At 38.2% G+C, this 72,089-nt stretch overlaps 1 long non-coding RNA gene across 2 annotated transcripts; it reads right to left on the bottom strand.

Annotated features, from left to right (window-relative positions):
- Nucleotides 1–37,541: 37,541 nt before the first annotated feature.
- On the bottom strand, nucleotides 37,542–53,121 carry LOC137851717 (uncharacterized). 2 transcript variants are annotated; one of them, XR_011093392.1, is made up of 3 exons: nucleotides 52,996–53,121; nucleotides 40,693–40,921; nucleotides 37,542–39,935 (listed from the first exon to the last, which is right to left on the bottom strand). It is a non-coding gene; the product is annotated as an uncharacterized lncRNA (long non-coding RNA). The 2 variants fall into 2 exon arrangements; XR_011093391.1 differs by having other exon boundaries at nucleotides 37,542–39,917.
- Between the last annotated feature and the right edge of the window lie 18,968 nt (nucleotides 53,122–72,089).

Genomic DNA, 72,089 nt, shown 5'->3' with positions numbered 1-72,089 from the left:
GCACATATCAACTCTAGGCAGCAAGTCAGTGAAGTCATGGATGTCAGTAGGAGATCTAGGAACATCTTTCCAGACCCACAAATCTTTGAGATTTATTTATTTTAGGATTTTCTAAAAGATTTTTTGCCCTTTCCATTCTGGAGTAAAAAAGCGGTGAAAAGAGATTCTCACTTTTCAGGAAAGGTAGTTTAATATTTCAGAAAGCAGTTACCACGTTTGGACATTTTAAGTGTAAAGTATGTTTGAAGATTTCATCTGCAAAAATCCAAATCTCATCATTCAAAGAGACTTTTACAGAATCACAGAATCACAGAATGGTTAAGTTTGGAAAGGACCTATGGAGGTCATCTGTTCCTACCCTTCTGCTCAGGAAAGAATACCCAGAACCATGTCCAGATGGTTTCTGAGAGACACTCTTCTATCTCTCTGGGTAAACTATTCTGTGCTCTGTCATCCTTACAGTGCTTCCCGATATTTAAATGAAACCTCTTGTGTTCCATTTTGTGCTCGTTGCCTCTTGTCTTGTCACTGGGTACCACCGAAAACAACTTGTCTCTGTCTTCTTTGTACCCTCCCTTCAGGTATTTATACACATTGATAGGATCTCTTCTACCCCTTCTCTTCTCAAAGATGAACAGTCACAGCTCTTTCAGTCTCTACTCACAGGAGATACACTTCAGTGCCTTGACCATCTCGGTATTTCATATATTGGTATAACTGTATCTTCTGAAAATGGTATATTTAAGTATTGTGATCACTTCTGAAAAAGGGAATCCTAAGTTACAAAGGACTATTGAATTTGAAATGCTGATGCCTAACATGAATTTGTACTTCTAAGAAGAAACTTTTTAAACTTGTTTATGTAATTCATGCTTTTGTCCCCCAAAGGTACATGCATATCACTCAGCTGTTGAGGTTTTTAATCATAGATAAGTCTGTTCTGTGGAGTTCTGAGCAAAACTGCTAGCACTACTAAATAATATTTTTAAATAAGTGAAATATTTAGGGACAAGTATTTCACCAGGTATTGAAGAAATATAGAACTGTAAATGATGAGATGGTAACAGTTACATATTGAATATTTCTTCATGAAGGAACTTAAAAATTGGAGGAAGAGTGGGCGTTTCCTTATCCACAGAATCTTGGCCTGTTTCCCTTTTATTGCTTAATTCCATCTCTGATGCAGTAACTACTATATGACATCTTTATCTCTGCCCTGTGGAAGCTTACATGTTTTGTATATTTAACTATATTTTGTTTCACGTATCATCTGTGATTTTTTCATATTAAAGTTTGTTTGTTTTTTTGTTTGTTTGTTTTTTCTGACTGCATTTCTAATATGATACAGAGACAAGGCCATCAATTCTTGTGTGTAATACACCAAGGCACTATCGGACTGTGGCACTGTACAGAAAATGCAGTATCACCATAGAACTAAGCCTTACAGGAGAACTTGTTGCATAAGTTCTACCAAGCACAATATCATGGTTCTGAAACAAAATATTTTGGTTTTTAGCCAAAATATTTAGCTTAAAGTGATAATACTTTCTGCAGAATACCTATATTCATTATTATTATTGTTGTTGTTGTTGTTATTGTTATTATTGTTATCCATTTCATGCAGTTTTGCGAACTATTGTACAAAAGGAGGGAAATTGCAAAACAAATTCACTTAATTTCACCAAATTTCACTTTGTTTTTCCATCAGAAAAGCAAAGTCTGAAAGATATGTGCAACTTTGTTAGCTAAAGTTCTCATATTTCAAAAAAATATATATTAGTATAAGTTTAACTGAATTCAGATTTCAGAGAAGCTTCTTTCGGGGAGACCAAGAGATAAGGTCAACCATTTTTACTTCTGCTCCAGCCATTATTTGATCAGTCTTCACTCAGTTATCTTGCAGAAAGGTGCCTTTCTTTATCTTATTTTATTTTACTTTATTTTATTTTATTTTATTTTATTTTATTTTACTTTATTTTATTTTATTTTATTTTATTTTATTTTATTTTATTTTATTTTATTTTATTTTATTTTATTTTATTTCTTTTGACATTATTTATGGTGCTGAAAACAGTAAAAAGAGACTCATTAAAAATGGTGGTGTTGATGAACAGAGGTTCTCTCCAGGAGTTGTATTTTTCACATAAATACTAACTACTACATCTTCTAAAGAGCATTCAAGAGCACCTGCACAGTAGACTTAATTTAAAACTTACTGAAATCAGTAAGCGCATCTCCCCTAAATGTCTCCCAGACTGGTGGAGTTTAAGACCAAGAAAAGGAAGAATTATGATGATCTGCTCTGATATCCTGCTTGCAAAGCATTTGAATTAGCAAGTCTCACATCAGCCATGTAGGTTCTTATGAATTCACAGGGAGAAAGTAAATAAATAGAGGAGGAGAAAAAAAAAAAGAAAAAAGAAAAAAAGAAAAAGTACGGATTTGCCAAGGACAAATTGCTCCTATTATAGCCAATTACTTTCTGTAATGAAAAGACTGGGTCAATGGATGAGGAGAGAGCAGAAAATGTCATTTACTGGGGACTCAGATTTTGATACAACCATCCTACAAGTAATCTTCTGGCCAAACTGAGATATAAATGAAGCTGGTAGACTGTAAGGTGGAAAAAATGACTAGGTTGTTTGTCTGAAAAGGTATCAGTAAGTGTTCAAAGTGGAACCGGCACCTATCACCAGTGACATTCCTCTGGGGTTGATATTTGGGCTGATAATGTTTACAGTTGTCATGAACAACCTGGAAAATACCAAATTTGAAAAGATGCTAAATATTCTGGAGAGCAAGGCTGCCATCCAGGGGACTGGCTTTTAGTACTGAGACAACAGGAAATTTATGAAGAGCAACAAAGCCATATACAAAGACTCGAGCCTACAACAGGAATGCCCCATGCAAAAACATCAGTGGAGGACAAACTGACTAGAAAAGAACTTCACAGAAAAAGCCTCAGGTGTCCTGGTGGACAGCAACTTTAACATAAATAAGCAATGTGTCAGTGTATTAATGAAGGCTAAGTATGTACATCAAGAATGGTGTCGCCATCACGTGAAGGGAGCTAATTATTCTCCTCTGTTCAGAACCAAGACTCAGCTGCAATTCATTGTCCAGTCTGGGGCCCTAAAACACCATATAAACCCTGAAAAACTGGAGCAAGTTCAACACGATTGTCAGGATTTGTTGAACATGACATATAAGAACAGACTGAGAGAACTGGATTTGCTCATTTTTAAGGCAGCAAAAAAGGTATCTAATTGCTGTTTTCAGTTACCTAAGCAGATATGAAATAGACATCCAGACTCTACTCAGAGGTACTCAGAAAAAAAAAAAGGAACAAAGGTACTGGATATAAGTTGCAATGTGAAATTCTGATATGATATGAAGAAAAAAAATTTCATTGTGGCAGTGATTAAGTACTAGAACAAGTTGCCCAGAGATGCTGTGGAATGATCATCCTTCCAAGTTTTCAAAACTCAGCCAGACAAGATCCTGAGCAAGATGATACAGCTTTACATAAGATGTGCTTTGAGCAGAAGATTGGACTATGTGTCCTCCAGCAGTTTCTTCCAACCTAAGCTACACTTATGTATAGAAATGATCAAATCCCTGCATGACTTTCATTAGGAAAATCAAAATATGAAGAGCTTGATAAGTCTTAACTTGTAGGCAGACATATTTCATCTGCATCAGAGCTTTTATGACTAATTAACTGTATGCTAAATTGTCACCAGCATTGGATTTCCCATTTTAGCATGCATTTAACAATGATGAAGCAAGCTCATGCCTCAAAGAGAAGAGGGATCAAATCATGAACTGCTTTAACCACAATACTTGCAATGTTTCATGTTGTGACTTGCACGACTAAGCAATCCTTTTCTTCTTTTTAAAACTTATTTCAACATATTTGCATCCATAATCCGTAGGGGTAGATTGTATTACGAATCATTACTAGATGAATCATTTTTCTTGGTAACTTTTCCATTTCTCTTCTTACAGCAAATACTATTTACATTCAAGGTGCTACTTTAGTCACCTGCACTTTTGTTCTCATTGAAAAGAAAGAAATCTCTAAATTATAAGCAATATCATGTAATGTCTCCCCACAGAAGACCCCAGTCTTGCACTTTACAGAGGCTTCAAATAACATTAAGTATGCTGTTGCATAACTAGGGCATTAATCTGTCAGACCCTGTTTCAACTCCTGTCAGCTTTAAATGGAGTGGAACTGCTTTGCTGAAACCAAAATCTTAAATTATGCACTACCTGATAAAGAGCTTACTTCTTCATATAGTTTCTTATCTTCTGCAAAAACACTGAACTGAAAATTGCTGCATTCTGTAAGCACATACGGATCTCTGAAAATTTTTATGAGCTACTGAAGTCAGATTCTCTGAATTTATCTTGCTGCACTTCCAAACATGTTCCCACACTAATCTTTTAGTTTGGATGAGGAGTGCTTTTCTGAAGCTATGTCCCTTCTAATTGCATTTTGTTTCCATTATGGAACAGTCTCACAAAAAATAAATAAATAAATAAATAAATTGAATTTCTTTGGATGAATCTAAACCAGCAGGGAAAATCCAAGAGCCTACAAATGTGCTGCAGCTACTAAGGGATGTCCAGGCCCTGGGACCAAGCTGGAGCTGGTTTGAAGATAGTCTAAGCTTTCAAAACTTGTGTAAAGGATTGTTGTTTGCACTATGTATCTGCTTCTCTTTCCCCTTACAATTTGATGAGATATATCTCACTTGAGTTTGGATGTTTAAACCTCACTGTCTTACTGTCTTTCTAAGAGATTCATCTAAATTTGTTTGAGCCAAGGTGGGGGGGAGAAAAGAGAGGGAGGTGGGAGAGTGCAAGTAACATGGGAGAGGAGGAAAGGAAGAGGAGAAAGTAAGAAAGTGATGGGAGTAGGGAGTACGTGAGGGAAAAGAGGTGAGGGGAAAGTGGAGGCCAATACAGGAGAGAAAGTAGGAGAAGGGAAAGAAGAGTGGAGAGGAAGAGAGAGAATGAGAGGGATGGGGTCCAACTCTAGATGACCCATGGTGGGTTGCTTCTCTCTTTTTGTGCACAAAAGGACATGGGGCAGACAGTTCCATAATTATCTATCCATGGTGGAATTGATCAAACAGTCCTAGCAAAAGACCTAAGGCAGAAAGTGCAGACAGGCAGACAATTCCTGAAAGATACCTTAAATTAAGACACTTTGGGATAGAGAATACACATTTTCTTAACAGAAAAACATCTGAAATTTTCCCATCAGTCCTAAAGTCAACTAAATATATATTCCAAATTATGATATGTCAACATTTAAATAGGGTATATTATGTAATGTTAGATATCAAAAAATATTCAAGTAAATGTCCATGTTTTCAGAACAAACTCATAAAATGATAGTAAAAGGCCAACTGGAAAAATTACATGAGGATTGAAATTGCATTAAAACAATCTCATTAGCTTGTTTTATTTAAAATAAGCATGTGTGACAAAGTACACAACTTCACAGTATCTCACAAAAGAAAGCACAAAAATCTTCTAGAAGCCTCAGGGCACAAGCTTTATATGCAAAAGTAACAGCTACTCCCTGCCAAAACCTGGCTCAGTGACTGCACACTCTTACAATCAGATCAGGATTAACTATCATAAGCCAACACTTTCAGTGCTGTGAGTCACAGATCACATTACAGACAAGGACATCTGTAACCACAGTACTGAAACCAGTACACAAAATCTGGTCCACAGGTCAACACTAGGCCAACTCCTAATAAAATATAAGCTGAATATTTCTTATATTATTTTATATTTTACTATATGTAGATAATGCTTAAAGGTATGAAGAGTAAATTAGAAAATGAGAGAATTAAAAATAAAAGGAAAAAGAATGAGCAATTTGAGTTCACACTAGTGAAGCTAGATTAAACAAAAATTTAGTAACAGTAGCTTTCCAAGCAACAACCAGGAGATACAGCTAGAGAGAACTGTGTTGTAAGTACAATGCTATGTGAGTCAATTTAAGAAAGCAGCTTAGATGACTTAGTTTGATGTTGTACTGTGTCATCTGGTTTCTTAACTGAAAGCCATTAACAAACACAGCACACCTAGACTAATCTGTTTCCAGTATATAAATGAATCTATTTAAAGCTATTGGAAGCATCTACACACTGTGATGTTAATCTAAGCCAAGGGAAACAGAGTGTTTTTAAATAGCAGTCTGTCCATGATGAAAATCATACTGACCATGCTTTGTGGCATAAATCATAACAAGAGCTACTGGTAAAGCACATAATGGCAACAGTTCATTTTACTGAGACAAGAAACAGGGCAGACAAATGAACAAAACATTCCTGCTCTTTCTTAAGAAATGCCTTAATATTTTTGCTTAGATGCTAGGTGTTTCTCAGTTACTTCTTTTACAAATATTTATTTTAGCAACTAAATTCTCTTCCTGACATGAAGGCATAATATTAATTTTGAAACCTTATGATGAATTGTTTTTGTTTTATGTTTTTATTTTATTACATTTCTGCAGTGTCCCAGCACTTGCATGGTGAAGACACATCAGTGCAGTTAGATTGATATTATGTTACATGACAACATGACATGACAGATTGGTCAACCTGGAATGTCTGAGCAGACTTAAAATGATTAAAAACATAGGGAAAAAAAAAAAAAAAAAAAAAGAGAGAGAGCGAGAGAGAGAGAACAAACAAACAAACGAACCCCACAAAATTTTGCTAGTATTGCTTTTACCATTGCTTTTACTAGTTTTTACATTTGCTTTTACTAGTTACTTCTTTAGATTAATTATGAAGTTGTTTAGAAATCAGGATGGGCATGTCTTGATTTAGAACAATTTAATATCAGCTACTATTTATCCACACTCTAGAATTGTAACAGAGATTAAGATCAGAGAGTATCAGAGATGGAGGCTAATCCACAGGTACTCATCTATAAGACAGCATCTGGGGTGGCAGAAAGAACAAGCTACTTTATAATCCTTAGGAGAAAACAGAAGAATTTTCTATACTCAGTGGTACCCAGTTTATGAAAGAAGCTTTGAAAACATTGAGAAACCATTTGTGAATTATTCATTCCTGTACGGATTTACCATTTGATATATCAGGTGGTGTCTGAGAAAAACTTTTACTGACTTTCAGTGACCTCTAGAGCCACCAAACCACATACAGACAAGACAAAAAGAGTATCTGTTGTAGTCTTTGAAAAGTGATAATTAAATGTTATACTACAGTAGGCAAAGGTGGAAAAGGTAATTATCATAGCCCAGGTAAAGTAGAGATATAATCAGTTAAATACACATTTTGATCCATGAATAAACATTTCTGAGTCTAAAACTTTCTACTAAAACCGAGTTTCATTCTATTGCAAAACTAACAAAATACATGTATTTTGAGCTAGATGCCACTGAATTAATAAAGATGCTGTCATGCAACTTTAATTCTGGACTAATTAGGGAGCTGGGCAATCACCAACAATATGAAGTTTAACAAGAGCAAGTGTCAGATTCTGTACCAGGGAAGGAGCAACCCTGGTTACATGTACAGACTGGGGGATGAGATGCTGGAGAGCAGCCCCACATAAAGGGATCTGGGGGTTCTGATCAACAGCAAGCTGAAAATGAGCAAGCAGTGTGCCTTTAGGCCAAGAGAGCCAACTGTATTCTGGGGTACATCAAGCATGGCATTTCTATCCAGTCAAGAGAAGTGATTGTCCCGCTCTACTGTGTGCTGGTGTGGCCTCACCTCAAGTACTGTGTGAAGTTTGGGGCATCACAGTACAAGAAAGAAACAAAACTGTTAGAGAGTGTTCAAAGGAGGGCAACAAAGATGGAGAAGGGTCTAGAGTGGAAGATGTATATGAGAAGCAGCTGAAGTCTTGTTGAAAAAAGCTGAAGTTTTGTTTAGCATAGAGAAGAGAAGACTGAGAGTAGACTTCATCGTAGTCTACAACTTCCTCAAGATGGGGAATGGAGAAGCAAGTGCTGTGACCAGTGATAGGACCTGAGGAAACATCTTGAAGCTGTGACAGGGGCAGTTCAGTATGGATATCAGGAAAAGGTTCTTCACTGATTGGGTGGTCAAGCACTGGCACAAGCTCCCCAGGGAAGTGGTCTTGGCACCGAGACTGACAGAATTCAAGAATTCAAGAATTCGAGAAGCATTTAGACAATGCTCTCAGACACATGATCGATTTTTTATTTTTCAAGTTCTGGGTGGTCCTTTGAGGACCCAGGAGTTGGACTCAACAATCCTTGTGGGTCCTTTCCAACTCAGATATTCTATGATTCTATTAACAAAAAAATAAAAAATCCATGTCCCCAAGGCTAATAAAATGTGTGCAGATAGTATATGTGTCTTCTCAAATCTTTTTTGGTCACATAAATGGGATAGCAACAGTGATTTTATAATCTATTTTGTTACTGAAGTGATTATAATTTAATTTAATTTAAGTGATTTAATTTTGTATAAAAGTATTACATTGATCCAAAAAGTGAATTAAAATGAATGCATGACCTAGCATTTAGGGCATTTTCTTGGGAGTCTCAAGGTCCAAAGTTCTGGTAAGCACAGGTACCAGGATGTAAAAATGAGAATTTTGCTGCATTTCTATGCGGTGCAATTTGGTACCATCACTGAACAATTTTACCCAGAGCTGGAACTGGGGTATTTAGATGACTCGGCTAGTTACAAGCTAGGCAATGCCACTGTTAAATTGCAGCTGAGGTGAGCAGGTGAGGAATTATACTAAAAAGCGGTATATAGGAACTTAGTCCCTTACAGAGGCCCTTGGCTTCATCTAATGCAAAGTATATGCTTCTTATTCCATTAAGTGTCTAAAGTGTCCTAATTCAAACATCATTTAAACTTACTAAATCTCTACAAGTGATATCATTCGCACAGGCTGCTAATTATGGATTACTGTCTTCTTGTTTATACTTTTTATTAGAACAATCTCTTGTATGATTCTGTGCCAACTAGCATTCTCCCAAATAAATCAGTCATCATCTGGAAGATAGGAAGTTTTCCCAGTGGATAGTATACGTGTCACCAGCCAATTTTTGAAACTAAGAATTCTTGTAATATGGGCATGAGCTTCAACATCAAAAAACAGTCCACACATATGTAGTCTGCTAGTATATGTGTAGATGGTGAATGCAAATGGGTTACATGGATTAACTACAGGTTAAGTTACAGGATTATTTTCATTGCATTGTGACCATGCCTTTAATATATGCAGACTGCAATGGATCTTTGTTGTATAGCAGCTGTTTTAAGTTCTGGCAGTTGTTCTCCTCCCAAACCTTTCATCCACATTGCCTTAACCTCCTTTGCACCACACCTTTGATCACAATTCTTGTGGTTTAAACTACCTACAGTGTTATCCTACAAGCAGTAGCTAGCACCTTAATTTTCCAGACTGGAATTAGTTTTACAAGGACTATTATATCTCATGGATACAGGTATACAGCGGAATCAGTAAAAGGTCAAAATGAATAAATTGATTAATTAATTCAAAGCACAGAGAAAAATCCATAACTATACTTAAGCACAAAAATATCCTTTATCTTCTCAAAATGAATAGAGATCTTATGTGCACTCTCACTTCTAAAAATTGTTCTTATACGGCACCAACTTTTGGTTGCCTTGTAGTGTACAGCACTCTGATTTCAGTTTAATCACAGCCAGTTTCAAAAATGTGACCAATTTTGTAGTTTTGCTGATGTCATCAAAATTTCCTGGTAAGCCAATATGACACTGTACATATAAACAGATTCTTATAAGAAAAAAAAAAAAAAAAACAGCCTACATTGGAAGATACTTTATTACAGTTTTTTTTCTTTCCTGCCAGATTTGATTTTTGATTTATAATGGTGTACTGAAATACTCTTATTTGCTTTACTTTGCAATTTATAACATTTAGACATTTGTTTTACACATGCATTGCAGTAGTTCTTCAAAGACAGTGTATATGTTCACTACAGAGAGAAATGATGAAGGTCTGTATCTACAGTTATGGATAGAGTTCTAGGCAGAAGTATTGCTCCTGAATATTTGCCTAACTCTACTATAGAAGGTACTCCCAATTGTAAAGTTTTAGATGAGAAAACTAGTTTTTCTAAGAACTGCCATTTAGTAGAATTAAATCCATGTCCATCTTTGTTAAAGTATATAAATATTAGCAAACTTTTGTCTAGAGCTTTGTAGATTTCTTTTGCATAACACATTTTTTCAGCATATCTTAAATGTTGCAATATAGAATTATACCAAAACTGATTTATTTTTTTTTTCCACAGGAGGTAACATAGTGTTATGAAAAATGAGCACTGAAGTGATGTAATTATTCAATATTCACATTAAAAAATTATAAGTTTAAATAAGCAGCTGTGAATTTCATTTCTACTTATAATTTATCTAGTCATTTTAAAAAGTGACATATACCATGCATCTAACTGAACACAGTGGAAAAAGGAATATCTTTATAAAACTGGCAATTCTGTAAGGTAGACACCCAGTTAAGCACTCTACCTGCACAAAACACACAGAAACAGATAAGCATTTCTAAATTCTGCCACCAGGATATAACTATAGCTCCTGTGTACATGGCTTTGAGTAAAATCAATCCACAGTTCAAAGCTGTGGTTCTCAGGAATTCTTCTGCATAAAACATGGAAATGTGAGAAATGGAAATTCAGTATACAATGTGCAGGGCACAGCTGAGCCCATTATGTGAGCAGCCATAAAGACCACCCAGTAAACTTACTGACAAAGACAGGAGCCCAAGGCATCTCTGATAAGCTCAGACAGAGATGGAAATGGGCCATCAATCAATGGAAACCAGGCTTCTGTGTCTTTGTGTATTACTGAAACCTGAAAACCCCACAGTTGTGATCTTTGCTTACAGTAATCCTCATAGCTTGTGTCTGTGACCATGACAGTCCATTCAGCCATAGGTGTGGCAAGTCTAGGAAAAGGCATTTAAGAAAGTGAAAAATGATACAGAGCAGTGAGGACTGAGGTTACGTGAGAAACAGCTCTGTGAGATCCAAGATGAGAGAAGAAGGAGGAGTAGGAGGTGCTCCTGGTGCCTGGGCAAAGATTTCCTTGTAGCCCATTAAGCCCATGGTGGAGCTGGTATTTCACTGCTGAATGAAGAGGACCCCACAGTGAATATTTCCTGAAGGACTGTAGCCTGTGGTGAGCCTGTAGAGCACTGTAGAGCAGGGGAGAACTGTGAGGAGGAATGAGTGACAGAGAGGAACAGTTATGGACTAACCACATTCCCCATCCACTTGTGCTACTTGGGAAGATGTAGAGGGGGTGGTGTAGGACTCAAGAATGAAGGAGTGAAGTTGAGCCTGGGAAAAAGGGAGGAGGATGTTTTAATTTTTGTCTTTGTTCCTCACCATCCAAGTCTATTTTAATTGGCAATACATTAAAATAATTTTCCCCAAGTTGAGTCTGCTTTGCCCATGATAGTAACTGGTACGTGATCTCCCTGTCTTTATATTGACCCATGAGCTTTTTCATCTTATTTTCTCCCCTTGTTCAGCTGAGGAAGAGGAGTGAGAGAGCAGCTGGGTGGCCATCTGTAGCTGTCCAAGACCAGTCCACCACACCTGTAAATAAAGCTTTGACAGAATTTTTGAGGAAATAAAAAGAATATCCCAGAAACTGATGAGAAACTGTTGCTTGAATTCCTTCTTTGCTTAAGCCTCTTTCCCTTAAAACTTTCTAATCATTATGTCCCTTCTAATTTGTACCACAGACAGTGGTACTGCTTGTTGATTTAACCTATGCATTCGTTTCACGGAGGTTTACATGAAACGTTCAATAATATCATTGTGGATGCTTGTTTGGGTAGAACCACAGATCAGTTGGTGGTAGTCTTGTGACAATATGTAGTATGGACCACTGATTGCATGTCAGCTCTGTGTTTATATGATTCTTTCTTTATATCTAAAGAAACAGAGTCCACAGTCTTACAAACTAAAATTAGACTTTTTCTGTTCTAAGAAGTATTGAGCTTTTTGGATGCACATTATTGACCACCTCCACAGTTTAAATACAGCACATTCTTTAATAAACCATGACAAAATCAATGTCATATAAAAGTGCTATTGCAACTGCTCCTACTAACAAACATAACCTACAACAGAATCAGCTCAAATCTGAGTAAGGACTGCACTGACTCATTTACTTTTCCTCTAGAATGAAACAGTCAGACTAATAATTTAAACTGATGTGACTTCAACTGCTTCATTATATTTGCTCTTCCAGTCTAGAGAAGGCAAAGAGAAGAAGACCTTAGAGAAACGAATATTGGTATTGTAGAAATACTCTGTGGAGAGATTAAAAACATGTTAAGTCAATATAAATAAAATTATGAGAAAAAAATGTTTTTCAATATTTGTGGGGAGGTTGTTTTACCAGAAATGCAATAACAGATACTATGCATACTTCTGCTTATTCTTGGCATATTTCTAGTATTAAATTTTCTTATTATCGTCTGAGACAAAAGAAGAAATTACATTGAAAAAATGGAAATCTGACTGTCACAGGTGAAAGAGTATACACAACTGTCAAATATATTCAAAAAAGCCAAGTGATAAGGGTGAAGAGTTTTATTTATTTCAATAACAGAAAGAGAATTTCAGAGAGGAAAAGTGATTTTTAAAGTGAAAGTTGCTCTGTAAGCATCCTCTTCATCAAACTGTAATTTTACACGTGCTTGTATATATGTAGTGAAGTGAGAACACAAGGGAGAATTTTTGTTACAGAAACTAAAATGCCTCATCAGGCAAGCAAGCAAACAAACAAAAAGTCATTTTCCCTCATTGCCCTGCTTGGATCACTTGGGCAGTCATGTAATATGAAAAGCATGCCACCTACCCTAGTTATTTTTGGAAGACTCTCATAATTCATACATTAAAGGTGCCATGAAGGAGAAGGAAAATATGCCACTGACAAGAGAATATATTCATCAAGTCTGATGAATCACAATACTATGGGTGAGATTCCAGAGCACTTGTCAGTTCATGTCTGCCAGGGCTGTGAGTTCAGGCATTCCTAGACCACGTTAGAACATTTTCAACTAGTTGAGACAGTTCAGTACACACCTTGATCCAGGATTAACACACATGAGTCAGCATATTTATTCTTTCTTTGATTAACTCATTTCTAAAGATCTTTCTGAGGCACACAAGGTGAGCTTTCAATCTAGGCAAAGCATAAAGGAAGAATATAAATATTCTCAAATAAGAATTGAATAAGAAATAACTTTCCATAGGGGACAAGGAACATATTTTTTTTCTCATATTCTTGAATTTGAAAGGTATACTGGTGTGTAAACACTGAAGTACATACAGAAATGTTAAATAACAAATGATTATTTCATCCAGTTTTTCCACTCAATGTACAAAAGATCTTGTAAGTAGGGTAGTTCTTGTGTGTGGTAGTTACAGTTCCTAGCTCCTGTATTCCACCAAAACTGCCAGCATAATGAAAGTACAAAGAAGAAGAAGAGATATTAAAGAAACTTCCTTAGTTTAGAAGCTCAAAAAATTGACAGGGAGACAAGGAAAGAATGACACTACCCTGATGCATTAGGCATAAGGAAGTTACTGCTATCCACTCTAAAAAGTTCTGCTTACATTTGGGGAGATGAAAGCCTGCTTATGATGTGACTGCAGTGTGACTGCATCAGTTGACAAGGAAAGACTCACTGATGTCATCTGCAAGGCCTTTGACATGGTCCCACATAACATTCTGATGTCCAAATTGGTGAGATGGATTTGAAGGGTGGACCATTCGGAAGATAAGGAATTGATTGAAGGCCACACACAGAGAGTGGTAGTCAATGGCTCTACATCCATGTAGAGGACAGTGATGAGTCATGTCCCTCAGGGGTCAGTCTTGGGATCAGTACTGTGTAATATCTTCATCAGTGACATAGAAGTGGGATCAAGTGCACCTGGAGCAAGTTTGCAGATGACACTAAGCTGAGTAGTGCAGTCGATACAACAGAATGAAGGGATGCAATCCAAAGGGACCTGGACAAGTGGGTCCATGTGAATCTAATGAGATTTAACATATCTAAATCTAACAAAGCTGGTGAAGGGCCTGGAACACAAGTCTTATGAGGAGTGGCTGAGCGAACTGGGGTTGTTGAGTCTGGAGAAGAGGAGGCTCAAGGGAGACCTTATTGCTCTCTAAAGCTACCTGAAAAGAAGGCATGAGGAGCTGAGGGTTGGCCTCTTCTTGCAGATAACTAGTGATAAAACTAGAGGGAATAACCTTAAGTTATTATATAGCCTTAAGCCAGGGGAGGTTCAGGTTGGAAACTGGGAGACATTTCTTCTCAGAAGGAGTTTTCAGGCATTGTAACAGGTTGCCCAGGGAGGTGGTGGTGTCACCATCCCTGGGGTTGTTTAAGGAAAGGTTGGACATGGTGGTTAGGGACATTGTTTAGTGGGTGATATTGGTGGTACGGGGTTGGTTGGACCAGATGATTCCAACCTTAATCATTCTATAATTCTGTGATTCTATGATTCAAAGTGCATGGTGATGCACCTGGGTCAGGACAATCCCAGACACGAGTACAGACTGGGTGAGGAAGACATTGAGAGCAGTTCTGCAGAGAAGGCCTTGGGGGTTCTGGTGGACAAACAGTTCAACGTGAGCTAGCAGTGTGCACTTACAGCCCGCAAGGTGAACTGCATGATGGGCTGTATCAACAGAGGAGTGACCAGTAGATTGAGGGAGGTGATTGTCCGCCTCTGTTCTGCCCCTGTGAGGCCCCACTTGGAGTAATGTATCCATATGTGGGCCCCCCAGCACAAGAAGGATGCAGGTCCAGAGGAGGGCCACAAAGACGATCAGAGGGGTAGAGCACCTCTCATGTGAAGAAAGTTTGAGAGGGCTGGGGATGTTCACCCTGAAGAAGAGAAGGCTGCAGGGAGACCTCATAGCATCCTTTTAATACTTAAAGTGGGCTCGTAAAAAAAAAGATGGAGAGCGACTTCTAAAAGTATGTAAGTGATGCTTTACTGTGTTTGTTTACATTGCCCTATTAAGACATACTAAAATGAGATGTCTTAAATTACCAAACACTTCTGCAAATCTCAGCTGTCACAAATAAACACACATACATACTCAGTCTCTCTACTTGTCTGTGTATATATAATATGTGTTTATTGGTATTACATTTCCTAGCATATCTATGCTTTTATTTATATAAAAAATACTTATAGGTAGCTCATGGCTTTTTCTTTTTTTTCTTTTTTTTCTTTTTTTTTTTTTTTTCCTAGAATAAACTGGAATAAATACCACAGGCAAGCTACATTTCCTCCTTAGGTTTTCTAACTATAAAGCAGAAATGATAACTTTTTTATGTAAAGCATTTTAAAATCTAACATTATCAGAAAGGACTACTATATTTACTGTCTTCCATATATAAATATGATGCTGGGATAGTTCTTGAACTCCAATTATGTTGTGGTTTAACTTGGCAGGCAGCTAAGCACTTTGCTTATATATGCGAAATACAAAACTCATTTTCCTTTTTTAGTAGTAAACTATCTCATTTGCTATGTAAGAAAATAGCACGTATCTATAATAGTTGCAAACTAATTCATATATGGAGGTTTCAGTTCTGCCATATTATTCAATACAACCTGCACTGGCAATTAAGTACAATATCAAAGTTTGGTTTGTTGTTGCTGTTGTTTTTGTTTTTCCTCCAGAAAATCCTCTAGAGAAAACATTTCTTAGGGTTATTCCAAAATCTTCCCAATCTGATTTTCTAAGTGCTTTGTAGAAAAAAATACAATGTTATCTTCTGTTTGATTAACCTTTCTAATAGGATTTATTGTGCCTGAATTCACTGAACAACAACTGTCAACAATTACAGCTTGACACCAAAATATTCCTATATAGATAAACAATGCAAATTCTTGGAAGGCTGGTAATTGCATAGAAGACCATTAAGAGTTGTAAGAGTGTTTTTCAAGGACTAGGAATAAAAAGACATGTTTGACTGTCCTGACAGACTGCAAAACCTTGATAAGTTCTAAGGTCTCAAATGTGAATTCTCAAGGTTTAGTATTATTTAGTTAGTTAGTTTTTTAGTTATTTAGGTAGGTAGGTATATTATTATTAGTTAGTTAGTCTTAAGAACTGTTGTAACATTTTTGACTGTGTAAATAAGAATTCATGTGTAAAAATTCTCTCAGTCTAACATCATCCAAACATGCATTGTGACATATCAAAAAGGACCACTGATTTTCAGTCACAGATTTTGTTTTCCAGTTGATCAAAATCTAGCTTCCTAAACAACTGGAATACAATTTCAATTCAAATATATTTTTTTACCAAAGACCACAAACTTGAAAATATCAAGACCTCCCAGCTGTTTTGCATGAAGAGTCAAAACACTGGGGTGCTAGTTATCATTTGTCATAGCAATATTCTGTTTTCAGTGTGTAACACTCCCAGTTGAGGTCACAGACATGTTTCAGTTACAGAAGATGACACGTTTGGATTGTTTTTTGGCCTGGTTTAAAGGTTCAGGAAACAGGTTCCTGGATACAAAAGAATTCCTTATTCCAGTGAGAATCTCATCCAAAATCTTTAAAAAGACAGGAGAAAATCCTCCTCTGGAACAGTATCATTAGTGAAAAGTAACAACCAAATATAGGCTTACTTGGATTTGTCCCAGTTTTCTGAAGGCTACAGATTATCTTTCTGCCTACTGTTCAGCCTTCTACTCCAGTAAAAGAGTTTGGTTCAAATCTCAGCTGTTTTACCCATCCAGGTGAGCATTCACTGAGAATCATTGGATCTTATGCACACAGTCCAGTAAATGACACCTAAAGTAAAATGAAAAATACAGTAGGAAAGATTTGGCTCCTTGTCTGGAGAAAATATTATGTACTTTCAGCTTTTGTATTGCTTCAGATGCGCAGATATTTTTCTCATTTTCTCACAAAACACTTTTTTTCAGCCAGGATAACTTTTTCAAACTTTCTCAAGAGATGATAAGATCTGAAATAATTTTTATGTGTAAATTTGAAAGATTTGCCAATATTCCTGGTAATGACTAATTCTATTTTGACATTATCTGGCAAAGTGTCTTCATAATCAGTCTATTTCTCATTAATTGTGCTTTACCTCTGAATATGTTTTTGAGCATTCACTATACTCCTCACAAATATATAACCACTATCATAACCTGGAAGTGCACAATTATTTCCGTCACAGACAGGTTTTTCAATTGGAGGAAATACAGTGTTTGGTCTTGGTGAGGATTCACTAGCTTGCTACCAAAACAATTGGTAAGGTTCTGTTTATATATTCTTTGCAGCAGTTACATCCAACATGAGAATATCACCATAAAAATGAAAATTAATACTTGAATAACCTAAAGTTCAATGTAAACATGAGTTCTATGACAAGTGTTTAATTAGATTTTTCAAGATATTTTTAGTTGCCTCTGAGTCCCTCAAACATAGAAACAGCTACCACCAAAACAGAAAACACAGAAAAATTTAAGGACTCTCATTGCTAAGGACAAGAAACATGAACAAAAATAAATAAATAAATAAAATTATTTTTTAATAATGTTAGGGTTTTAGACTTTTTTAAACACTTTTTTTTCTTTCTCAGAGTTTAATTATTAAAAATAGTAATCTCAGCTTGATTTTGCACATATTTCCTGTAACACATATTCATAAGCGCTATTCATTGTCCAGTTTACTAAAAATACTACATCTTACTATGAACAACCAACCTCCTCTGTTTAACATCGTTTGCTGGCATAGGTTGAAATACTTAAATTCAAAAAATTAATTCAATAGCAGAAACTGAGTTATCAATAAACTTAAATATGGATTTGCTAATTTGAGACCTCTGGTTTTTTACATGATTAGAAAGACTGAAAATCTTGTTTCAGATTTTTATTCAAATTAATGAAATGTCCAGTTCTTCTTTAATTGTGGATTCTTTCCAGCTCCAACATTTGTTTTCCATTCTACACATCAGCAGAATAAGGACTGTGTATTTGATTCTTTGTTTTCGTTATTAGTAAGGAAAACCTGAAGTATGAGTGCTAATTGGCAGAATAATATTATACTGAAAAAATCCTCTTAATTCTGTATATGAGGATATAGAAAAAGGTAAGGGTCTCAGAGTACATCTATGTCTTTTGACTGTTCTCTTCTTACTACCTTAGGAACTATATATTCTCTTGTTCAGTATATACACTATTTAACTATTTATTTTTTTCCCCAGTAATTGGCCTGCTCTGTAGTTTGTCTTCTGAATATTTTAAGGCAAGGCCAGCTACCTTGGATTGTATACTGCAGGGTGAAATATTTCACAAGATCCTGGAAAAGCAATAGTTGTTTATTCTCAGTGAAGCCTGTTTTCTTAAGTTTTGATTTAGCTTAAAGTAATGTAACCAGATACTTAACACTGGCACACCTATCACACATGACAGGATGGGTTGACGGACAGAGGCCAATGTGATGAGGTTCAACATGGCTAAGTGCCGGGTCCTGCACTTTGGCCACAACAACCCCATGCAAAGCTACAGGAAGAGTGTCTCAAAAGCTGTGTAGAAGAAAAGGATTTGGGGATGTTGACTGATGATCACCTGAACATGAGCCGGCAGTGTGCCCAGGTAGCCAAAAAGGCCAACAGCATCCTGGCTTGTATCAGGAATAGTGTAGCCAGCAAGACCAGGTGGGTGATCATCCCTTTGTATTCTGCTCTGGTGAGGCCGCACCTTGAGTAGTGTTCAGTTTTGGGCCCCTCACTACAAGAAGGACATCGAGGCCCTGGAGCACATCCAGACAAGGGCTACAAAGCTGGTGAAGGGCCTGGATCACAAGTTCTGTGAGGAGCAGATGAGGGAACTGGGGTTGTTTGGTCTGGAGAAGAGGAGGCTCAGGGGAGACCTCATGGCTCTTTGCAACTACCTGAAAGTAGGCCTCTTCTTGCTGATAACTGGTGATAGGACTAGAGGGAATGGCCTCAAATTGCACCAGGGGTTGTTTAGGGTGCAAATTAGGAGACATTTCTTGCACTGATTTTGAATCATAGAAACATAGAATGGATAGTGTTGGAAAGGACCAATTTTAATCTAAAGAATCACAGACATAATCACAGAATTGTAGGGGTTGGAAGGGACCTCAGGAGATCATTGGGTCCAAACCCCCTGCCAAAGCAGGTTCCCTAGAGAAGGTTGCCCAGGTAGACATCCAGACAGGCCTTGAATATCTCCAGAAAAGGAGACTCAACAACCTCCCTTGGCAGCCTGTTCCAGTGCTCTATCACCCTCACCATGCAGAACTTCTTTCACATGTTGGTGAGGAACTTCTTGTGCTCCATTTTTTGACCATAGCCCCTTGTCCTATCCCCACAAACCACTGAAAAGAGGTTAGCCAAATCCCACTGTCTCCGACACTTAAGATACTTGCAAACATTAATAAGATCCCCTCTCAGTCTTCTTTTCTCAAGGCTGAACAGACCCAGGTCTTTCAGTCTTTCCTCATAGGGAAGATGCTCCAGGCCCAGTATCATCTTTGTGGCTCTCCACTGGACTCTTTCCAGAAGATCTCTATCTTTTTTTGTACTGGGGAGCCCAGAACTGTACACAGTACTCCAAGTGAGGCCTGACCAGGGCAGAGTAGAGGGGGAGGATCAATACCCTTGACCAGCTGGCCACACTCCTTTTAATGCATGCCAGGAGGCCATTGGTCCTCTTGGTCACCAGGGCACACTTCAGGCTCATGGTCAACCTGTCGTCCACCAGGACCCCCAGGTCCTTCTCCACAGAGCTCCCCTCCAGCAGGTCGTCCCCCAGCCTGTACTGTGGTTGTTCTCTTCCAATTGCTTGGAAATGGCATCTAGAACAAGCTGTTCCAACATCTTTCCAGGGACAGAGGTGAGACTGACTGGCCTGTAGTTTTCCAGATCCTCCTTCTTGCCCTTCTTAAAGACCAGAATGACATTGGCTATCCTCCAATCTTCAGGCACCTTTCCTGTTCTCCAGGACCTTTCAAAGATAATAGAGAGTGGTTCAGTGATCACCTCCACTAACTCCCTCAGCACATGTGGATGCATCCCATTGGGACCCATGGATTTGTGTGCGTTGATCCCACTCAGGCACTCCCAAGCCACTGCTTCGTCAACCAGGGGGGAGAACTCAATCTCCCAGACTCTTTCTCCTCCCTCCAGGGTCCAGGAGTCCCAGAGGGGAGTCTTTGAAGCAAAGAAGGCATTTAGTATGTCCTCCTTCTCAGTGTCCCCCATTAGCAGAACATCCCCCTAGTTCAGTAGGGGACACACATTATCTCTAGTCTTTCTTTTACTGTTCACATACTTAAAACAAACAAACAACAACAACAGCAACAAGAAAAAGAGAACTTCTTACTACCCTTACTATCTCTTTTGCAAGCTTCACCTCCAGGTGGGCTTTAGCCTTCCTTGTTGCATCCCTGCAGGCCCTGACAACACCTATATTCCTCCCAAGAGGACAGGCCCTTTTTCGACATATCATAGACCTTCTTCTTTTTGATCTTGTTGATGAGCTCCTTGGTCATCCACACAGGTCTCCCACCCCCCTTCTCCAACATCCTACTCTTAGGGATTCACCAATCCTGAGCTTGGAAGAAGTGCTGTTTAAATGTTGCCCAGCTCTCACAAGCACCCTTGCCTGCTAGCAATCTAGCCCATGAGATGCCCCCAGGTAGGTCCCAGAAGAGGTTGAAGTTAGCTCTCCAAAAATCCAGGGTAGCAATCCTACTTTTTGCCTTACTTCTTCCACCAAGTTCCATCTGGAACTCCACCATCTCATGGTCGCTGCACCCCAAGCTGCCCTCAACCTTCACATCCCTAACAAACCCATCCCTCTTGGTAAGAACAAGGTTCAGAAACACCCTCCACCTTGTCAGCTCCTCCTGCTTCACCTGCATCAGAAAATTATCTTAAATTATCAATGCATTGAAGGAACCATTTGGACTGTACATGCCTGGCTGAGTTGCTTTCCCAACAGATGTCTGGATAATTGAAGTACCCCATGAGAACCAGTGCCCAGGATCATGAGACTACTTCCAACTGCTTGTAGAAGGCCTCGTCGACCTCCTCCTCCCAATCTGGTTACCTTAGTACACCCCCACAGCAGTGTCACCCATACCATCCTGCCCCTTAATTCTCACCCACAAACTCTCCGCTCATTCTTCACCCTCCCCCAGGTGGAGCTGGGTACACTGTAATTGCTCCCTCACATAAAGGGCAACTCCTTCCCCTTGTTTCCCCAGTCTGTCATTCCTAAGGAGGACATGGCCCTCCATGACAGCATTCCAGTCATGTGGGGTGTCCCACCACATCTCTGTGATCACAATGAGATTATGGCCCCATGACCATATACAGATCTTGAGCTCATCCTGTTTATTTCCCATGCTTCGCGAATTGGTATACAGGCATTTTAGGGAAGTAGCAGGCACAGTTTCCCCTAGAGGGATGCAAGAAGAAGATTCTGGATGGGGTATTGGGGATATAACCTTCTCCAAGGAGCTCTCGGATGATCCTATGGGACAACTCAAAAGTTATTCCCTACTAACTTCAACAGCAACAACATCCCCCAGCCCTTCTCTGTCACTTCTAACTCCCCTCCCTTCCCCAGTCGAATTTAGTTTAAAACCCTGGTAATAAGTCCAGAGAGCTTGCTCCCCAATACACTTGTGCCCCATTTGCTGAGCCGGAGTCCATCAGCAGCCCACATACCTGGCTTCTCAAAGGGCTGCCCGAGATCATAAAATCCAAAGCCTTGGTCCAGACACCATCCCCTCAGCCAGTCATTTACCTACCCCGTTCTCCTTCTTTCTGGAGGACGGATGAGAATACTACCTGCACCCTCAATCCCTTCAACATCCTTCTCAGGGATGTAAACTCCTTCTTAATATTATTCATTTTTCTTGTTGCAGCTTCCCAGGGCTGATAGATAGCTAGATAGGACTTTAAACTAGAGTTGAAGGGGGAAGGGGATAAAACCAGGCACGCTGGTGATAAGCTAAGGGATGGTGCGCTAGAATTAGAGGGACTGTGTATCAATGAGGTCCTTCAGTCAGCTCCACAAGGTGCTGTGTGTATGGAAGTGCATTTGAAGTACTTCTATGCAAATGCACGCAGTATGAAGAATAAAATGGACAAGCTAGAAGTCTTGGCCCAGTCCCACAGTTACGACATCATAGGCATAAGTGAAACCTGGTGGGATGAGTCCTGTGGCTGGTGTGCTGCAATAGATGGTTACAGGCTCTTCAGGAGGGACAGGCAGGGTAGGCGAGGTGGCAGGGTGGCGATGTATGTGAAGCATGGGCTGGACTGCATGGAATTTCAAGTTGGGGATGGCAAAGTTGAGAGCCTCTGGTTAAGGATTAAGGGACAAACAAATAAAGGGGATGTCATTGTGGGAATCTATTACAGACCACCCAGCCAGGACGACAACGCCAATGAATTATTCTTTGCAGAACTAAGAGACGCCTCGAGGTCAACTACTCTTGTCCTTATAGGAGATTTTAACTTGCCAGATGTCAACTGGGATCACCACACGGCTGACATGAGCAAGTCCAGGAAGTTCATAAAGCACCTAGATGATAACTTCTCGGTGCAGGTGCTAAGGGAGCCAACTAGGAAAGGTGCCCTCCTAGATCTGTCGCTGGAAAACAGAGAGGGTCTTGTGGCAATGCAGCAATTGGCAGCCATATCAGTCATGGTGACCATGAAGTGGTTGAGTTTAGAATTTATGGTGACAGAAAGAAAAGTGCCACCAAAACTTCAGCCCTGGATATGGGGAAAGCAGACTTCAGGCTTCTCAGGGAACTAGTCAGCAAGGTACCCTGGGAAGCTGCTTTTTAAGACATTGATGTCCATCAGTGCTGGTCTATCTTTAAGCACTGCCTCCTAAAAGCACAAGATCAGGCAATTCCAAACTATTGGAAGGCAGGCAGGTGGGGCAGAAGGCCGGCCTGGCTGACCAGGGATCTTCTACTTGAGCTTAGATGGAAAAAGAAAGCGTATGGCTGCTGGAAGGAGGGTCAGGCAATGAGGAAGGCATACAGGGATGTTGTTCATGTTTGTAGGGAGAAAATTCGTGGGGCCAAAGCCGAACTAGAGTTGAAGCTGGCCATGTCTGTGAGAGACAATAAAAAAGGTTTTTTTAGATATGTTAACAGAATAAGGAGAACCGAAGAAAACATAGGTCCGATACTTGACGGGGAAGGTCTCCTCACAGACAATGACATAGGCAAAGCAGAGACATTTAATGCCTTCTTCACCTCTGTCTTCAGTGCTGATGATGGACTTTGGGACCCTGGTTGCCCTGAGTGGGAGGACCATGACAGTGGGAATGACAATCTTCCAACTGAGCCTGAACATGTGTGGGATTTGCTGTTCCACCTGGATCCGTACAAGTCCATGGGTCTGAATGGGATCCATCGCAGGGTGCTTAAAGAGCTGGCTGATGTAATCGTGGGACCACTCTCAATCATTTTTCAATGATCTTGGGAATCTGGAGAGGTCCCAGTAGACTGGAACCTGGCAAATGTTGTCCCAGTTTTCAAGAAGGGTCAGAAAGAAGACTCTAGAAATTACAGACCTGTCAGTCTCACATCAGTGCCTGGTAAAATTATGGAGAAGATGATTATTAAAGTTATTGAGGTGCACCTGGGGGACAATGCAGTCATTGGTCCCAGCCAACATGGGTTCATGAGGTGTAGATCCTGCCTAACAAATTTGATTTCCTTTATGACAAGATCATCCATCTAGCTGACCAAGGGAAACCAGCTGATGTGATCTTTTTGGACTTCAGCAAGGCTTTTGACACAGTTTCCCATAGGATCCTACTGGACAAAATTTCCAGCATACAACTTAAGAAAAACATCATACGATGGGTGAGCAATTGGCTGATGGGCAGGGTTCAAAGGGTTGTGGTTAATGGGGCCACATCAGGCTGGCAGATGGTCACTAGTGGTAGGGCCAGTCCTCTTCAATGTCTTTATAAATGATTTGGATGTAGGACTAGAAGGTGTTTTGAGCAAATTTGCCGACGACACCAAACTTGGAGGAGTTGTGGACTCTGTTGAGGGTGGAAAGGCCTTGCAGAGAGATCTGGACAGATTGGAGGGCTGAGCAATGACCAACCACATGAAGTTTAGCAAAGGCAGATGCCAGGTCCTGCACCTGGGATGGGGTATCTCTAGCTATACGTAACAGACTGGGTGATGAGACACTGGAGAGCAGCCCCGCAGAGAGGAATCTGGGGGTTGTGGTTTACAACAAGTTGAATATGAGCAAGCAGTGTGCCCTGGCAGCCAGGAAGGCCAACCGTACCCTGGGATGCATCAAGCACAGCATCGCTAGTTGGTTGAGGGAGGTGATTGTCCTACTCTATTCTGCACTGGTCCAGCCTCACCTCAAGTACTGTGTGCAGTTCTGGACACCACAGTACGAGAAAGACATTAAACTGTTGGAGAGTGTCCAGAGGAGGGCGACAAGGATGGTGAAGGGCCTAGAGGGGAAGACATATGAGGAGCAGCAGAGGACACTGGGCCTGTTCAGCCTGCAGAAGAGGAGGCTGAGGGGGGACCTCAACACATACTTCCTTGCGAAGGGGAGTGGAGAGGCAGGTGAACTATTCTCTGTAAACACCAGTGATAGGACCCACGGGAATGGTGTTAAGCTGAGGCAGAGGAAGTTTGGGCTGGACATCAGGAAGAGGTTCTTCACCAAGAGGGTGGTCGCACACTGGAACAGGCTCCCCAGGGAAGTAGTCACTGCACCGAGCCTGTCTGAATTTAAGAAGCGATTGGACTGTAAACTTAGTCACATGGTCTAAACTTTTGGGTAGACCTGTGCAGTGCCAGGAGGCGGACTTGATGATCCTTATGGGTCCCTTCCAACTCAGGATATTCTATGATTCTATGATTCCCAGGACCCAGCCTGAATGACAACAAGAGGATAGTAGTTCTCTGATTTAGTGAGTTGTAGCAGAGCCTTCCTAAGGTCTGTGACACATGCTCCAGGAAGACAACACACCTCTCTGGAGAGGTTATCTGAGCAGAAAATGGGATCTTCAGTGCCCCCCATCAAGGAGTCCCCAGTCACTAAGACTCTCTGCCTTTTTTTTGTGGCACTGGTTTTGATGCAGTGCCCCATCCAGCCCCACTCCTTGTGCTTGTTACTTCCCTCATCCTTGACGTGCTTCTCGGGGCCCAGGTTCCAACCAATGTCCAGACTGTCATTCTTCTCCTTTTCCTGCCTAAGAACCTTGAATCTATTACCCATGGACACCATGGGGATTAATGGCACCGTCAGTGTTGGGGGAAGACGCCTCCTGCTTTGAGCTGAGACGAAGGTCCAGCCCCTTTCCTCTTGTGGATGGTCAAGCCCTCTGTACTGCAGGTGAGCAGCTGGATTGGCTACTACCCCTTGCAGGGACTTAGGAGGGGGCTGCTGGGCCTCAGTAGGGGCACGTTGACACTTCCTATCCACCTCCCTCAGAGACTTCCAGGAGCCCCTCAGGCTGCCAATTTCTCACTGCAGCCTGGCCATTTCTTCAATCAGTTCCTTGAGCAGGACACACCTGCCCCCACAACAGCCCTCTCTTCCCTCAGGACCCAGGGGGCCTGATATTCTGAAGCTCCCCACAGTCTCTAGTCTGGACTGCCACCTCACCCCTCAGGGGATCCACCTGGGTGCCCATGTGAGGCCAGAGAGGCCACATCCCCTCAGTTTGGGTTACTGCCACTGTGATTAAAAGGTAGAGTTCCCAGAGAAGAGGAGAGGAAGAGGAAGAGAGGTGGGAAAAGGAGGGGATCCTCCCTGCCCCACCTGAACTGTCTGCGCTAACTGCCAAAGTCTGTCCTGTTTAGGCTTCCTGTTTAGGCATCCTGTTGGCAGCGCTCCTGGGTCGCAGTGGTCCCTGGGGACTGCTTTTACACCACCAGGGGGCTGGCTGCTGTCACCCCTTGCTCCACACTCAGCACTTCAGTGCCCGCGGTTGTACAAGCACAGCTCCTGCCTGCGAGGGGGTGAGGGGGCTGGTGCTGTGGTTCTGACCAAACGGCTCTGTGCCGCTTTATTGGGGGGAATTTTAGGGGTTGGCTCCATCGTCTCCCTGCCAGGAGCCCTCGCTGCAGCCAATTCGCATGAGGTCCTTGTTAAAATGGCGGCAATGATAAACTTGGCAGGCTTTTTAAAGCCAGTGTTGTCACCCCTGGCTCTGCCATCAGCACGTCACTTAAAATTATTACACTCTGATATACTCTGGCATGAATTGTGTACCTATACTCTTTATTTTCATATTGTTTGTGAGGATAAATTATGTTCATTTACAAATCAGTTTTATATGAATTGTTAAAAAAAATAAATCTGTAAAAATGGACAAACTGTCGTGTTCCTATAGAAAAGCCTGTCTTTGCATAAGAGTGCTACACCTGTGTAAATGTAGAAGCTGAAGTGTGTTTCACAGGAAAACATATTAGTGTTACAACTGAACAAGCTTCCAGTCTTCTACTTCCTTGTTCTAAAACTTTCTCTGAAAAGTCTGGAGCTTATTTGCCTTCATCTTTTTTCATTTAGTCTTTCCTCACTATTTTTAACATGCTTAGAGTCTTGTAGTTTGAGAAACTGGCATTCTAATTGTCATGATTCTGACACTGGTTCATTTTCTTTTCTATTTTATTCTCCAAAATAGAATCACATGTACCTGTAACATTTGCTTTCATTAACTTTTTTTGGTGCTTAAAAATGTAAATACATCACATATTTTAAAGAAGTACAAGTTTAAGATTACAAAAGAACAGAAGTTTGTCTGAGAATCTAACATATTCATAAAGCTATGTGAAAGTGTTGTCATGAATATGAAAAAATGGTAAGAACAAAAAATCTCTTGTGAAAAAATCTCAGTGAAAATTTTCAATAATTCAACCACCCTTTCTATGTTTTCTACCACTGCAAATTTTCAGTTTGGTATTCAGGATGGCATTGCAAATACTATTCCAGTTTTGTACTAGAAATTGAAGAGACATATCTTCACTGGCCTTTCTGATCATTAAAGATCCAAGCACTGAATTGGATGCACTGAATAAAAAGCAGAAAATATGTACATATTTATAGAAATGATGAAACACATGCATACATCCATTTGTACTGTGAAACATACAGCACTATGTCAAACAGTGAGATGAAGTCTTCAATCAGTCTACATGGTATCAACAAAGTAAATGTTTATCCAACTAATGAACTTGGTAGCTAAAACAAGAACATTGCCTTGAGCTTGGCAAAAAATAACATGATGACAAAGAAATAAAAGATGAAGTGATTCTCAGGCAATCCAAGAAACATTTTGTTTTGATTCAACTTGCTTTTGTCTCATTTTCTCTTGTCAGGAAGATAGTCATCTGTTTTTGGATGTTCTCCAGCTTCATTTGCATGTGGTTTCTAGAAAAAGGAAAGTCCGATGCTTTTCAGATGTCTATTTTACAATGGTAAAAGTGCAGGCAATTTATTTTGTCCTTGGTGCCCATGTCTTTTCTTTGTAAAGCATTAAAATATATGCGGAAGCCATTTTTTGACCCCAGAATTATTATTATTTTTCTTATACTTAATCAAAGACAAAGCAGAAAGACATGCATGTGTAGATGTGTGGAACATATAATAGTTTCAATAGAATGAACTTGATCTAAAAAAAAAAAAATTTGATTTTTTTTCTTTTTTATTCATATATATCAAACCAAAAGCAACCCTTTGTGCAACTCCAGAAATTATTCAAGAAAAGATCTCTGAACTAATGTGCTTAACTTCTCTCACCTGTGCATAAAAAGGGAACAGAAGCCAATCTCAAAATATTTCTGTCATTTTTGCCAAGTCAGTTAACAGAATATGCAACAGGGTGAAAGGATAATGCCATAGCTAATGCACTGACTTTTTGTGTTTATAGGCACATTAACAACAATTGCTTTGAAGCTAAGAAAATAATAGGTAATTTTTGTATCATTTAGAGATGACTAAACTGCTCTCTGATGAAAAACAGCAACAACAAAACACTAAAAATTAATGCTGTCTCTATCTAGACTCCTACTCTATCAGATGTTCCCTAAAGAACTCTCTTGAACCAGATGGCCTCACTAGAAGTTAAAAAAAATAATAAAAAAATAAAATTTAGTTCAACAGCTGTGATCTGTGGAAGTGGTAGGAATAGGAGGAAAGGAAAATTCCAAAGTTCACAGAGGTCATGTCTTTGTTTCAAGATTGTAAGCAGATATCCTTATTAACAGCTACCATTTTAAGCATTTTGGTAGTTTTGCCATCTTAAATACTTACAACATTGAATTTTGTTTTCCTTGCAGCTAATTCAGTAGAAAAGATATCAGCCAATTTAAGGAAAAATGTTTCTTTTAATCTCTTAAATGTTATATCCTTTTACAGACTGTCTGATAACAACAACAAATCTACAGTAATATTTTAAAATTATTGAGACTTGTCACTACACTTTTTTGCAACCAGCTCCTCTTTAAGTAGCTATGCAAGGTTACAAAGCAAAGACATAGTTTTCAATGTCTTGCAAGTGACATTTGTATTCTATCAGTACAGTGTCTGCAAAAGATAAAACCCAAAATGTAATAAATATACTTTCTCATGTTTATATTTTTTCTCAGCTATAATTGTAGTAATGACCTCCTGTCTTATTAAAGTATCAATAAAGAGATAACTAGGCAAATATCATCTGCAGTCTGAGCTGGAAAGTTTGTTTGTCTTACCTTGAAGGTTGTGGAAGCTTTAGCACTATTTACATGACAGTAATGCATGTTTTATATGACTGTAAAAATCATTTACAGTCCAGAATTTAAAGTACAGAACAAATGTTCAGTGCCAGAAGAATGAAAGAGTAAAAGTGAATTAAGCTTGTTCTATCCTTTATCTGAGGTTGTTTGTTTGTTTGTTTGTTTTCTTTATTTGTAAGGAAGATCATAAAAAGACAAAGTCACATGACGTTGCAGAGCAGGAAAATGGACATGGTGCTTAAGAGGACCATTTGATCCCTAAAATTCATGACACTAATGCTCTTTCTGCTGGTCGCATGAAATCCTGTGATTACAACAGCTTTCATATACGGAAAAAGTTTTTGCTTGTTATAGTTAGAATGAGGAAATAATAAAATAAAATAAAATAAAATAAAATAAAATAAAATAAAATAAAATAAAATAAAATAAAATAAAATAAAATAAAATAAAATAAAATAAAATAAAATAAAATAAAATAGGTCAAAGCCCTGCCTCAAAATCTGAACAATCTACCAAAGAAATCCAAAATATTTAAAAAGAAGTTTGGAATTACTGATATGAAATAACGTAAATAAGATGAGAAAATTTAAACTGAGACGTAGTTAGGTCTTATGGAATTTTCATTTCTCAAAGAGTCTTGCCTTAGGCTAACACACATAAAGTCACTCATTGTTCATTTAATCTTATCATTACTCATTTAATCTTAGTCCTACTACTATGCATTCCAAGAATTTTGTACCCTAGAGACTTCTTTGAGCTTTTTGCCCAGCTATGACAACTGCATTTGCTTCATCAGGAAACAAATACTAAGTAATGTTACTTACTATAACTAACATATTTCCATATTAAAGATTCAAACTCCTTTCTATTTATGCCGTTATGTTCATGAATTAACAAAATGTTTATAAATGTCAAGTATTTTTCATGTTACATTTTTTGTCACCTTTTTGATGATTTTCTAGAAAAAGAAAAGCAAATAGAAACTCATGAAGAAAAATGTACCAAAATGTACCTTCCTTTTGTGAAGGGAGACCGATGAGCCCAAATAATAGCATGGGTGGTTTGCAATAGTTTTCCTTTTAAAAATAATGTTTAAAACCAACATTTTTACTGATGAGATTTTCAAGATTGTAAGCATAAACCTAGTAATCCCTACTTTGTAAATAGTTTCCAAAGAGTAGTAATAACATTTATCTTAAAAATTGTACTGAGGGTTTTTTCATTTTCTCTCACACAAAAATCAAGCACCTGCAGAAACTTGATCAATAAAAGCCACTTGTCTTTTGTCTTGATGAATACTGTAATTTGAATTCATAGAATTAATATTTTTTTCTTTTTCTCTTGATTCATTTATGTCTACTCTAAAATTATTTTTTAAGCACTTGACCTGCTTCTGCACTCTTTTAACTTACTTTTGTACAATTTATTTTGGGATAGATTTGCTAATTGTAATAAAAGATGTTTCTTTGTCATGGTTTAACCCATCAGGCAACTAAGCACCAGACAGCCATTCACTCAGTCCCTGTCAGTGGGATGGGAGAGAGAACTGGAAAAAATGTTTAAATAAAGACAGCGTAATAAAGCAATAAAGGAAGGGAAAATAATGAAAAGAATTATGATAAGGGAGTATACAAAGCAAGTGATGTACTATGCAAATTTTCAGCACATATTGACTGATGTCCAGCCTGATCCCAAGTCACAGCCAGCCCCCCCAGCCATTCCCCCCACTAGTTTTATTGTTATTCTTTTGCACAATTTGTTTTGGGATAGATTTGTGAATTGTAAAAAAGTATTTTTCTTGATTTTATTTTCTTTAAAGGAAATATTTATTTATTTGTTTATTACCTCATTGCAGTTTACAACTTCCTTGCGAAGGGGAGTGGAGAGGCAGGTGAACTATTCTCTGTAAACACCAGTGATAGGACCCACGGGAATGGTGTTAAGCTGAGGCAGAGGAAGTTTAGGCTGGACATCAGGAAGAGGTCCTTCACCAAGAGGGTGGTTGCACACTGGAACAGGCTCCTCAGGGAAGTAGTCATTTCACCAAGCCTGTCTGAATTTAAAAAGTGATTGGACTGTGCACTTAGTCACATGGTCTAAAATTTTGGGTAGACCTGTGCAGTGCCAGGAGGTGGACTTGATGATCCTTATGGGTCCCTTCCAACTCAGGATATTCTATGATTCTATGATTTATTTATTGTAAATAATACAAAGCCACAGGCACTATAATGGTATATAGGTTTTTTATTACTAATACTCCTTAAATGTGTGCATGAACATGTATATTGGATGTGTCTTTAACTCAATTTAATGTTCAGGTAATTAGCATAAGTGGGGTTTCCAGCATTAGTTCTTAGCTCAGTCTTGATTAGTATCTTATCTTAATTTAAGCATTCTACAAGGACTGATCAAAAATGCTGAGAAATGCTTAAAGATTGAGCTACAACATTCAGAAAAAAGACAAAAAAAAATGCAGGGCTCTTGTGAGTTAGAATAGCTGCACAGTTTGAAGGTTAAGGAACCCTGCTTAGGTTCTTTGCTCAGTAGCTGACAGGCTTTAATTCACATTGAGAAGAGCAAATCTGCCTCTTTCTAGTCCTTTGACTAGTCATTTATGCTATTACTATGCCTGTAATTTTGCAGCTGTTTGCTTTGATCTTATCTGATTGGAAAGAAAAAGAAAGAAAAAAAAAAAGAAAAAAAAAAAAGAAGAAAGAAAAACAAAACAAAACAAAACAAAACTACTATTCTCAATAATACCAAACACACAGAAATAAGAATGTTACATCTGTGTACTGACACAAGACTGTAATGAAAGCCAATAAAAAGCTCAAGACGGATAGTGATGAATTTGAGTTAGACAGTTTTAGTATACAAATAAATGTTTATTTATCTCTACTAAGGTAGGAATCCCTTTTATGAGTGGATTAAACAAACAAACAAACAAACAAAAATCCTTCTATATTACATGCATAAGGCCATCACTTTAAAAGTGGTGCCTATATTCATTATTTAAGAACAGTATCTAAAACCATGGTTATATAATAACTTTCTGTGCATTTCTCTAAGTCAGTTCCAAAACAACCTAAATCAAATATTTCTAAATAGTCTAAAAGAGCTATGTAACTACTTCATTTTCTCAAATCTAACACTTCCAATAACCTCTGAGTAAATCTTTCTAGATGAAACCTGCAGCTTTTATAAGCATTATTTATTAACATAGTACCTCAATATAAAGTAGCTTAGTAGATCTTTCCTACAGGAATTCATTTTTCCTTTAAGTTGTGACTCATATGCCTTCTGCATTTTCTACACCACTTTCTGGTACTTTAAAGAAGTCCAAACCCTCCAAGGGCCATTAAAATTTCTGCTTCTCTCAAGATCACGAAAGGACTGGTGGGAGATGTGGTGGTAAGGAGTTGTCTTGGGCAGAGGAAATGGTAGAGTTCTCTATCCTGGGTGAAGTCAGGAGGGCTGTCAGTAAAACTGCAACCTTGGACTTCTGGATGGAACACTTCAGGACACTGGTAGGGAGGGTCCCCTGGGAGGCAGTCCTGAAGGGCAGAGGGGTCCAAGAAGGCTGGACACTCCTCAAGAAGGAAGTCTTAAAAGCACAGGAGCAGGCTGTCCCCGTGTGCCATAAGATGAGCTGGCAGAGAATAAGACCAACATGGCTGAACAGGGAGCTTTTGCTAAGTGTCCAGGGGAAAAGAGATTTTATGTCCAGGGGAAGAAAGGTCAGGCAATTTGTGGAGAGTACAAGGAAGCTGCCAGCATATACAGAGAAAAGATCAGGAAGGCTAAGGCCCAGTATAAGCTCAACCTGTCCGCTATGGTTAAGGATAACCAAAATGTTTTTATAAATACATTAATTGCAAGAGGTCCAAGGAGAATCTTCATCTTTTACAGGATGCAGAGGGGGAACATGACTACTGAGAATAAGGAAAAGGCTGAGGTTCTTAATGCCTTCTTTGCATCTGTCTTTACTAGCCAGACCACTTATCCTCAGGGTAATCAGCCCCCCCACCTGAAAGTCTGGGACAAGGGGCAGAAGAAACCCCCCACAGTTCAGGTGGAAACAATTAGACATGCTGCTCCACCTAGACTGTCACAAGTCCATGGGGCCAGATGGGATCCACCCAAGGGTGCTGAGGGAATTGACAGATGTGATTGCTGGGCCACTTTCCATCACCTATCAGAAGTCTTGGTCGTTAACTGGAGACTTTCTAATGTGATGCCCGTGTATAAGAAGGGTGGTAAGGAGGAGACGGGGAACTATAAGCCTCTCAGCCTGACCGGGGTGCCAAGAAAGGTGATGGAACAGGTCATCTTGAATGCAATCATGCATCATATGAGGGACAATCAGGGGATCAGGCCCAGTCAGGAGGGGTTCATGAAAGGCAGGTCCTGCCTGACCAACCTATGACCAGGTAACCTGCCTGATGGATGACGGAAAGGCTGTTGATGTAGTCTACCTAGATTTCAGCAAGGCCTTCGACATGGTTGCCCATAGTATTCTCCTGGAGAAACTGGCAGCCCATGCGTTAGACAGATATACTGTTTGCTGGGTTAAAAACTGGCTGGAGAGCCAGGCCCAGAGGGTAGTAGCGAATGGAGTGAAATCCAGCTGGTGACTGCTCCTGAGTGGTGTTCCCCAGGGGTCAGTGTTGGGGCCCATCCTCTTTCATATCTTTATTTGTGATTTGGATGAGGGAATTAAGTGCACCCTCTGTAAGTCCACAGATGACACCAAGTTGGGGGAAAGTTTCGATCTGCTGGAGAGTCGGAAGGCCCTGTAGAGGGACCTGGACAGGATGGGTCAATGGGCAGAGGCCAATGTGATGAGGTTCAACATAGCTAAGTTCTGGGTCCTACACTTTGGCCACAACAACCCCATGCAAAGCTACAGGAAGAGTGTCTCAAAAGCTGTGTAGAAGAAAAGGATTTGGGGATGTTGACTGATGATCACCTGAACATGAGCCGGCAGTGTGCCCAGGTAGCCAAAAAGGCCAACAGCATCCTGGCTTGTATCAGGAATAGTGTAGCCAGCAAGACCAGGTGGGTGATCATCCCTTTGTATTCTGCTCTGGTGAGGCCGCACCTTGAGTAGTGTTCAGTTTTGGGCCCCTCACTACAAGAAGGACATCGAGGCCCTGGAGCACATCCAGACAAGGGCTACAAAGCTGGTGAAGGGCCTGGATCACAAGTTCTGTGAGGAGCAGATGAGGGAACTGGGGTTGTTTCGTCTGGAGAAGAGGAGGCTCAGGGGAGACCTCATGGCTCTTTGCAACTACCTGAAAGTAGGCCTCTTCTTGCTGATAACTGGTGATAGGACTAGAGGGAATGGCCTCAAATTGCACCAGGGGAGGTTTAGGGTGCAAATTGGGAGACATTTCTTCTCAGAAAGAGTAGTCAGGCAATGGAACGGGTTGCCCAAGGAGGTAGTGAAGTCACCATCCCTGGGGTAGTTTAAGGAAAGGTTGGACATGTTGCTTAGGGACCTGGTTTAGTGGGTGACACTGGTAGCATGGTGATGGTTTGACCAGGTGATCTTGGAGGTCTTTTCCAACCTTAATGATTCTATGAAAAGTCCTTTGCCCCTAAAAGTACTGGTGACTAGGTAACCCTCACTCATCAATTTCTTCCACACTTAAATAGTCAGTCACACTGTTATGTACACTAACTGGTTAATGTCTAGCTACAATCAAGCAGGGACTTTCTGTAGGTTATGGTACTAGAGGTTCTTCCAAGTGAATTAATGTGCAGGTTCTTCCAAATGAGTTAACATGCAGGACCCTCTTAACACTTTTACATTCAGTAGTGTTAAACTTTTTTCTTGCTGTCAGCAAGCAATGAGCAGCAATAACATGAATTCAGCACTTAGAAAAATTATTTGTAGCAATTGAAATAGGTTGGCACATTTTCTGTTTTCAATTAAACATTAATATTCAAATCTTAACACAAACCAGATGTTTATATTTTTTTTCCTTAACCTAAAATTACTTTTGGTGGGCTGAATTGGCTCAAAGCTCTTAGAAATATGGTTAGGCAGGCTAAGAAGGTAAGAGACCACTAGTATTGCAATTTCAGCATAGGTAAACCAAAGCAGATTTTTATATGAATTTCCAGAAGTACTATCTACACCGTTCAATTTTATGCAGGAAGGGTATATTTCCTATTAAGTAAAACAAGATTGCATTCAAAACTACTGTTTCAAAACTAAAAGCTTGACAGAAATGCCATGATTTTTAAATCTTGTTTGCCTTCCTACTATTTCTTCACTTCCTTTCTCTATGTTCAGTAATGCTCTACTTCTGCCTCCCAGTTATTTTCATCTACTTTCAGCTTACTGTCTAATCCCCCATTATATAACGTCTCCATTTTGTCTCTTGTGCTGGCTTCCGTAACCAAATGACCTCTGTTTCTTTCACTGACTTTGCTCTAATAACCTAACTAGTGTGACTCAGTTCTTTATTGCCTTACTGTTTATAAGGAATATTACAATTTCCAGTAATATTATCACTTTCTTTTCCTTATTCTCTTACACAAATGTGTATCACCTAACCATCAGGTACAAGAGCACCTCTTTATCTATCCTCTAATAATTCCTTATGGCATTCCCACTCCTCTCCTTCTTGTCCTTTTCCCTCTGTCCACACATTCTCTGTCTCTTGCCCAGAATGGATTCTCTTCTATCATTTCCTAAATACCAATTATTAAAATAAACTGTACACTCCATATGTCTGTTTCTTAGATCAGTTGGTTTTGTTCGTTTTTTCCCTGCCAAAATAAATAAATCCTAATCTACTGGTCATGCTAAGAAAAACCCATAGACACTGCTACTTGCCTCTAATATCACAGAATGACAGAATTGTCTAGGTTGGAAGAGACCTCAAGATCATTGAGTCCAACCTCTGACATAACACTAACAAATCCTCCACTAAACCATATTGCTAAATTCAACATCTAATCATCTTTTAAAGACCTCCAGGGATGGTGACTCCACCACTTCCCTGGACAGCCAATTCCAATGCCTAACAACCCTCTCAGAAAAGAAGTTCTTCCTAATATCCAATGTAAAAAAACCCTGTCACAATTTTAGCCCATTCCCCCTTGTCCTGTCACCAGGCACGTGGGAGAATAGACCAACCCCCACTTCACTACAGCCTCCTTTAATGTACTTATAAAGAGCAATAAGGTTGCCCCTGAGCCTCCTTTCCTCCAGGCTGAACAAACCCAGCTCCCTCAGCTGCTGCTTGTAAGACTTGTTCTCCAGACCCCTCACCAGCTTTGTAGGGGCCCAAAACTGAACACAGTACTTGAGATGCAGCTTCACCAGAGCTGAGTACAGGAGGACAATCACTTCCCTAGACCTGCTGGCCACACTGCTTCTTATGCAAGCCAGGATGCTGTTGGCCTTCTTGGCCACCTGAGCACACTGCTGGCTCATATTCTGCTGACTATCCACCAATACTCCCAGGTCGTTCTCTGCCTGGCAGCTTTCCAACCATATGTATATGTTTATGTGAAATAAACTGAACTTTGCAATTGCAAAAGCTAAGTTAATACACTTTAAAATATGCAGATGTGTATTATTTATTTTCTTTCTTTTGACAGACAACTTTTAAAAATAATTTATTTTTATAGTTCACAAGAAGCCACACACAGTATATATAAGGCCTTTAATGGACTGGCAAAGGAACTTGGTGCCAAATTCATAAATTACTTCGAAGTTAATACTTTTTTTAATTCAAATTCATAGCGCTTTTTTTTTTTTTTTAAACATACAAATGAAACAAATATGGAAACTCCTTTCTGACTCTCCAGATAGAAGACATTTGCATGAGCTTAGCACAAAGAATTTGTTATGTTTACTGGACTTAATTAAAATTTTTAGCTTTGCAGTATTAGGATAGAAGATGAGGAAACCGTCTGCGTTAGATTCTTGGTAATTCCTGTTTCCAACCGGGCTGTAAAAATCACAAGAACAACATTTTATTGTTGTTTTTTGGCCAAAACTAGAAAATATAAAGCTTTTGTAGATCTAGGGAAAAAGTAATACTGGATTCTCTAAAAAAAGATACATTGATGTCTCCTATTAAAAAAGGCAAGATTGTATTTAAGACGGTGTAAAAGCCTGACAAAAATGCCATGGTTTTTAACTCTTGCTTTACTTTAACATCTTGCTTTATTTAATATACTCAATATTATCCTTCCAGGAGACAAAAATCCTCATAGATTTATAGCAAAGAAACAAACAAAGAAAACAATAATAAATAAATAAATAAAACTACATCAAACCCTCATCAAGTTCTGCTTCCATTTTCATATGTGGATACATATTCTGAGATCAGAAAATACTTTATAAGCGTTTGAAACAGATGGTAGGAAACAGTCTGACCAGAGAGAACAGGAGGAACATTGGACTTTCTGCTCTTAGTACTAGTTTTCACCTGTACAAATGAGAAGAGCAAACTAACCTGAAAGGTATAACTCATAAAGAATTACCTTATCAGAAAGTGATCTGGACTGTGTTAATGTTTTTCAGACTTGTAGGAAGAGAAAGGAAATAAAGGAGATCCTAATCTAGAGTTGATTCAGATAAAAATATTTTAGTCAGATTAGGAAGAAAAGTTTTACTTGTGTTTGTTCACATGATGAAGCTTGATTTCTAAGGGTCTCGAGGTATTGAAGCAGTTATCTAGGCTTCCACTTTAGAAAAACATTCTTTGTATTTATAATTATCATATCGTGGTTTCTTTACTATTAACATAGTCTCTCATTTTTTCTTTAATCTGCCTTTCAATATGTTAATATTTGCAGATGTGTTCAATTTTGTTTTGGTTTAACCCAGTCGGCAGCTAAACGCCACACAGCCGTTTGCTCACTCTTCCCCCTCCCTTTCTGGGATGGGGGAGAGAAATAGGAAAGTGAAGCCTGTGAGTTGAGATAAAGACAGTTTGTTAAGACAGGACAATAATAATAACAATAATGATGATAATAGTACTACTAATAATAATGTGTATAAAAGACATGATGCACAATACAATTGCTCACCACCCGCTGACCAATGCCCAGCCTAACCCCGAGCAGTCTGACCCCCTCCTCCCAGCTAGCCACCCCTATATATTGTTTAGCATGAAGTCTGATGGTATGGAATGCCCCTTTGGCCAGTTTGGGTCAGCTGTTCTGGGTCTGCCCCCTCCCAGCTCTTGCTGCACCCCCAGCCTGCCTGTTGACAGGACAGAGTGAGAAGTTGAAACATCCTTGGCTTGGTGTAAGCACTGCTCTGCAACAATTAAAACATCAGTGTGTTATCAGCACTCTTCTCATCCTAAGCCAAAACAAAGTATTCTACCAGCTACTAGGAAGAAAATTAACTCTGTCCTAACTGAAACCAGGACAAACCTTCAGCCAGAAACTTAGACCAACACATGTAACATCAGATTACATTAGCATGAAACTTCTGATGCAAACACGTTTGCATTCTTTGTGTGTATTTGCAGAGAATAGATACCATAGAACAGCCATATAAAATGTTATTTATCAATATTTATACTAGACACTATATTTATACTATAAATATATAATGTTACATTTATATTTATCAACATTATCCTTGACTTAACATTTATATTAGGCATGTCAACATTTATAGTAGACATTTATACTAGGCATCGATATTTATACTAGGTTTTTGGCTTTCTCAAAAAAAAAAAAAAAAAAAAAAAAAAAAAAGTTGAGATCAAAAATTAATCTAACTGGATTATTGGAATGCTTAATAACACTCTGAAACTATTAGTCTGAGGAAGCAGCTCAATGGAGCACATAAGAATTCCACAGATGTGAACTGAGATCAGCCAGAGAAATATGATGGAGGGTGGGATCAGTTCTGTGCGTTAGAAGTTCTGTTGGAACTGGGAAACCTCTTCTGGAAGTGTTTCATAGGATAAACACAAAACTATTTCTTTAACAGATTGTATATTCTTTCCAGAATTTAAAACCGAAAATTAATGGAAGGTGGATAATAAATATAATGGCAACATTGGAAAGGATTCTCCTAATGCTAATATGGCATTGATTGAAAAGTATATAATGTTCAAATTGTATAAAAAGCATTCTCACCCTTCTATGGAATTGTATTAATTTAAGGCTGATGTTTTTCTGTTACTTAATCTGGTATAAAATATTAGTATAACAAACTATTCATCTCTAGTTTGGACAATATTAGAAATTAATAGGAATGTTTATTGGGGTAAGAAAGAAGAGAATAGGAGGCAGAAAATGAATTCTCAGGTTGGTATTTCTTACTAGCATAATACCAAAATATTGCCTTAATTGTATTGCACTCTTATAAGGAAGATTTACTGATAAACAAAAATGTTCTACCCTGCATCCAACATAAGACTGGAGACCCAGCTGTGCTGGACATGGAATAAAAGAAATATTCATTTTCTTGGAAAAAAAATACCAGTACAAATGCAAATAAATCCTGAAGTCACTGCAGTTATTTAGAATATATTGATGATAGCCGATTGCTTTTGAGCAAGTACAAGATGCCTAGGAAACATGGGTTATATAGCTATATCATGAGTATCCTAGGCACAATTTTGTTTCAGATTTAAGAATGAGATATCTGACTATTATACTTAAACAAATGGGAGAAGTTAGCTTGTATAGAAATTTTTCTCTAATTTTCCTTCATTTTTTAAGGGGAAAACAAACATTAGGGGAGGTCTGCCTTTGTTATTTTGAGTTGTTACACTTATTAAATAGTGTAAGCACTGTGTAAATAGAAATTGAAAAAAGGAACAGAGGGAGAGAGAAATAAAGGGAGAAAAAAACACTAGTACATTAACATAAATGGCAGTTCTGTTCCCTTATTTTCATGTTCAAAACTTGACACAATGTTCCCTGAGAAGACAAGCATATTGGTTTTATTGGACTTCATCTCTATGTTCTCCATTAAAGCAGTAGATGCATTCATATTTGAGGTGCATGATTTTGTGTTGTCCTCATAGCATTAATGAAAATTTTCCATTCCCTGGAAATAATAATATCCCTGGAAATAATAATAATAATAATAATAATAACAACAACAACAACAACCCTTTTAAAATGTCAGATAAATGCAAATACAAATATAAAATGCAAAATATGAACGTAGACTGCAGTATGCAATACAAGTATGAAATTTGGCTCTGAATTTGCTAATTTCGTATACCCAGCCAAAACACCTACAATACCAGTGAATGTAGAGAAGGCTTAGAGGGAGAGCTTATAGCAGCCTTCCAGTACTTGAAGGAAGGCTATAGGAAATCCGGGGAGTGATTCTTTATCAGGGAGTGTAGCAGTAGGACAAGGGACAATGGTTTTAAACCAAAAAAGGTGAGATTTAGATTAGACATTAGGAATAAATTCTTTTCTAGGAGGGTGGTGAGGCACTGGAACAGGTTTTCCCCAAGAAGTTGTGGCTGTCTCATCCCTAGAAGTGTTTAAGTCCAGGTTGGGTGGGGCTTTGAGTAACCTGGCCTAGTGGAAGGTGTCTCTGGAATTAAATGATCTTTAAGGTCCCTTCCAATCCAAACCACTCTATGATTCTAAGGTTAATTTTATACTCTGATAATCTTATAATCTGATACTATGTCATTATCTGATGAAATGGTTTGAAGAAATTCCTGTCCCACAAATATATATTTTCTAGATAAACATGCATTAATGAGGCTGGTTGAAGTAGGGACAATTCTGGAGAAGTAATATACTATGTTAATTAATGTTTCCTTTCCCCAAAAGAAAGAGTTACACAAGTTTGTTGTTACCTGAAGCCCAGGATAACAGTGCAGCTTTGTAGAGTCAAGATTTTATATTTTGATGTTGCACCATTCATATATATATTATACACTTTGTTGTGCCAAGTAAATCATATAAATTGTGTTTGTGACCTTCAAGCAGATGTCCCATAGTGCCATTGGTCAGCTCCAGAGAACTGTTTCTTTCCAAATGCAGGCTAGAAGTTATTTGAAGGTCATTCTGTTTCTGTCAGTTTACCTGCAAGTAAGGATAACATTTCAAGAATAAGTCCTTTGACCTAATACTTTTGGCTGAATTGATTGTCTTCTGGGAAATATCACTCTTTAATTGGTTATCTATAGTGTACTGAACTCTGACAGATCCTGGAACTAGCATCAGAACAAGTTCAGTCTAGACAGCACTAATGACAGCCTTTTCTCTTTTACCATTTGCCACCTTATCAGCACCACAGGTAGACTGATTGTTTATAGAGGTATGTACTTGTTCTGTTGCTGCTAGAATTACAAAAGGAAAATATCTTACCATCAAATTCTCTCTTACAGTCTTCTTAGAATTATTAAGGTATTTATTCACTTACCACCTTTATTAGCATGACATCTGGAAGAACTACAGAAATACTGATGTCTAATGTCTACAACTACCACAGCTAACAGTACATTCACACCTCATTTAATACATAATCTTTTCCTTTTGGAAACTCTGAGCTAATAATTAGTGATTATGATATTTATTCTTGATTTTAGTATCACATAATAAATATGACCTTTCTGCCTACCTATGAAAAAAGCATTGGAAGTTAGTTTCATTTCATTTGATCCAGGAAACACTAGCATGCAGGGGATGCCAACAGAAAGATTGCCATAGAAAATACACAGCATTTTTCCTAGTACTGTTTGTTCTTTTGTTAAACTGAGTGTCATCAGACATCAGACATCTAGAATTGGCAAGACCAGTTGCCTCACAGGCTAAATAATGTCTGTTAAAGAATCATTTTCAAGACAGAACATACAGTCTCTTCATCCCACTATTCTGTCTTTGACAGAAATATCAGATGTTATTTAGAGAGAAAATTTAAGCCCGGACCCCAACATTGGTCACTCACTCATACTTCACTGTGGTATGTGATTATGGACCTATAGTCCACCAGTGCACCTAAATCACTTCATGAACATAATGATACTATCTGACCTACCTATGTCCTTTTTTTCCCAGTTTTGTGGAATTTGGTTAACAACAGTTTTGCATTCACTTCATTCACTGCTTTATGATTTTCTACATCTCAGGCACATCCTCACAAAACTTTTCCTCCCTCCCCCTGGACTTTTAGTCACACTAAAGAATCCCACTCATTTTAGTATCCTTTCATTCTCTTGCCTTGTTCTGTATTTTCTTTGACTACTGTTCTGAAAATGAGAACTGCAAACAGTACCAAAAAAAAAAAAAAAAGTGCATTAAGGTTTTAAACAGGCTAAAAATTATGGTTTCTCTTTCATACTTTGTAGGATGACATCCAATAGTACTTCAGGATACTGAATATTTTATTGGCCTTTCTGGCTAACACTACATGTTGCACAGATTTCAAAGAACTGGCACTGATTGCTTCAGGCTTTCATTCCTGGTTTGTAACTGTTATTTCCAAATTCAGCATAGGGTAATCATACTTAAATTATTTTCCCCAACGTGCACCTTCCTACAAATATCTAAACTGAAGTTCAACTGCCACATTTCTACCTGTTCATTCATTTCATAATTTTCTTCCAGCATTCCTCACCATCAGTGTGAAATACCTTAGCTTCCCCTGCAGCTCAGAGATTTCACTCTGCACTCCCTTCTAAAACCAACTGATGAAAATGTTGAACAGAATAGCATAGCACCCTGAAAAAAACACCACTGATTCTTCTCCACCCTGAAATGTGACCATTAAGCCCTGTCTTTCATTTTCTATCCTTTCAACAGTTTTCCATAGATAAAAAAATCCATTTTCCCCCTTCCTGCATCTATTTGTTTTCCTTAATCATCATTAGGTGACTTATTCATTACTTGTGGTTTCACAGTTGTCTAACAGCTACATTTTGATAAATAATAGATGTATTTACTTCACTAAGTTTTATACAGTTGCATACAGTAGTAGTATTAAGCTGCAACTGTTGTATGAAGCTCTGTTAAATTCAGAGTTTATTAAAAATTACCATGTATGCCTTATAGAATCACAGATGATTTCCTCACAGTCCAGTAACTGAAGGAATGATAAAAGTAACTGAAGGAATGATAAAAATTTCTGTAATACATTAGAAAGGGGTATTAAAAAGTATACTGTGAATACATTCATATCTTCATTATAAATTCAAGCCTTGCAAGGCAAGAATAACAACTTTTCTAAAGCACATTTATCATGGAATCATAGAATGGCTTGGGTTGGAAGGGACCTTAAAGATCATCTAGTTCTAGCCCTCCTGCCATAGGTAGCCAAGACCCCATCCAACATGTCCTTGAACACCTTCAGGGATGAGGCATCCACATCTCTGGGCAACTTGTTCTAGTGTCTCGCTACCATTACAGTGAATAAGTTATTCCTAATGTCTAATCTAAATCTATCCTCTTTTAGTTTAAGACAAGTGGTGGAGTCACCATTCCTGGAAGTCTTTAAAAGACGTTTAGATGTAGAGCTTAGGGATATGGTCTAGTGGGGACTGTTAGTGTTAGGTCAGAGGTTGGACTCGATGATCTTGAAGTCTCTTCCAATCTAGAAATTCTGTGATTCTGTGATTCTGTGAAGACCATTCCTCCTCGTCCTATTGTTATCTGCCCAAGAAAAGAGTCCCTCTCCATCCTTTTTATAAGACTCCTTTAAGTATTGAAATGCTGAAGTGTGGACTCCCCAGAGCCTTCTCTTCTTCAGGCTGAACATCCCCAGCCCTGTAGGAGAGGTGCTCCCACCTTCTGATTATCGTTGTGGCCTGCCTCTGGACTCACTATAACAGGTCCTTATATTTCCTGTGCTGGGGGTCCCTAACCTGGATGCAGAACTCCAGATGGAACCTCACAGGATGCAGTTGGCCTTCTGGGCTGCAAGGGCACACTGCCAACTCATGTCGAGCCTTTCATCCATCAGAATCCCAAAGTCTCACTACACAGGGCTGCTTTCAATGAGTTCTTCTCCCAGTCTGTACTCCTGTCTGAGATTGCCCCAATCCAGGTGCAGCACCTTGCACTTGGACTTGTTGAACTTCATGCAGTTCATGTGGGCCCATTTCTCCAGCCTGTCCTGATCCCTTTGAATGTCATCCCTTCCTTCTATTACATGAACTACACCACTCAGCTTGATGTCATCTACAAATTTTCTGAGGATGCACTGGATCCCATTGTCTACAACATTGATGCAGATATTGAAAAGCACCAGTCCCAAAACAGATCCCTAAGGGACACCACTCATCACTGGCCTCCACCTGGACATAGGACCATTGACCATTATTCTCTGGATGCGGCCATTGTGGCAATTCCTTATCTACCAGATAGACTAGCCTTCAAATCCCTATCTTTCCAATTTAGAGATTAAGATGCCATGTGGAACTGTATTAAAAGCCTTACAGAAATCCAGGTAGATGACACTGGTCAGTCTTCCCTTGTCAGCTGATGCACTCCATCATAGAAGGCCACCAGGTTAGTCAGGCACGATTTGCCTCTGGTGAAGCCACGCTGACTGTCCCGGTCCACCTCCATGTCTTACATGGGTTTTAACATTGCCTCCAGAAGGATCCATTTCATGATCTTACCAGGCACAGAGTTGAGTCTCACCTGTCTGTAGTTCTCTGGGTCTTCCTTTCTACCCTTTTGTTTCCCATTTTCCAGTCACTGGGGACTTCATCTGACTGCCATGATTTTTCGAATATGATGGAGAATAGCTTGACAACTACATCAGCCAATTCCCTCAGGAGCCTGGGATGGATGTTATCAGGCCCCATAGATTTGTAGTTGTTAAGTTGCATCAGGAGGTCCCAAACTTGATCTTCACTTACAATGAGTTGGACTTTGATCCCCCAGCCCCCACCTAGAGGTTTGGGGACTTGAGAGATGTAGGAAGCCTGACCACCAGTGAAAACTGAGGCAAAGAAGTTGTTAAGTACCTCAGCCTTCCCCACATATGTTGTTACCATATTCATTTGTGAGAGTGGGTTTGATCTCCTTAGTCTTTTGCGGCCAATGTGCCTGTAGAACCCATTCTAGTTATTCTTTACATCCCTCTCCAAGTTTAGTTCTGTCAGCGCCTTGGCTTTCCAGATCCCATCCATGCACGTCTGGACAGCATCTCTGTACTCTTTCCAGGGCACATGGACCTGTTTCCATTGTCTGTGCATTTCTTTCTTTTGCCTAAGTTTGGCAAGCAGGGCTTTGTTGAGACATATGGTTTACCTGCCTTCCCTGCTTGATTTATTGCATTTATTGCTTGATTCTATTGTTGTCTAAGGAAAAAGAGTTGCCATCTCTGATAAGAAGCTCTGTCCCTAAGGACTGCATCCAACAGAATGTTGTCCACTAATTCTTTGAACAGCTGGAAGTTAGCTTTTCTGAAGTTCAGGGTCCTGACTTTGCTCTTAGCCAGGCCCATATACCTTGAGATCACAAACTCAACCAGGGCATAATCACTGCAACTCAGGCTTCCTCCAATCTTAACCTCTTGAAAGAGCTTCTCCACATTGGTAAGCATCAGGTCCAGTAATGCTTTTCCTCTGATTGGTTTGTCTAATACCTAGACAAGGAAATTGTCCTCCATGCACTCCAGAAGTTTACTGGATTGCTTACTGCCTGCCAAGTGGCTTTCCCAGCAAACATCCAGGTGGTTGAAATCCTCCAGGAGGATAAGAGCTACGTGAGCTATGGTTCTTGTAGTTGGAGCAAGAAGGCTTCATTCCCAGGTTCCCCTTGGACATTTATGAGAAATGCATAGCTTGCATTCATATGTGGAAATATAATCATATACATGTCATATACAACCTGTAAGAGTGAGAAATTACCCTAATTATGGCCAAAGTAAAATGTACGCCGAAGGCTTCTTTAGTAAGAAAGAGAAACTCCAGATAATTTAGTGCAACTTGTAAATTACTTTTATGATTCTATAAATATGAAATTAAATTTTAAATTCAAGTAATTAGAGTTCATGAAAATTATAAACCATTGGTTTCTATTGGAGAATATATTAGGCAGCCATAATTGTTTTCATTGTTTAAGATCTTTTATTTTCTTTAATCTTTGTTAACTGATGACATGGCATTTGTCTTAAATATCTTGTACTGTTTTTACCACAGGACTAAAGATGTTCCATCCAACCTCACTAAAATAATGCCAAGTGGGCTGCATCACATAGTTTTCACAATCAGTCTCTCTCTTCTGCTTATTTGAACTGTTGCAGAAGCCTTTGAAATGAAACAATGGTAAATCCATGCCTGTGGAATTTGAATCTGCCCTTATATTTCAATACTGTATTAATAATCCTATTTTAGAAATTCTAAATGAGCCTACTTTGACCAAGACAAAGCCTCAGCCCTACTCCTTTGACCATAAATCTCTTTTTAGCATTATTTTTACTTCTAGAATTATAGTGTGATACTTAGTACTGCAGAATAAGTATTTGCCATACTTATTTGCACACAGTGTTAATTCACAGGAACTTGACTGTCTCATCTGATTTCTTGTATGCTTTGTTTTCCTCTGCGCTACAAATATCCACCGGTGATTTAAGATTTCCTGTTCTTTATATATAATATGAGTTAGTTGAAAATGCAGACGAATATAATGGGATATGATTAAAAAAAATTAAAAAAACATTTTTTTTTATGTATTTTCCATGACAATTTATTTGAGAACTGACTGGAATAAATGTATTACCAAAAAGTAAAATGTATAGTTAATGAACATTTTCTAGATTATCATAACATTTTTATAAACATAGAAAATGTTCTGTCATAAGCTAAATTCTTTCTATTTTCTTCTGAAAAAAAAAAAAAAAAAAGGCAAGCACCATTCATTTCCTATTCTGATAGTCAGAAGAGTACTATCCTTTTAGTTTCCATGTTCAGAAAAAATGTTATTTTCCTCAGTGACATAACTACAGAGTCAACAGAAATATTATTTTACAAATCTAACCATCTCTTTTTCCTCCTTTTTTCTTCATATTCTGTAGTTTATAAACACACTATCTCCTTCACATTTTTTCTCTACTCTTTCCCTAATAGATGTGCACTTGATGATTTCTTCCTTTAATTCACAGCTTGTTTATGCCAAATACTTCTTTTTTCCAGACAATTATCTACTTTAACTGACTATTGAGTTTTCTACTTCTGATTTAATACTACAAAAGGACTTACGCCCAGAAAATCTGTGTTTTTTCCAACTGCATTAACTGATCTAATAAATAGTGTGATGTAAAATGTAGAACAGTTTTTCTGTTTAAAATCATCAAAGGCACTTTCTTCCCAGCCTTTATCAAAGTATAAGTTCTAGATTTTTCATGGAGCTTTAGACCCATTAATACGTTCACAGCAGGTTTTGTTTGTACCAGTTATACCTGCGCTGACATTAACACACAATAAAGCAACATAAAAACACTGGGAAAAAAAATAAAAAGAAAGCATTCATAACAGAATTCTTATTAATTAATACATAAAAATACAAATTCCCAACTATCTCTGATTTTAATTTGGTAGTTTGAACTATTGTCATTCCACTATTTATGCCCATCCCATGATTTATTAACTATGTCCATCATAATAGATTAAAAATTATAATTTAATTGAACAATCCATAGAGTACTACTATACTAAGGGTACTACTTAAAATTACGACTGTGAAAGACAGAAGAATGATACAGCATGCTACACCAAAAGGCTTAATCAAAAAGTTTTATGATAAATGAAATTAGGTGGCAATGCAAGCAATTTGAAGTCACCTATAGAACTGCAGATCAAGCAAATGTTTATATGCATTATGAATGCATGAAGTACTTGTATACAGCCACATTTTTATTGCTGTCATATCTAAAGAAATTTTAAAGATGTTAACTTTGAAGTTTGAAGACTTTCATTTTCTTTGAGCCCTGGCAAAAAGTAACGAACAAAGTACAACAAACCATTAGAGCAACTGTTTTACATCTGCAATGCTGATTTACATCAAGCAACTATGAAGAAAACTAACTATCCCAGACAAAACAAGGTCACACAAAAAACTTAGAGATATTTTTAACCTTGATTAAAGCATCAGTGACACTGAAATCAAGAGGACCTTTTCCATACTGGTAGTTATTTAGATGTTAGCATTATGCTTTCCCCACCTAAGGGCTATCTTTAGCCCAGATGTTCACTGTAAAACTAACTGCCCCATAAAATATTTGAGAAATCTTTAGTCAACTCCTCAGTAACAGCTGTTAAGATTTGTTTAACAGAATGTGTTATCATCACTTTTTTATAGCAGAGAAAATTGACTTTAAGATGAAGCTGAATATCACAACTGAGAAGCCGCTGCTTCATGAAAGGGATAAGTGAATATAAGGTGACTTCAGCTTTCCAAGTACTTAGCATGATTATAGAATCATAGAATATTCCCAGTTGGAAAGGACACACAAGTCCAACTCTGAGTCCCCAAAGGACCACCCAAAAAATTAGACCTTGTGTCTGAGAGCATTATCCAAACACTTCTTGAACTCCACCAAGGAATCTAGCTTAACTAGTTGTTTTCTAATTCTGGCTTTTGACTATGCAGTGACAAATGGATTTGCCTGAAACCTGGCAACAATTTACACTTCCTCTGTTTACACTTCCACTTAACTGTTTCATACACATAGCAATTCAATAAATATATGTTTCTAAAAGTCATGTATGATTTCAGTACCCTCATTCTCCTACAGAAATGACAAAAATTGATAAGCAGTGACAAAAATTAGAATAAATGATTTGATGACTATATGTAAGCCTTGCAAAACTGTTGACATATTTTGTAAACTCTTTAATTATATACAAAATAGGAACACCAAGGTTCCTTTAGTTTCTCAATAGGTCTCTTCTGTTCAATAGGACTAAAACATTATCATTCTTCCTAGAAAGCAGAAATCTCTCTTACTTTTCTTCTAATTAGTCAGTCGGTACGCAGAGCTGAAACACAGCAGTGATAACAACTGTCTAACTACTATACAATCAAAAGTAAATCCTATCAATTGTAATTGAAGATACATAGATTTCTTTTCATAGTTAACATATTTTGGTACTACAGAGTACTAATGCTGAGACACAAGGATTCAGAGATTCAATTGCCAAAAAAGCAACAGTCATGTGTTCATAGTCCTGAAAAGTAACTTAAAATATCATATAGTCTGATAGTTTAAAACTGCAGACTCCTAAGAATATTCCAGAGTCAACATGGACCTTGATGTAGTAAAATCAAATCTGCTGATGCTAAGGTTACTGTTGTCATATTCAGTTCTTCCTGTGGAAGAAGGGCCACAAATTAAAACCACAACCTAAGGCAACTCCTGCTCCTTTTTAGGTCAAAAAATACCATCATGATGTTTGGTGCAAACAATGTTAATATTTTATATATCACATAGAAACTTCACACTCCCACTACCTCAAACATGATATGCCATAATATATTTTTTGTTTTGTTTTAAAGGTGTAACCTCAGAAATTCAGTGACAAATCTGAGGATTCCTGCTTTATACAGAGATCCTCTTCAAAGAAAATCTGCTTTTGACCAGTGACCGTAAGTCAGTAATTAATGTGTCATACAAGAAACATATAGCCTTGGAAACGAAGTTATCACTGCCTTACCAGCAGCTCCAGTTGTTGTTAACCACAGTCACACTTTTTAACATGAAACAATGTGCAAAGATTTTTGCTGTAAAGTTTATAATTGAAGCATGCAGCACCATAAAGTGTGCAAATGTTATGTACCAAATACAATGCATTCTACTAACATGTTTTTTCTTTTAAAACACAAAGAATTAAGTTAAAAGTGGGAACAGCTTTCAACCACTGATATGCCATGGACTCAATTAAACCAATTACTTAGTTTACAATGTCTGCAATGCATTAGAATGTAACTGGAAAAGATTGCCTAGAAAAACACAGTCAAATGATAAACTACATTAACCTAATTCCTGTGGAAGAGACATAGTGTTTAGATATTATCTTGAGTTAATAGGAAATCAGAGACTTGCAAAAATTGGAAAAAGCCAAACAGATACCAACAACTCCTACAGTCCACCTGCTTCTCCACATTAGGTTTTGTAAAACAGGTTGCATAAATCTGAAAGGTTAATTAAAAATCCAGTTGCAGCAGGTTTATGCACAGCAAGACAACTCATTACCACAACTTCCCCATCTGCAGATGTAGTCCACAACTCTTCTCAGCTTGGCATTTACTCCAATCAATTAAGAAAGAAAAACAGTCTACCATGTTTAAGCTCATTTTCTGCTAACTCAGGAAGCAGAGATAAAGCCCATTATGCATTTTCCACATATGCTACTGTCCCTCAGAATTCAGAAAATACTTCTGACTAAACAGAAACTGTGACAATCAAGTCAACAGAGGAGATTTTTTTTTCTTTTTTTTTTTCTTTCTTAGTATGCCTGAAGTTATCCCAAAGTAACAGGAATAGTAGTAATTGAAGAATTACAACCAACTTTCAGTAAGCTTTGTTTCAATTCAACTTCTACAGGAGAAATATCATCATCCCTCACATAGCTCCTTATTAGCATTCTGGCAACTGATACATGGTATTTCCTGATAAAGTCACTATTAATGATCTACAAGGTTTGTTCAAAAATTAAGTGCTGGCTACTCTTAAGTGTTTCCACATGTTTTGTGTGAGGCAGTAACAGGATAGAAAAGTGTCATTTTGCTAATAAGCTCAGCTCTCTCTAAACATTGGGAGTTTCACTTTCACTGACCAGAAAGCTTAGAGAATACTAGAGGACTGGCATTAGAAATTGTTATATAAATGTATCTTTGAATGTAGGTCTGAATTTAGTTTACCTTTTCAACATACATGCAAGAGCTAAGCTAAAAGGAATACAGGAATGAGAGAAACAGGATTCCTGATTCCCTTAAGCTTTTTTTTTTTTTCTTCTTCCTTTTACAAAGGCCTTAAATACTTAGGAAATTCACTATGTCATGGATACAAGTGTTTTCATATTAGATCACTATTGTTACAGAAAGATTCATAGTGCTACTGTCACAAAAGCTACACTACAGGAACAAAGAGTACCAGATTCTAGATTCCATGTTAGGAATTGCTACACTTGGCCCAAGAAGACAGATTCAAATTCATGCATCTAACTAAAGCTACAGTTTAAAGGCACGCTATAATATTATTCCTATAATATTATGATGGTGAGCCAAATTGCTGTTGCATATGAAGAGATCCTCTGATGATGATACACCTAGTAAATACAGTTGGAATAAATTTAGTATTTGTTTATTTCCAGTTTATATAGAATATATATAAAACACAGTCCCATAACACATTAAGTTGATAAGGAACAGTAAAACCCCTCAACTGCTGTGACTTGTTAATCACAAGCCCAAACTACTGCTTGCAGTCTAATTTCTTTTTTATTAGTAAACATCTATTTTTTCTCTAAAAATAACTCATATATTTTCTATAAGTTGTTGAATCTCATATTGCCATATTTCAAATCAAAATAAGCCTTTTGTGCCTTATCAAACTTAATTCTTTTTCAGTCAGACATATTTGCATGGAATCCAAATCCATTGCTCATATGATATCAAAACTTGCGATAAAACTTTAAATTTACAGTATATCATTAGATTTAAGATTAAAAAAAAAAAAAAAAAAAAAAAAAACAACAAAGATTTATCATTGAGCAGTACTTAGCACAAAAAAAAGCAACATTAGTATATGTTCTGACTGTAATTCTAACTCATGTCCTAAGAGCCTAATGATCTCTAGAATGTTATTAAAAATGTAAATATTCCTTTGCTGTGAAAAGCCGACAGATGGATTAGCAGAATCAGAAAATAACTGACTTTTCAATGCTTTTCTAAAAATATCTAAGATAAATTCTGCTTTATGGCATCTTTTCAAAAATTATTTGAAGTATGCTGAGGAGTAAGCCAGCCAACTTTCATTAAACTACTGTTCTTGTCCTTTGCATAAAAGCTGTATGCTACAACCTTTCTTCTGCTTAACTCGTCACTTCAGTGACAACTTCTTTTGGTCTGTATTGAACAGACTGGAGCATTACAGAGACCCACATTACATTGTCTAAGAATTCACTGTCATAACATTCTCTAAAAATTGTATCTTCCACTGGCACTGTAGCTCTGGAAATATAATTAACACCTTTTGAAAGAAGAATATCTCTTTAGCTTGCTTTTGAGGGAGGAAAGAAAAGGCAAGAGAGAGAATGAGTAGATTCCCACCCTTTGTCCTCATTCTTTGTCAACTGAGAATAGCTGTTTGGAAAGGACAGGCAAGACTTTCTGGAATTCTCAGTATTCAAACACCACCAATTTTTTCCTTTATCAGAAAGAACACCTTGGAATATTCAACATTTAACTAACAGATACGTAACTGTGCCTCAACCAGTCCGCATTGAAACTCCTTGTGCACAGCTGGTTTATTCTGTTCATGACCAGGTATATATTTGGTTTTATTGAAAGATAAAGCCAGTTAAGTTTACATGGATATATGATTGCAATCTAACTTCACAACTCTTGGTTTACATTGATACAAACAGAAATTGCTCAATTAAATTTAATCAATTAATGTCTTCTTATCTTGTATCTTCAGTGCTCCTCTAAATTCAATTAATATTATTTTACTAGATCAGGTAAAAAAAAAGCCCCACCTAACTTGGCCTTGAACATTTCCAGGGATGGGGCATCCAAAACGTCTCAGGACAAACCTATTCCATTGCCTCACCACCCTCCTAGTAAATGATTTCTTTCTTATACCTAATGTAAATCTCCCCTCTTTTAGTTTCAGTTTTTTAGTTTAAAACCATTCCCCCTTGCCCTACTGCTACATTCCCTGTTACAGAGTCTCTCCCCATCTTTCCTGTAGACCCCTTTAAGTACTGGAAGGCTGCCATAAGGTCTCCCTGGAGCCTTCTTTCACTAGACTGAACTACAACTTTCTCAGCCTGTCTTCATAGAACAGGTGCCCCAGCCCTTTAATTATCGTTGTGGCCTTCCTCTGGCCTCACTGCAACAGGTCAATGTCTTTCTTATATAGGAGACCCCAGAGCTGAACCAGGTGGGGTCTCAAGAAGGCAGACTAGAGGGGGAGAATCACCTGCCTCAACATGCTGGTCATAATTCTTTTGATGTAGTCCAAGATACAATTGGTTTTCTGGGTTGAAAGTACACATCGCTGTCTCATGTCAAGCTTTTCATCCATGAGTACAATCAAGCCCTTCTCCACAAGGTTGCTCTGAATCCAATCATCTCCCAGTTTATATTCATGTTTGGGATTGCCCTAGCCCAGGTGCAGGACATTTCACTAAATCTTCTTGTTCCTATGGCCCCACCTGTCAAGCCTGTCAAGGTCCATCTGGATGACATCCCTTCCCTTCAGTGTGTTGACCACACCACACAGGTCAGTGTCATCAGCAAGCCTGCCAGAAGTGCACTCAATCCCAGTGTCCATGTCACCAACAAAAATGATAATTAGTACCAATCCAAATACAGACCCCTGAGGAGACACTACTCATCCTGGTCTCCACTTGGACATCGAGCTATTGACCACAACTCTTTGAATGTGGCCATCCAGCCTGTTCCTTGACCATCAAGTGATATGTCCACCAAACCCACTTCTCTCCAATTTGGAGACACAGATATTGTGTGGGACAGTATCAAATGCTTTGCACAAAATGGTGTAGATGACATCACATGCTCTTCCCTTATCCACCAATGCTGTAACCCTTTTATAGAAAGTCACCAGACATGCCAGGCATGATTTTCCCTTAGCAAAACCATGTTGGCTGGCAACAATTACCTCGTTGTAATTGTTGTACTGTTGTGGTTTAACCTGTCCTGGAGCTAAGCACCACACAGCCATTAACTCACCCTCTTTCCCCCACCCTCCAGCCCAGTGGGATGGCGGAGAGAATCAGAAAAAAAAGGTGAAAGCTTGTGGGTTGAGATAAAGACAGTTTATTAGGACAGAAAAGAAAGGATAATAATAATAATAATAATAATAATAATAATAATAATAATAATAATAATAATAATAATAATAATAATAGTACTGCTAATAAAAATGTCTACCAAACAAGTGATGCAGAGTGCAATTGTTCACCACCCACTGACAGATGCCCAGCCTATGCCTGAGTGGTCCCCCCACCCTGGCCAGTCATCAGTTGGTAATGGTAGGCACCATTAATTGCTCAGCATACCATATGGTATGGAATATCCCTTTGGCCAATTTGGTTCAGCTGCCCTGGTTCTGTCCCCTCCTAGCTCTTGCTGCACCCCCTGCCTACTCACTGACAGGACAATGTGAGAAGCTGAAAAGTCCTTGGATTAGTGTAAGTACTGATCTGCAACAATTAAAACATCAGAGTGTTATCAATGTTTTTCTCATCCTAAATCCAAAATACAGCACTATACCAGATACTAGGAGGAAAATTAACTCTATCCTAACTGAAACCAAGATACTTTTCCACGTGCCTTAGGATAGTTTCCAGGAGGATCTGCTCCATGATCTTTCCGGGCACAAAAGTGGGACTGACTGTCCTGTAGTTCCCTGAGCCTTCCTCTAAAAATGAGGATTATGCTTCCCTTTTCCCAGATACTGCCAACTTCACTAGACCACCACAACTTCGCAGATATGATGGACAGTAGCTTTGCAACTTCAGCTGCCAATTCTCTCAAGACCCACAAGTGCGTCTCATCAGGTTACATGGACTTGTGCACATTCAGGTTTCTTAGATGGCCTTGAACCTCATCCTCAAGTTTGCTTGACTGTCAAGTTCTAGCACCTCATACCTGGTGTGTAAGGGTAGATGGGAAGGTGAGGTAGGCAGGGAGGGGTCTCACCTACCACCCTGAGCAGAAACATGCTTCCATTCTCCCTCTTATCCTTTGTCTTTTGTGTAGTGGCTACCTGGTGGGATAGGCAAACCTTCATTTCTTGTGTAGTGACTGGCTCATGAGTCTGTCTTGGGGATGGTAGAGTACATTTCCACCAGTCAATTTCCTTCCCTGCATGAGCTACCACACAAACTGCCATGCCACGCCCTAACTGACATCAATATTTTAAGTTGGCTATTAATAATAGATTTAACTAACTCCTTCTAAATGTTTACATTTAAACTGACTTCTCTACTCTCAGAAAATAATTGGGAAATTTGTTTTTTTCATTCTCTTGAAGAGTTTAATCAGAATCCTGATGTCATTTGCCTTCTGAATTCTAAAACTATTTTAATGTACCTCTCAAATATACCTTCACTTTACAAAATGTCTCAATTCAGACTTTGTAAGACAACTATTTGTCCCAGAAACAGAGCAAAACAACTGGCTTACAAATTATATGAGCTAAAAACAAGTATTTTTCTAACATCTTAAATTTTCTAGTTTGTTTTGTTTCGTTTTTTCTTTCCTGAATGTCCCACCTCTGCATGTGAGCAGACTGGAAATCTGTTTTACATCTCTTACACTTGGACAGAGATTGTACAATAGTGCAAAAACCTCATGGTGCATACATGTTTCCATGCATCAAGGTAACCACAACCAGTACTCTGGGCTTGCTTCCCTCTCCGTATGCCAAAGATACTGAAACCTCTTACTTTTTTATAGATGTTTCAGCTGCCAAAACACTTAACTAGAACAATATTACTCCAAGAAAACTCAGGATTGCTAGGTGAGACAGATTCAACTGAGAGGTTTCCACACGTTTACCTCTCTGGCTGGTCAGCATAAACCTTGTCTCTTTGCAGGGTGGGAGCCTTTCCAGGTCCCACCTTTCTGGTCCTGCAGCGTGTCCCTCCTCAGTACTCCCAGCACATCAGAGTTGAGCCATTGCCTCCTCCTCATCTGCTCCTTGAGACCTGCTAAGGCCTGAGGAACTGGTGCAGGGCGAGGGGAAGAGGGGCCAGCAGCAGTGGAAACCCCAGGCAGGCACTAACACTTACTGGAATGATCTCCCAGCCCCCGCCTCTCTCTCTCCCACTCCTCTGCATCTTCCCTGGCCTCTCCAGCCCTAACACCTGCACCCTTGAGTCCTGGCCTCCACAGTCCTGACACAAGCACAGGCTTGCAGAGAAAGAAAGCCTACAATGTGTGCAGTATAATGAGACAGATTAAACAGTTTCCACAGTAATCCTGATTTGTGTACACTTTATACTGCAACATTAGAAGACTGTAAGTATTGTATCACCTCCCAGAAATATTTATTGCTTGGGGTATTGCTACAAGTACTGTTTTTAGCAAAACTTACTGAAGAGTTTACTTTGCACTGACAAATATTAGTTGTTATGCTAAAATCTGCTATGCATGCTTATGTGTAAAGCCACTTATTGCTCGTATTTCTCTCTCATCAAATAAATTTTGAAAAAAATTACTATTGTCACAACATATTACTATTTCCAAGATTAATAGACAAATGTTTTCTCTCATACTCATCTGTACAGTTTATCTGTTTCATTTAGTACACCAGTCTAAGAAAATGTACAAAATTAATGGAACAGTTGGACTCATATGTTTTTGTTGTTGTTATTGTTGTTTTTTTCAGAGATGTGACATTGTAATTCCAGCAATTACGTGTTTATGCTTTTGGACATGCTATATCTTTATGCTATCTTTACTTGTCTTTACATTTTTGTAAAAGGATCTGAGCCTGTTGCAAATGTACAACAAATTTCCCTAATACACTTTAAGCTAATAATAATTTGTGATCTAATGTGATATTGAACATTGTCACACACATCATATAAAATTAGTGGAAATAAAAATAATGTATTCATTTTTATTTCACAAATTAAAAAAAAAATAAAGTTATTCATAAAAGAAAAAGCAAGCTACTTTTATTGGGAAAAAAAAAAAAAAAACATTTTGTTTTGACTTTTCATCCATTTCTATAGAAAATATGTAATTGTGGCTACAGAGAACTACGGAAAATTGCAAAAGAAAAAAAAAAAAAAAAAACAACAACAACAAAACCCTTATTGAACACAAAATAGTTGTATTTTTAACAGGAAAAGTGCCTTATATTAGGTCACACAGAATTTTGGAAGTAACTGTTCAACTTTGCATGTTATTCATACACCATATCATTTCCATCTGATGCCACTTCATACAGCCTGCAGGATATTTATTTAGAATTTTTCTATTTCTGTATTGTGAAATACTATTTTTGTTATTGAAGAAGCAGAAAAAAGGCATACTGTGAAATAAAACTGGACACAAAGGCTGTCTGCACAGTCTATTCCTTTGCTGACTAATGCAAAAAATACTCAGCCAAAACATAAAACACTCATATTACTTCCCTCTCTTGTCTTTATACGCAAACAGTGTTCCATGTCCATGACCTCTTGGTACAATGGCACAACACCAAGAACTTTGCATGTCATTCTGTCAGTCTGTCATGCTCACATATCATAATATCAGAATAGAATGTTCTTCAGGGTTTGTTGAATTTGTTCATTTACCATAGCACCTTTCCGTGACCAGTAGGTCTTGACTGCATTTCTGGCTGCCTTATTAATACAAGGCTATTTGAGTCTCATTCAGCTTTTATGTTATTATGTGCTTGTGTAGGAAAGAAACAGGTTGCAAATACAAGGTATTCCAGATGTCATCTAAAGAATGTTGAATAAGAGTAACAATCACTTTTGTTGATCTATGGGAAGATACTGCTGTAAGTAAAATGCAGAAAGCTGTTAGCTTTCACTGCTGCCAAAATGCACTGCTGAGTCAGGTTTAGCCTACTGTCAGGTTTAGCTGACTTGATAAGTAGCAGACTGTTGGTGGACAATAGGTCATTTCCAGCAGAGCTGTTACTTAGCTGGTCAGTTACTAGCACTACCAAGCTTCATTGTTTCTCTTTGATATCTTTATCTATGGTCTGGATGAGGGGATCGAGTGCACCCTCAGTAAATTTGCAGATGACACCAAGTTAGGTGCATGTGTCGATCTGCTCGAGGGTAGGAAGGCTCTGCAGGAGGATCTGGGTAGGCTGGATCGATGGGCTGAGGTCAACTGTATGAAGTTCAACAAGACCAAGTGCCGGGTCCTGCACCTGGGGCACAACAACCCCAAGCAGTGCTACAGGATGGGAGATGGGTGGTTAGAAAGCTGCCAGGCGGAGAAGGACCTGGGAGTATTGGTGGATAGTCAGCTGAATATGAGCCAGCAGTATGCTCAGGTGGCCAAGAAGGCCAACACCATCCTGCCTTGCATAAGAAACTGTGTGGACAGCAGGGCTAGGGAAGTGATTGTCCCCCTGTACTCGGCTCTGGTGAGGCCACAGCTTGAGTACTGTGTTCAGTTTTGGGCCCCTCGCTACAAGAAGGACATCGAGGTGCTTGAGCAGGTCCAGAGAAGGGTGATGAAGCTGGTGCGGGGCCTGGAGAACAAGTCCTACGAGGAGCGGCTGAGGGAGCTGGGGTTGTTCAGCCTGGAAAAGAGGAGGCTCAGGGGCAACCTTATTGGTCTCTATAGGTACGTTAAAGGAGGCTGTAGCGAGGTGGGGGTTGGTCTATTCTCCCACGTGCCTGGTGACAGGACAAGGGGGAGTGGGCTAAAGTTGCACCAGGATTTTTTTAGGTTGGATATTAGGAAGGAGTTCTTTACTGAGAGAGTTGTTAGGCATTGAAATAGGCTGCCCAGGGAAGTGGTTGAGTCACCATCCCTGGAGGTCTTTAAAAGACCTTTAGATGTAGAGCTTAGTAATATGGTTTAGTGGAGGACTTGTTAGTGTTAGGTCAGAGGTTGGACTAGGTGATCTTGGAGGTCTCTTCTAATCTAGATGACTCTGTTCTTTTCTGACATGCAGGCATTGACATACATAATGCTTGTCAAAGAAATGCCCCAACAGTCTCTTGGTCAAGGGTCAGAAAAAATATGACTATATTTAATATTTTAAGATGATTTTTTTTAATATTACTGTACTACAATTCAATGACTATATCACAAATAATATCAGATGTTTCTTCTCAAATTAAGATGATAAAATTGAGATGAAAGAAAGTACTTTTGTAACAAAGACCATTTCCAGTAAAAGAAGGCTACACCCAAGGATGATGAGAACTGGGGAACGCTAAAATATATTCTACAAAAAAAAACAAAAAAAGTGCTGTTTCCATGGGCCAGGTAATGATTCAATGGATTGGATGGCAGGGAAAATGTAGTCCTATTGACATTAGTCTGATTAGAGGTTGAATGTCAATGTTTACAGAATTTTTAAATTCTGTAAGTCACACTAAAAACAGCTCCTCTTGTTTTTCCAAAATGCAGAACTTTTTTTTTTTTTAAAAAAAAAAAAATAATAAATGTATTTTTGCTTATGTTTTCCTCTATGGAATGGTTTGGGGAAAGATTTAAAAAAAAAAAAAAAAAAAAAAAAAAAAGAAGGAAATTTTAATAGTTTACCATTCGCTTTGATCTCAGTCCCTGCTTAAAAAATCACTTCTTTGGAAGAGCTCAAGAGTTCAGTCAGTCAGTCAGTACTTTAAAAAAATAAAAAATGAAAAAAAAAATTAAAAAAAAGATGACTGTTATGCTAGTTCTTAATATTTTGATGAAATTTTATTTTTTCTTGTGCTTACCCTGACAGATATGTTTACCTAGCTTTTTCTTTCAGAGAAGGCAAGATGATACAGATGACCTGTAAATGGAAATACAATTAACACATTATTATATCTGAAGTTTTTCCACTAAGTACTGTTACACTGCAGAAGGTCATTATGTGGTCTGAATACCACCTTAGTAACCTTATCTGATATTTTATGAGGAAAAATAAATTTGGTGCACAATTCAATTAACAGACTGGTAAAAGATAGATGCATTCTTAGATACATATTAGCCAACAAATTTCTATAAAGTAGGTCTTCCAAGAAGATTTGTTTTCATATTTTAATAGGATTATAAGTTGTCAATAAAGATGAAGAAATAAAGTAAAAGTGACATACTCGGATTTTGTAAAGGTCTGTTCTATAATGATTCTTTGCCTGGATATTGTAATGGTTTTTTGACTCTATGCCACGTGGCATGTGAATTGAAAATTGTCACCATGGAAACGATTAAACAAATAATAATTAAAGATATCTTAAGTAGCTGAATAAATCTCAACAGAACCCAAAAAGTAAACAGCAAAGTCAAAAGAAGAGCAAATGTTACATTTTTAGTGGGATTTAGTAGAAAATAGAAGTCAACATTTTTATTCAGGAATCGCAATGTAAATATAAATAATCTTGCTAGTGATCTTTCTGGATAACATAGAATAGCAAACCAACAAAGAATGTGTGAAGCAGGTTAAACACAAAATATTTTTTGTTTAACTTGATAAATCAGACACTCTAAAACAAAACAACAACAACAACAACAACAAAAATATCTTAGAGCAACCAATGGGAGATCTTAGTTCCAGGAAAAAGAAAAAAAAAAAAAAAAAGAATGCATAAAAGAAACTATTTCAACAGTGATTCCCTTTTTTCTTGGCCATCAAAAGTAAGATACCCTATTTTCAGAGCTCCCTGGGCAGGATATTTTCAGTTGTCTAAAGGATTTCGTATACAGTGTAAGCTAGAATGCTATATAGAAAACAATTTCTCTTGGCCTTTAATTTGAGTAGGAGCAATGTGGAGGACCTTGTTGTGTTTTTTAGATACAGAAATTAAATTTATATCTAGAAGGCAAACAAACAACTTTACTTTTGTTTATTCTTATTGAGGTATTTTCTTTTATTCCTTTTGTACTGTGTGGAAAGTTTATAAAATCCATTTTGCCAAAATCTGGCAGATATTCAGTGTGAGCGAAAATACAAAAGGGAGCCATTCAGTAGATTAGAAGTCGTCTCCAAATGTGTGGGACAGGACTGGGACTCTGCATGGTACAACAGAGAATCTCCTTTTTGAGCCCTTGCAGAGGTATCAGTGCTGATGCTGGCAAACAGGGAGAGATGCTGGCAAAAACTCCCCTCCAGACAGTATAAATTATGGAAGAATGGGTTATTTTAAGTGACTTCCATTGCTTAAGCATATTCTCTGTTGTCAAATGCATATTTTGTTCTTTTCTACCTTCCCATGGTGCTCAGTGCAACAGAGGATCAAATTTCAAAGTAGAGTTAATTGAATAATGCTTGTTGGTCCGTTTGGTTGGGGAAATCATATTGAGATGTGCAGTTAGAACCAGTATTCTGGTCCTAACGAGGAATACTCAAGAACTGAGTCTCTCATTAGGATAAATAAAAATACCTCTGCAATTAGCAACAAATTGCCCAGATTTAAGTCTTGATCTTAGTTTAGAAAATGGTGATTGCTTCTCTGGTTAATATTTACACATCTTTATTTTACTATCAAGATTTTAAATTCTGTCCTTTCTTGATTACGAATACAGTATCCTTTATATAGCACTGTGGATTTTGAGATTAGACTTTTTGAGATTGGGCTTTTATCCTGATATAGAGGATTTTTTGAAAGAGCTATTTAGTAACACATAAAATATTTGGAAGAAAAAGATCCTCATGAAAAACACACCAAAAAAATTTAAAAGTACAATAAAAATTAATTACTTAGGAATATCAGTCACTATCCTTCTTTATTTACCAAAAGCTCAATTCCTCCTTTGGAAGAAGCAGATGTGCAGAAATTAAAGACTGTGATTGAAATTTTCTTTCAACCTAAAACACATTTAAAATTTGCAACTAAATAGTATTTTGTCAATTAATCCTACTTATTAGAAGGAAAGGAAACTGGGAAAAAATAACAATGGTGGACATTTATCTAATAAATATCTATGACAACTGTTTATTATTGCCCAATTTTTCAAATGGTTTTGCCATATTAGACCAAAACAGGAGATTCTTTCATCCAGTTTCATGTTATGTAAAGTGATTGATGCCTCTGAAAGATTAAGGGGAAAAAAACAGAACATAAAAAAATGTTCACTATGTAGCTGTTTTATAGAACTTGTTCTGAATAAATGGGACATTACATTTTATTTAATTTAATTAAGCTAATTTAGAGAACTAATTCTGGCTGTAAATTAATTTTCTTCTGTTAGAGGATCACATTTTTTTCCCTAGTGGAATGGGTCTCCCCAGGTACCCAAGATTCACTCAGAGAGTCAAATCTTAATTAAAGCAGTGAGAATTTAATGGCAACCATGTATCAGCTTGAGCTGGGTGCCTCCAAGGAGGGTCCACACTCAAAACTTTCCCTGGGTTCTTATACCCATGTAATTTTCATTTTGTCAGTAAATAGGGCTACAACAGGGCTACAGTCACCAGTGGGGTCCCCTAGGGCTCCATTTTAGGACCAGTTCTTTTCAATGTTTTCATAAACTATTTGGATGTAGGACTAAGTGTTTTGGGTCAATTTGCTGATGATAATAAACTGGAAGGATTGATTGTTGACTCTGTTGAGGGTGGAAAGGCCTTGCAGAGAGATCTGGACAGATTGGAGGGCTGGGCAATCACTAACCATATGGTTTTAACAAGAGCAAGTGTTGGGTCCTGCACCTGGGAAGGGGCAACCCTGCCTATACTTACAGACTGTGTACAAAATGCTGGAGAGCAGCCCTGCAGAGAGGAATCTGGGAGTTTGGGTTGATAGCAAGCTGAATATGAGCCAGCAGTGTGCCCTGGCTGCCAGGAGGGCCTCCTGTATGCTGAGGTGCATCAAGCATGGCATTGTTAGTTGGTCAAGGGAAGTGACTGTCCTACTCCACTCTGCACTGATGCAGCCTCACCTTGAGTACTGTTTGCAATTTTGGGCACTACAGTACAAAAAGGATGTGGAACTGTTAGAGAGTGTCCAGAGACGGGCTACAAAGATGGTGAAGGGCCTAGAGGTGAAGACATACAAGGAGTAGCTGAGGTCACTTGGTCTGTTCAGCCTGGAAAAGAGGAGGCTGAGGGGAGACCTCATCATGGTCTACAGTTCCTCATGAGGGGGAGTGGAGGGTAGGCGTCAACCTATTTATTCTCTTTAGTGACCAGTGATAGGACCTGAGGGAATGGCATCGAGCTGTGACAGGGGAAGTTCAGGTTGAATACCAGGAAAAGATTCTTCACCAAGAGGGTGGTCGTGCACTGGAACAGATTCCCCAGGAACATAGTCAGGGCACCAAGCCTCTCAGAGTTTAAGAAGCTTTTGGACTATGATCTCAGTCATATGGTCTGGATTTTTGGGTAGACCTGTGTGGAGCCAGGGGTTGGACTCAATGATCCTTATGGATCCAACTCAGGATATTCTATGATTCTATAGTCAATCAGTTCTAAACATGTACACATTGTGTTCCTTCAGATTTGTAGTTCTTTTTGAAGGGGTAGGATGGCTTCTTTTATCTCTCAGGACAGGATGGCTTCTGTTATCTCCCAAGGCAGGATTACTTCTGTTATCAGGGCAGGCTCTGGTCTGGTGCTGCCCTTGGTCAACACATTCTCCCTTTCCCATTGGCGCCACCCAGGCCACCACACAATGTCATTCGCTGTTGCCCAGTTGCCACTCCATACCAGTTTCAGGTGATGCAAAGCTCATGCTATGGTCTAAGGATTCACAAAATTTATTCTACTAATGTGAAACAAATCCCAAATTCCTTACATACCAGTGGCTTGTTTCTTTTTCAGTGCTGTAAACTGTCACTGAATCAATAAGGAACAAAAAAGGTATTACTAGTATTTCATCTTGTTTTTTCACTATCTTAATCTATAATGAATCTATGTTTGTTGTTCTCAAAGGCTTTTCAAACTTTGTGTGTATGTGTTATGTAGGTTTTCGTGTCAGAAAAGAGAAAAAATCCTGATTTTTTGTTGAAAAGAAAAAAAAAGAAATAAACTAGAAATTCTTACATGGAATAATCACCACCTACCTGATATTTGGCTTATTTCACAGAATAACTGATAATATTTCAACACAAAATTAAGCAAAAAGAAATTGATAATTCTGTGTTAAACAATTAGCAAGATAATTAATACTAGTTGAAGGGTTAGCATTTTGAACATAAAAGTTTTTATATGTTAATTGCCAAATTGACAATAAAAATAGAAATGCAAAAATTCAGAAATAATATTATAAAAGTCTTCCCAATTTAATTACAGTTTATCTGGAGTAACTACTTTCAAATAATGTTCTCCAAACTTTCATTAATTTTCAGTTAAATAGAAATGATAAAATTCTGCAAATAAATAAGAGTTTGTAATTATACTAACTTCCTTGAGATGCATGCCTGGGAGTCTATTTTCTGTAAAAAAAGAAATAGGAAGTACAAAAAAAAGTCAATTCTGCCTGTACAAAACTCACCATATGCACTTATCTATGATATATGCAAGACTTGAGCAACACTTGTTGATGTCTTGAAGCATGAACTAAAACTCACCAGCTGTAAAATTTCATTTGTGCTTTTTATTATTAATATTATTTTTCAATAAATAATTGCCATATTTGTTTCATAGCTTGAATGATTTTTTTTTAGAATGACAAGAATATGTTGAAGAAATGGTTAATTTCTTCAGGTTGAAAGGTTGAAATAAAGAGTTGTTTTTTTTAAAGCTTACCTAATAAAACCAGATTTCTAGGAAAATATTTGAAATAGTAAGTAATTGGCAAGGGGCAATTATCTCATTGTCAGTGTAAAAGACTGCTAATATGGTAAAAGTAAATAAATAAGATAAAAAGCTAAACCATGATTTAAAGGCACATAAAATTAAACATCAGTTCATGATACCTTATATTTATTAAAGTGTAAATTCTTACATAGGAAGACTTTTTCTGTATGGCTATAGATGAGCTCATTGCTTATTTTGACAATGAGAATGTGCAAGCATTTATGCTGAGCAAATTTTAAAAGTTCCTCTTCAAGACTGTTGAATAATTCTTTGAAGTCAGCTTTGTATTCCTCTTCTATTTTCTAAAAGCCTGATTCTAATATTACAAAATTGAATCATATAAATTGTGTAATACAACAATAACAAAATATAAGTTACATCGTCTGTTGCTCAATATTTTGCTAATTTCTCACACTTTCTTTGAAAATATGTAATATATTAAAATGTGTGGGTTTTTTTTAATTAAATAAGCATCTAAATCACAAGCTGATCATAACCAAAATACATAGTGAAAATACATAATTTGTGTCTTATTGAAGAAAAAGAATTTACATTATTTCACACTTGCTAATTCACAACAAAAATCACTACATTTTGTTTTGGTTTTATTCTTATGATTCACGGAGATATTCATCTGTAGCACAACATTGCTAGAATTTTCTTAACCTTGATGGGAAATGATTGTTCTGCTCTACTCTGTACTGGAACAGCCTCACCTTGAGTACTATCTGCAGTCTAGAGTACCACAATGTAAGGATAGAAAGCTATTAGAGAGTGTTCTGTGGAGGGAAACAACGACAGTGAAAGTTGTAGAAGACAAGATCTATGAGGAGTGCCTGAGGTAACTTTATTTGTTTACACTAGAAGAGACTGAGTGGGGGGGAGGGGTAACCTCATTGTGGTCTACAGCTTCCTCATGAGGGAGAGTGAAAGGGGTTGTGCTTTAGTGACTAGTGATAGAACCCAAGGGAATGACATAAAGCTACGTCAGGGGAGGTTCAGATTGGATATTAGGAAAAGGTTCTTTACTGAGAGGGTTCAAGGAGCAGTGAAACAGGCAAATGGTAGCAGCAGCAAGTCTGATGAATTTCAAGAAGTGTTTGGACAACATTCTCAAATGTATGGTTTGATTTTTGATGATCCTGGGTGAAGCCAGGGGTTGGTCTTGATGATCCTTGTCTGTCCCTTCCAACTCATGTCATTGTGTGATTCTGTGATATACACACATTTACACATTTACATTATTTCATTTATCTCATCATTAAGTGATTATGTCATCACAGATGACAAGGATTGAACTTGTGTTTTCTTTTTTTTTTCTTTTTTTAATAGACATCATTTGTCTTTTGCAATCAAATGTATATTGCAAATAATAGTAAAAAATATATAAAAATACTGATTTTCAACCATTTCTTAGTTAATTCTTGTAGTGGGTTTACATGGCAAGATTTTGGTAACGGGACTGCAGCGGTAGATTTTGTGAGTAGATTCCAGAAGGTGTCCCATGTTAGAAAAGAGCCAGTTTCAGCCAGCTCCAAAAGGGACCTGCTGCTGCCTAGAGCCAAGCCAATAACCCACATTGGTTGCACCTCTGTGAAAGCATATCTAACAAAGGACAAACTGCTCCACACCAGCAACCAGGAGAGTGAGGAGTGAGAAACAGCCCTGCAGACACCAAGGTCAGTGAAGGAGGGGGAGGAGGCGCTCCAGGTGTCAGAGTGGACGCTCCCCTGCAGCCTATGGAGAGGCCCATGGTGAAGTAGGCTGTCCCCCTGAAACCCGTAGGGTACCACGGTGGAGCAGATTTCCATACTGCAGTCCATGGAGGAGACCACAGTGGAGCAGGTGGATCTGACCTGAAGGAGGTTATGGCCTATGAAGATCCTCTGCAGGAGCAGACTCTGAGGGGAAGGAGGTGCTCCAAGCTCCAGAGCAGAAGTTCCCCTGCAGCCCATGAAGAGGAGCCCATGAAGAAGCAGGTGATCTGAGGGGAGCTGCTGCCCATGGGGAACCTGTTTTGGAGCAGTTGGCTCCTGACAGTTGAACCCCATGTTACAGGCCCATATTGGAACAGTTCTTGAAGAGCTGCAGTCTGTGAGAAGTCCTTGTGGGATCAGTTCGAGAAGGACAGCATCTTGTGAGAGGGACCCCACATGGAATAGGAGCAGAGAGTGACCATGAAGGAGTGGCAGAGACAAAGTGTAATAGACTGACTGCAACCCCAGTTGCCCATTCTCCTGTGCCACTTGGAGGGAGGACTTAGAAGAAGGGTGTTTTCATTATTTTTTTTTTTTAGTTTCTCACTGCTCTAGCTTGTTAGTAATAGATAATAAATTAATAAATTTATTTCATAAATAATAAAGCTGACAAATAAATAAACAGTGATTATTTTGTAAAATAAGGCAAACAGATGTTTTATGTCATAAGGTTTGTTATGATAAAGCAATTAATGAAATTAGGTAGTTCTTGTTATCTTTCATCATTAAAGTGTATTGTCTAAGAATTCATAGATCATTAGTGTCTCACTCACATGAGTGTATCCCCTAGAATGATATTTTTATTTTAGGCAGCAATTAAGCAACAAAAACTTATTTAGGAACATTCCTTGTATAAAGTATTCCATAATTATTTCAATATGAAATGAAACAGAAGTGTATGAAAATTTTGCTTCACTAAGAATTCAGCTGTATACATACAGATCCTCTAAATTCTGAGTAATTCTTTAGCCATAACAGCTAAGCTGCATTCTGAATTTGGAAATCACTTTGGTCATTTAGGTGAGAAAAGTTATTTAGGTGAGAGTGGTATTCCCTAAAACTCTTTATTTCAGATGATAGACACTAGAGACAAGCAAAAAGATTAACTGAATATTTGTGTACATTTAAAGGAGTGTGTGAATTTTGTTTTGTTTCATAACTTACATCATATTTTTTTCATAACCTACATCATTTGTAGGTATTGACCAAAAACAACTCACATGGAAAGAAAGGAAGAAACAACGGGAGGAAGGAAGGAAGGAAGGAAGGAAGGAAGGAAGGAAGGAAGGAAGGAAGGAAAGAAGGAAGGAAGGAAGGAAGGAAGGAAGGAAGGAAGGAAGGAAGGAAGGAAGGAAGGAAGGAAGGAAGGAAGGAAGGAAGGAAGGAAGGAAGGAAGGAAGGAAGGAAGGAAGGAAGAACCTTTAACAGGTATCCAGATATAGATTTAGACGTTAATGCAAGTTATTATTTCTGGAAAATGAAAAAAAAAAAAAAAGATTTTTTTAAATCAAAGAGTGAAAGGAACATCTCAAATAACACTTGGAGTTGTTTCTCAAGTCACCAGATCTGTAGGTGAGAAGATTAGAACACCTCTCAGTCCTTCGTTACAAGAAGCAATATTATCTAGGCCCAAAATAAATACCTAATCTGGGGGGAAAAAAAAAAAAAGAAAAAAAAGAAAAAAAAAAAAAAGAGAGAGAAAAAAAGAAAAAAGAAAAACACCCATTGTGTCTTTCAAGTTTCACGGGGAAGATGTAGCTATTTTGAGTTAAACATATCTTATAAACTGAACACCTAGTTGTTAGTGACATAAGTTCAAAACTGATATATTTTAAAGAGTCAGCTTTTAGAGCACAACTGCACTCAAAAGAGAAAGAGTTAATCAATTTTGTTCATGGGCTTTTCCATGTACTCATTTGTACCGCAGGCAGCAGTTATTGCTGTTAGTGTTACCATGCTGTGCCTTGTTATTCATGCTGGTGAAATTCATTCCAGCACACAAACACAAGGATACATGCACCATCTGAAGCACTATTTAAGACTTTGTGGTTTAGAACAAGAGAGAGCCTTTGTGGGCCCCATTCAAGATGATGTTTTTCATCCTGGATGGTAAACACATTTTTGAACAGAAAGCATCTGCATCTTATACTAAGCTTGTGACAGAATTTCTGCTAACTCCTTGAAAATATAAAACTGCTTTTGGCGGGCAAAATATGGAAGCCATAATGAAAATTGTGTATACTTGCAAAAGATAAAAATGTCATTCCAAATGCAAGTAACAGTTGTTTGGAATTATCAGCGTTTAGCATCAGTTAGTAGTTACCCCAAAAACTGCAGATGTTAGATGTTTGGAAAGGGTCATCAACCTAACAGAAAACTTGATAATTTCATTAATGAACTACATATTAGTCACCTTAGTGTGTTCACTATTCACAGAAACTAAGACAGAAATGCATGACAAGATAATATTTTATGCTGCAAGATGTCATCACGATGCAATAAAGCAATAAATAAATAAATAAATAAATAAATAAATAAATAGATAGATAGATAAATAAATAATAGTGTAAGGTATCAGACTCAGAGTAAACTCAGAGCTATAATTTTTTCCGAAATAATTTGCTGATGCCAAGACAGTGTTTTCATTTAGCAATAATGAAGAGAAGTGCAGTTTAGAAATCAGAGCAGAGGGCCAAAAAGAATCTGAGGAGGGCCAAAGAGAATCTCCATTCTTTACTGGATGAAGGGGATATGACTACAAAGGATAAGGAAAAGGTTGAGGTTATTAACGCCTTCAATGCATCTGTCTTTACTAGCCAGACCACTTATCCTCTGGGTACTCAGCCTCCAGACCTGGAAATCTGGCACAAGGAACAGAAGAAACCCCCAACAGTTCAGGTGGAAACAGTTAGAGACCTGCTGCTCCACCTGGACTATCACAAGTCCATGGGGCCAGATGGGATCCACCCAAGGGTGCTGAGGGAGTTGGCAGATGTAATTGCTGGGTTGTTTTCCATTATCTATCAGCAGTTTTGGCCATCCCAAGAGATTCCAGATGACTGAAGACTTGCTAATGTGATGGCCATCTAAAGAAGGATTGTAAGGAGGAGCCAGGGAACTGTCAGGCTGACCTCTGTGCCAGGAAAGGTGATCGAACAGGTCATCTTGAATGCAATCATGCATCATATGCAGGACCACCATGGAATCAGGCTCAGTCAGCATGGATTCATGAAAGGTAAGTCCTGCCTGACCAACCTCATCTCCTACGATCAGGTGACCTCCCTAGTGGATGACAGAAAGCCTGTCAACATAGTCTACCTAGACTTCATCAAGGCCTTTGACAGAGTCTCCCATAGTCTTCTGTAGAAGTTGGCAGCCCATGTCTTAGGTACACTCTTTGCTGGGTTAAAAACTAGCTTAATGGCCAGGGCCAGCAAGTGGTGGTGAACGGAGTGAAATCAAGCTGGCCATGAGTGGTGTTCTCCAGGGGTCAGTGTTGGGGCCCATCCTCTTTAATATCTTTCTTGATGATTTAGATGAGGGAATTAAGAGCACCCTCAGTAAGTTTGCAGATGACACCAAGCTGGGGGAAAGTGTCAATCTGCCAGAGATCAGCCTGAGAGAGAGACAGAGATCAGAGATCAGGAAGGCCCTGCAGAGGGACCTGGACAGAATGGGTTGATGAGCAGAGGCCAATGGATTGATGTTCAACATGGCTAAGTGTGGGGTCCTGCACCTTGGCCACAGCAACCCCATGCAGCGGTACAGGCTTCAGGGAGAGTGGCTTATTGATGCCTGCCTGAACATGATCTGGTAGTGTGCTCAGGTGGCCAAGAAGGCCAACGGTATCCTGGCTTGTGTCAGGAATAATGTAGCCAGAAGGACTGGGGAGGTGATCATTCACCTGTACTCAGCTCTGCTGAGGCTGCACCTTGAGTACTGTGTTCAGTTTTGAGCCTCTCACTACAAGAAGGACATCGAGGCCCTGGAGTGTGTCCAGAGAAGGGCTATGAAGCTGGTGAAGAGTCTGGAACACAAGTCTGATAAAGAGTGACTGAGGGAACTGGGGTTGTTTAGTCTGGGGAAGAGGAGGCTCAAGAGAGGCTTGGGAGAAGGCAAGATTATCCCTATTGTAAGATTGTAGTCTCAGTATCAGAAATATTTATTTATTTTTGTTCCTCATATTTAAAACCACTAAATTATTGGGCACTTGTAAGTGGAACAATAATTTAATAATTAGGAGTGAAAAATAACAGAATATATCACCTAGGTCTTGACTGTGATTTCTGTGATGTGTTACCTGCCGTATCTACAATGATGTGAATCTCAAACTGTAGTCACTATTCACAGTTAATGTTTTCATAAAAATATAAATCTATGCAAAGGTTAGAACAGGCACTACTATACTTTAGTAAGTGTAGTAAGTACTGCCTATGAACATTATAAAGGAATTCCACTTTTCTGAACTATGTTTTAATGCCTTTCCATTTTAGGCATTGTTCTAAGTCACCTTTGCTTAGAGAAAATTTAGAAGCCAGAGAACTGTTTTTCTGTGGATTTTTTTTCAAGAGCTATTTAAGCAAAAATAGTATCCATAAATAGCTAGGTTGATTCGTTAACATAAGGAGCCTGAAGTTAAAGCTCATACAGATCATATAAGATTGATATGAAGTAATATGACTAAGGTTTCAGGTAGGGAACAGGGAAGGGTGTATAAATGTGAAAGAGAAAGGGAATAAGGAACAAGCTTATTCTAAATGAGGTTAGGAAGTTCTACACCCATCATAGCTTTTTAATTGTCTAATTTAGTATCAGACTTGTAAATGTTGCCATCTGCCAGCACCGTTCAGTTTGTTTCCCCATTGTTAAAAAGAGGATGGACGACATTTTAAATTCCCACACACATTTTACTGTGTATTATATGATTGTCAAGTGCCTTTTGGAATATCAGTTGGACTCTCAATAGGATGTCCTCCGCCCATATGTATACAGACTGCTTTCAAATAGTGAAGTATTTGTGATACAATGCTTCCATTGTTGATTATTCCCCGTTATACAGTACTAATGATTTTTATAATTAACAATAAATCACACAGTATTATAAACTTCAGAATCCTTTGGAAGTGTTTCTATAGTTGCTTGGACATCAGACATAGATTTATAATTTGCAACACTTTCCTTCACCACCTTTTAGAAACCACAATTATATTCTGCCACTGAAGAAGTTTTTATTTCAGCTCATTTGCCTAGTTTCTCTTCGAACTTGAGTCTCGTTAATTTCTCATTTTCTTCTATAAATTTTATTATGGTTTTGAATTTGATCTCCAGCATATTCCTTATCAAAAATAGATCCAATGGTGGAATCTTCTGAGTTTATTTATAATGAACATGGATGTAAAACATATATTTTTTTTTCTTCCTTTGTTGTTCATTAGGTCTTGTCAAACTTCCAACGTTTTCTCCTCCTAACATTTTTTAAGAGAATGTATTGCTTGTTTGTTTGTCCTGCCTGTTGTAGGTACTAGGATTTAGATTCAGCAAAACATAGATTAGGAGAGATTTATTTATTTTTTTTTAATTCCTCACATGTAACACATAAAGAAATGCAAGCTTTCTTGCCCCAGATTTTTAATTTTTGTAAGGAGCTCCATTACATGAAAAAACTGTTTTTCTATTTTCACATAAGCATGACTTAAGTAATGTCTATAACTCTTATGTTTTGATTGTTTAGCCATAATATTAGTCTGTATCTATTTTAAAAATGTGATATTATGAAAACCAGAAAGAGCCATGATTATAGCATTCAGGTTTTTAAGGTCTGTCTTTCAAACAACACACTGTATGGGTTTAGAGGTGTTTTAAAGGTAGT

The sequence above is a fragment of the Anas acuta genome, chromosome 2, assembly GCF_963932015.1.
Source record: "Anas acuta chromosome 2, bAnaAcu1.1, whole genome shotgun sequence".
In the NCBI taxonomy this organism is placed as follows: Eukaryota; Metazoa; Chordata; class Aves; order Anseriformes; family Anatidae; genus Anas; species Anas acuta.
The sequence above is the reverse complement of the archived record's forward strand: the minus strand, read 5'-3'. Positions and strand labels throughout refer to the sequence as shown.